This window comes from Littorina saxatilis, linkage group LG17 (assembly GCF_037325665.1).
Source record: "Littorina saxatilis isolate snail1 linkage group LG17, US_GU_Lsax_2.0, whole genome shotgun sequence".
Classification (NCBI taxonomy): Eukaryota; Metazoa; Mollusca; class Gastropoda; order Littorinimorpha; family Littorinidae; genus Littorina; species Littorina saxatilis.
In genome coordinates, this window is record NC_090261.1 from 65,707,481 (window position 1) to 65,762,694 (window position 55,214).

The following is a 55,214-nucleotide window of genomic DNA, read 5'->3' on the forward strand; positions in this document are numbered from 1 at the left end:
TCGTAAGACTATAATCACAAAACTCGTAAGACTATAATCACAAAACTCGTAAGACTATACTCACACGACCCGTAAGACTATACTCACAAAACTCGTAAGACTATAATCACAAAACTCGTAAGACTATACTCACAAAACTCGTAAGACTATACTCACAAAACTCGTAAGACTATACTCACACGACCCGTAAGACTATACTCACAAAATTCGTAAGACTATACTTACACGACCCGTAAGACTATACTCACAAAACTCGTAAGACTATACTCACAAAACTCGTAAGACGATACTCACAAAACTCGTAAGACTATACTCACAAAACTCGTAAGACTATACTCACAAAACTCGTAAGACGATACTCACACGACCCGTAAGACTATACTCACACGACCCGTAAGACTATACTCACAAAACTCGTAAGACTATACTCACACGACCCGTAAGACTATACTCACAAAACTCGTAAGACTATACTCACAAAACTCGTAAGACGATACTCACAAAACTCGTAAGACTAGACGCACAAGGCTCATAAGACAAGACGTTTACGACACGTAAGACTAAACCCACACGACTCTTAAGACTAGACGCACCACACTCGTAAGACTAAACGCACAACACTCGTACGACTAGACACAAAACACTAAAAAGACAAGACGCACAAGACTCGTAAGACTAGACACACACGATTAGACGCACAAAACGTGTACGACTAGACGCACAACACTCGTAAGAATAGACGCACACGACTCTTTAGACCAGACGTATCCCCCAAAAGCCAGGAGCCATGGCGGGCATGATGGCGCTGTGGGCCGACAACATCGACAGCGCGAGCGTCAGCCGGACAGCGTCGGCGTGCCAGCACTCCACCAAATTCCAGACGCCTTCCGACAGCTTGGAGCTGGAGGAGCAGAACCGGGAGCTGGAGGAGATCCTGCGCACGTCCCTGTCCCTGTCCGACACGCAGCACCTCGACTGGCACGTGCCCGAGACGCACACCACCATCGACTTTCTGCAACTGCTGGAAGGAAAGGTCGGCTGGTGTGCGAGTGTGACAGAGCGTTTGAAAGACTTACATTACAGTTTCGAGCAAACTGTTAGATTACATTTTGAAGCAAAGGCAAGCAAGCGATAGAAAGGTCCACGGGTGGAGAACTGTTCCGCACCATACTCGTTCGGAGCGACGTGTTCCGGTTGTGGATAGTCGCTATTTTTTTTACTTGCTCTGGATCGCGCGCGAAGGTAGGTTGTTCAGTCAGACCCTTCTCACAATATCTGGCGCATCACGTCACAAAATGGCTGGACTACCTTGAAATGTTATAGAAAGGATGTCCGGGGGTCTAGATTGTCAACAAGCTTGCTTTCTCAGACGAAAATGTTTGTTTTTGACACGTTTTGGTGTTTTTGTCGTAAATTAAAGGCTGACATAGAGTCCTATTTAATTAGTTTAATTACTTCCAGGGCTTTTCCCATCGTTGCGGGGATGTATAAATTAAGCTTCCTGCAAAGTTTTAGGTTTGAAGTCCTTACCAATTACGAGAAATAATTAATTCTTTATTGCATTGTTTAGTTCTCCAAATATGGTGTCGGAGACAGTCAAAGCGCGGTTGCGTACAATGGCAAAAAAAAATAGAAGTAAACCCGTCTAAAGCTGTCAAGGCCACTACATCTGCTGAGAAGAGAAAGTGGACTCCTTGCTTCATCACCACGCAGCACCAGCGCTGGGTCGCGCTGAAAGAAAGATTGTTTTCGTCAGAGGCCCATCGCTTCAAATCGAGAACCAAGTACAAAAGGGATACTGAACTCGCCAAAGTTTTGCTGGACACGTGAGTACATAGGCCTATTAGAAAATTAGATGTACTTGTGGCTTGTCAGCTGAAGCCTGTGGCCTTATTCTTGCGAATATGTGCTGTGAGAGATCGTGTATTTCCGCCTGCGCAATTTCCGGAAAACATCCACTTTCACTTTGAGATTGTTCTGTTTACATTCGACACTATCAACACCACTTTGCAATACTGAAATAATTGTTTCTGTGTTCGAAAGCTACAGCCAATCGTTATTATATCCCCTTAGGTACAGTTTTATAACATTATTGGCACATGTAAACAATATGAATTAATTAATGAACGCTACGAATATGGCAGCCTTTAAGTTGTGCAGACCACATAGAGTGCCATGTGGCGTGTGACCAATGCTGAAAATATGTTTTCATTGTACCAAAAGCAATCAGTAAGGTTTAGACTAGCTTGTAATTTGATTATTTGATTGAGACCTTGTTCCGTTTTTCTCAGCGAGGACTGATACGACGTTCCGGTTGTGCACAAAGCAGCAAATCAGACACAATAAGGCTTATCTTGTCATTGTCTGTAGTGCAGGCCAAAGAAAATCGCATTATGAGAACGTTTAAATGTTCTTTAGTAGCTATGATGATAATATTGGCAATATACGGAGGTAAATATTTTGGTTCCGGTGTAAAGATAACGACCAAATTGTTCCGGATCGGATTATTCCGTAGTATTTGTTCCTGTTGGGATCAACTTTCTACTGGCGGCCTTATATAGATAAGTGGATGTGAGTGTGTGTTTATGCGTGTGTGTGTTAGTGTGTGTGTGTGTGTGTGTGTGTGTGTGTGCTCCAAACGAATATGGTGCGGAACAGTTCCCCACCCGTGGGGTCGGCTTGTGTGCAAGTTTGACAGAGTGTTCGAAAGACTTAGATTACATTTTGAAGCAAAGAGTTTGATTACATTTAGAAGCAAAGGCAGGCAAGCGATAGAAAGGTCGGTTGGTATACATGTGTGACAGAGTGTTCCAAAGACTTTAAAACCCAAACACTGTACTCACGGGGGATAACCGGTCAAAGGCCGAACAGAAGCCGAAGGCCGCTCATGACACGTGTGAAGGCAAGTTTTGTCTGTTTTCTAGGTATTGTTTGATTTATGTCGGGATTTAAGGTAAGCTACTGATTCAGCGATGACTAAATTTGTTTCTCGATGCATAAAAAGTCAGGGAGCGATTGATATTTGCCCGTAAATAGCCTTCAAAGCTGAAAATGTCCGCGATCGAGCACCGGAAATGGCTGTTCGATGGGTTTTGCAAGTAGAATGTGCTTTATTTCACCAAATCAGCTCGTATTTGGTGTGGGTACGGGATTCTAGAGGACGAAGGAGTCATAAGATGTGCAAAGAAGTGCTATTTGGGAGTAGAATAAATCTTCCGAGACAGTAGACAAGAGAAGGTCATATTTGAGAGATGCGCGTAGGCCGATTGTCTTTCCGACAAGCGAATGATACAGCAGATTAATCATTCGTTTTGACCAGAAACCTAGTCTCTAGTTTTTATGAATGAGTTTTTTAATTAAAACAATCACGAGAACTCTCTCGCTTAGCCTAATGGCTGTTCGATGGGTTTCGCAAGTAGAAATGTGCTTTATTTCACCAAATCAGCTCGTATTTGACATCGGTTTGGTATATATAAAGATATATATTTTCTAATCCTACCGCGAACTGGATAGCAGACGCGGCACGACTGTTGCACCACACTTTGAAGTAATCCCACACTTTGAAGTAAATTACTTCAAAGTGTGGGGATGTGCCCCACACTTTGAAGTAAACCCATTTTTTACTTCAAAGTGTGGGGGGATCTTCCCACACTTTGAAGTAAACTCAGTTTTTACTTCAAATTGTGGGGGGATCTTCCCACACTTTGAAGTAACTTACTTCAAAGCGTGGGACTTTTGCATCGCCTGTTTGAGCCTGATGATTTTGTCAAAAAAAATGGCAAAGTCTTTTGGATGAGTGATGTTTGTTATCAGGCTTTAAGCAATGTCCCATTGTTGAGTGTGACGAAAACTCGTGGTGACGATTTTAAAACATGTTGGGTCACGCATGGTCCAACCTTACATGGTCCAACCTTACATGGTCCAACCTTACATGGTCCAACCTTACATGGTCCAATCTTACATGGTCCATATATATATTATTGGACCATGTAAGATTGGACCATGTAAGATTGGACCATGTAAGATTGGATCATGTAAGGTTGGACCATGTAAGGTTGGACAATGTAAGGTTGGACGATGTAATATTGGACCATGTAAGATTGGACCATGTAAGATTGGACCATGTAGGGTTGGACCATGTAAGATTGGACCATGTAAGGTTGGACCATGTAAGGTTGGACGATGTAAGATTGGACCATGTAAGATTGGACCATGTAAGGTTGGACCATGTAAGATTGGACCATGTAAGGTTGGACCATGTAAGGTTGGACCATGTAATATTGGACCATGTAAGGTTGGACCATGTAAGGTTGGACCATGTTATATTGGACCATGTAAGATTGGACCATGTAAGGTTGGACCATGCAAGGTTGGACCATGCAAGGTTGGACCATGTAAGATTGGACCATGTAAGGTTGGACCATGTAAGATTGGACCATGTAAGATTGGACCATGTAAGGTTGGACCATGTAAGATTGGACCATGTTAGATTGGACCATGTAAGGTCGGACCATGTAAGATTGGACCATGTAAGATTGGACCATGTAAGATTGGACCATGCGTGACCCAACATGTTTTAAAATCGTCATCACGAGTTTTCGTCACACTCAACAATGGGACATTGCTTAAAGCCTGATAACAAACATCATTATGTTTCTTGGCTCGCTCACTTTTTCTGTTCACTCATCCAAAAGACTTTGCCATTTTTTTTGACAAAATCATCAGGCTCAAACAGGCGATGCAAAAGTCCCACGCTTTGAAGTAAGTTACTTCAAAGTGTGGGAAGATCCCCCCACAATTTGAAGTAAAAACTGAGTTTACTTCAAAGTGTGGGAAGATCCCCCCACACTTTGAAGTAAAAAATGGGTTTACTTCAAAGTGTGGGGCACATCCCCACACTTTGAAGTAATTTACTTCAAAGTGTGGGATTACTTCAAAGTGTGGTGCAACAGTCGTGCCGCGTCTGCTATCCAGTTCGCGGTAGGATTAGAAAATATATATATATATACCAAACCGATGTCAAATACGAGCTGATTTGGTGAAATAAAGCACATTTCTACTTGCGAAACCCATCGAACAGCCATTAGGCTAAGCGAGAGAGTTCTCGTGATTGTTTTAATTAAAAAACTCATTCATAAAAACTAGAGACTAGGTTTCTGGTCAAAACGAATGATTAATCTGCTGTATCATTCGCTTGTCGGAAAGACAATCGGCCTACGCGCATCTCTCAAATATGACCTTCTTTTGTCTACTGTCTCGGAAGATTTATTCTACTCCCAAATAGCACTTCTTTGCACCTCTTATGACTCCTTCGTCCTCTAGATTCCCGTATCCACACCAAATACGAGCTGATTTGGTGAAATAAAGCACATTTCTACTTGCAAAACCCATCGAACAGCCATTTCCGGTGCTCGATCGCGGACATTTTCAGCTTTGAAGGCTATTTACGGGCAAATATCAATCGCTCCCTGACTTTTTATGCATCGAGAAACAAATTTAGTCATCGCTGAATCAGTAGCTTACCTTAAATCCCGACATTAATCAAACAATACCTAGAAAACAGACAAAACTTGCCTTCACACGTGTCATGAGCGGCCTTCGGCTTCTGTTCGGCCTTTGACCGGTTATCCCCCGTGGTACTGCGGCCGCCTTTTTGTTTGCTGTGCACTACTTCATAAAGACGCCGCGCGGCGCTGCACAGCGCCTGTCGTGATAACCGTGTTTCATTGGCTAGACGGTAACACGTTTTGGGACGTCTTCGCTAGCACAGTGTGTCCCCAGGTAATAGTTCAGCTGGTAGAGCACTGGGCTTGTGATCGGAAGGTCGCAGGTTCGAATTCGGGCCGGGACGGACACGGGTCAACTTTACGTGAAGACCCAAAGACGGAAGCCATATCCCAGCCCCGTGTCACCACCGTAAAAGACCTCGGTCATTCTGCCATAAGTGTAGATGGCTGATACCACCTAAACAAGCATACACTTGTGTATCTCATCAACTCGAATTATCATACAACCCATATCATGTCCTTAAGAGGCGAAACATTTAACCTGTGGGACGTTAAGCATTCTCTCTTTTCAGGTGATCACGTCGCAGGAGCTGGAGGAACAGGCCAAGGAGCGAGCTGCCGCCAAGCGGAGGGAGGCGGCCATGAAGAAGACGGCAGCGGGGGAAGGAAGAAGGAAGGACAACAGGGAGGAGCAGGAACCCATACGCTGGCGGAGACGGAAAGACGACGCCTCCCCTTTCGTCGGTCACTGCTCGTGGAATCAGGTCAGTCGTCTGCTGTCCGTACTGATGTCGTCGTCTGCTGCTTCACATACAAAACAAGGAACTTAGTCGATAAATATCGACAGGGGGCCGACAAATGGTTTAAATGTGAAATGTGTGTATATGGGTGTGGGTTTGAAACAAACAAACAAACAAACCATGTGAACCCCGGGCCGCAGGCCTTCGATGTAGTGATTGAAGAAAAAAGGATGTTCTCAAATGATTCAATTCTCATTTGGTCTGATTCTCAAATGGTACCGGTATACCCCCCCCCCTGGCCGCAGGCCTAGGATTAAAAAAAATTAATTATTTATTTATTTTAAACATTAAAAAAATTAATTAGAGTAAAACAAAATATTAAAACGTTCATAATAAATAATAATAATAAACAAGAATTTAACACACAAAAAAACAAAAGAATAGATAATCCGCCCATGTTAGGAATCGAATCCGGACCGCTTTCGCCGTAGCCGAACGCCTTTCCGGACGCCTTACCACCACACCACAAATTCTTCACTGCTCCATCAGTGAATTTAGTGCTATTACAAAAAGGGAGAAACTGCCATCGCGATTGCAAAAAGTCTTGATGTTTGTTTGTTTGTTTGTTTGCTTAACGCCCAGCCGACCACGAAGGGCCATATCAGGGCGGTGCTGCTTTGACATTTAACGTGCGCCACACACAAGACAGAAGTCGCAGCACAGGCTTCATGTCTCACCCAGTCACATTATTCTGACACCGGACCAACCAGTCCTAGCACTAACCCCATAATGCCAGACGCCAGGCGGAGCAGCCACTAGATTGCCAATTTCAAAGTCTTAGGTATGACCCGGCCGGGGTTCGAACCCACGACCTCCCGATCACGGAGCGGACGCCTTACCACTAGGCCAACTGTGCCGGTAGTCTTGATGTTGGAAAATCGCAAATTCAAAGAATTATCCAAGACAAAGAAAACATTCTGAAAAGGTGGGAAAGTGGTGACAATGCCGATCGAATGCGATCAAAGCGGCAGAAGACAACATACTCTGACTTAAATGAAAAGGTTTGGGATTGGTTCCTGGCTGCCAGAAAAAAGAATTTTCCGACCTGCGTGTGCGGCGAGATCAAAGGCAGGTCCATTGTGATAGCTGAGTGGCCTTGATTATAGACACTGACCTTCTTCCCCAGGGTCATTGACCCAGTTTTAGCTATGAGAGGTGGTTCCCCTTTCATATCTGAGAGAGGAAACACTTCCTGCACCCGGGTCAGTGACCGAGTTTAACCTATGGGGAGTTTAACCTATGGGGCGGTCTCTTTGATGTCTTGAGAGGAAACTTGGCCAGGGTAGTACATGCACCAGAACTGGTGGACACCATGGACAAACATGAAATCGAAGCAGTTTGCTTGAGGGAACGGTCGTCAGCAACTCAAACTTCTCTGTTTTCTTTTTTTAAGAAAATCTGACTTTCTTTGTGGCCCCCTGGCCACTGACTCCGCCCCCCTCCCTCTGTAAGGACCCCCCTCCATAAGGACCGATTTTTGTCAACATTTTCAAGATCGGTAGAGAGGGGTTCCACTGTATTACCTAACCGCTACTGGCAGGCGGCCTCAATCTTCACGCGCATAGACGAGATTAATAGGTGCTTGGTTTTGGTATTTTGAATTACATTACATTAAACCTTTGTTGGGCTTCATGGTCATGGCAACAGCCATAATAATATTACATGATGTATAATATTATATTTCAGCATATGTGAATTACATGTCATCATACCAAACTGTCATACATTTTTATTCCTACATTATTCTGATTGATCACAACCAAACCTACCATCATTGGACACATCCAAATGCAAGCGCCTGTTCTTGACAATTTCCCACTGATCTAAATATAAAATCAGTGCAATTTCCTGGGTCGGGCTTTGCCACAGACACTCACGGTTTTTGCCTGCAGGTAAAATGTACAATGTATTTTCTGATTTGTGCACAAAAGCTTTTTTTCTTTTTTTCTTTTTTACATTTAGTCAAGTTATGACTAAATGTTTTAACATAGAGGGGGGAATCGAGACGAGGGTCGTGGTGTATGTGTGTGTGTGTATGTGTGTGTGTGTGTGTGTGTGTGTGTGTGTGTGTGTGTGTGTGTGTGTGTGTGTGTGTGTGTGTGTGCGTGCGTGCGTGTAGAGCGATTCAGACTAAACTACTGGACCGATCTTTATGAAATTTGACATGAGAGTTCCTGGGTATGATATCCCCATACGTTTTTTTCATTTTTTTGATAAATGTCTTTGATGACGTCATATCCGGCTTTTCGTGAAAGTTGAGGCGGCACTGTCACGCCCTCATTTTTTAACCAAATTGGTTGAAATTTTGGTCAAGTAATGTTCGACGAAGCCCGGACTTCGGTATTGCATTTCAACCTGGTGGCTTAAAATTTAATTAATGACTTTGGTCATTAAAAATCTGAAAATTGTAAAAAAAAAAATGTTTTTATAAAACTATCCAAATTTACGTTCATCTTATTCTCCATCATTTGCTGATTCCAAAAACATATAAATATGTTATATTTGGATTAAAAACAAGCTCTGCAAATTAAATATATAAAAATTATTATCAAAATTAAATTTTCGAAATCAATTTAAAAACACTTTCATCTTATTCCTTGTCGGTTCCTCATTCCAAAAACATATAGATATGATATGTTTGGATTGAAAACACGCTCAGAAAGTTAAAACGAAGAGAGGTACAGAAAAGCGTGCTATCCTTCTCAGCGCAACTACTACCCCGCTCTTCTTGTCAATTTCACTGCCTTTGCCATGAGCTGTGGACTGACGATGCTACGAGTATACGGTCTTGCTGCGTTGCATTGCGTTCAGTTTCATTCTGTGAGTTCGACAGCTACTTGACACCGGCACGGTTGGCCTAGTGGTAAGGCGTCCGCCCCGTGATCGGGAGGTCGTGGGTTCGAACCCCGGCCGGGTCATACCTAAGACTTTAAAATTGGCAATCTAGTGGCTGCTCCGCCTGGCGTCTGGCATTATGGGGTTAGTGCTAGGACTGGTTGGTCCGGTGTCAGAATAATGTGACTGGGTGAGACATGAAGCCTGTGCTGCGACTTCTGTCTTGTGTGTGGCGCACGTTATATGTCAAAGCAGCACCGCCCTGATATGGCCCTTCGTGGTCGGCTGGGCGTTAAGCAAACAAACAAACAAACAAACAAACAAACAGCTACTTGACTAAATGTTGTATTTTCGCCTTACGCGACTTGTTTTAACATAACAATGTTTAATGTCACTGTATGTTTAAAAGACCATGGTCACATTTGTAAAACAAATGTTAAATTAGAAAATAAATAACATTTTGGTTCATGATTTTTTCCTACACCTGTGCTAAAAATAAGAAATAAAAATGTCGGTATATATATGTCACTCAAATACAGCAAATTATGAATGGTGTGAGTTTGTTGCGGTTGACCCTGCACAGGTCGACCTAAGATGTTTTTGTTGAACAATTTTGCCGTAACCCCTCCCATAGGGTGACGTATTTCACAACTTCCTGTGTTACACAGACTCAGTGATGACCAATTTTGCCTTCACACCTCCCATAGGGTGACGGATTTCACAACTTTCTACTGATGAACAATGTTGCCTTCACCCCTCCCATAGGGTGACGGATGTCACAACTTCCTGTGTACACAAACTGATGACATATTTCACAACAAAATGGCGCTGCCCATGGTCAACCTCGAAACTATCCGTATAGAATGGGGGCCTCCTGGCCCCCATAATGAATAAAAGCGTACATTTGGCTGGCTTTGGAAGACATGAAAATGTTCTGACGGATCTGTGCCGTAGCGAATTTACGAAGTAAATCTAACAGATATGGCAGATAACGCTATGGCAAATAACGCTATGGCAAACGAGGACTCTCCTCCTGGCTCCTCTAAAATTCTGCAGAGAGAGTCCATAGATAACATAACAAATACAAATTGAGGGGGGGGGGGGGGATCTAGATAGAGAATCTGTGAGGCCGGGAAGAATAACTTCAATAAGTGTAGGTGAGCCGTATGGGCAAGAAGGCGGTACCGCTGATCACTGTGTGTTACGCTATAGGTGAGCCGTATTGGCAAGAGTCCGGTACCGCTGATCACTGTGTGTTGTGCTACAGGTGAGCTGTATGGGCAAGAGACCGGTACCGCTGATCACTGTGTGTTGTGCTACAGGTGAGCCGTATGGGCAAGAGGCCGGTACCGCTGATCACTGTGTGTTGTGCTACAGGTGAGCCGTATGGGCAAGAGGCCGGTACCGCTGATCACTGTGTGTTGCGCTACAGGTGAGCGGTATGGGCAAGAGGCCGGTACCGCTGATCACTGTGTGTTGTGCTACAGGTGAGCTGTATGGGCAAGAGGCCGGTACCGCTGATCACTGTGTGTTATGCTACAGGTGAGCCGTATGGGCAAGAGGCCGGTACCGCTGATTACTGTGTGTTGTGCTACAGGTGAGCCGTATGGGCAAGAGGCCGGTACCGCTGATCACTGTGTGTTGTGCTACAGGTGAGCCGTATGGGCAAGACACCGGTACCGCTGATCACTGTGTGTTGTGCTACAGGTGAGCCGTATGGGCAAGACACCGGTACCGCTGATCACTGTGTGTTGTGCTACAGGTGAGCTGTATGGGCAAGAGACCGGACCGCTGATCACTGTGTGTTGTGCTACAGGTGAGCCGTATGGGCAAGAGGCCGGTGCCGCTGATCACTGTGTGTTGCGCTACAGGTGAGCTGTATGGGCAAGAGACCGGCACCGCTGATCACTGTGTGTTGTGCTACAGGTGAGCTGTATGGGCAAGAGGCCGGTACCGCTGATCACTGTGTGTTGTGCTACAGGTGAGCTGTATGAGCAAGAGACCGGCACCGCTGATCACTGTGTGTTGTGCTACAGGTGAGCTGTATGGGCAAGAGGCCGGTACCGCTGATCACTGTGTGTTGTGCTACAGGTGAGCCGTATGGGCAAGAGGCCGGTACCGCTGATCACTGTGTGTTGTGCTACAGGTGAGCCGTATGGGCAAGAGGCCGGTACCGCTACACACCGCGGGGCTGGGGGAGCAGCACTCACACATCCGTACCCGGCCGCCGCTCGGCGTCAAGAAGGTACACACCATGTCATTCACGTCAGTCAATCTTCAGTTATTCTATTGTATAAAATCTAAGAAAAAAAGAAAGGCTTTGCTTGCATTTAAATTAATGGAATTGTGTTCGTGTCTATTCAGCCTCCTGCCCAAACGTAAACCAATAACCACCCTACCAACAAACCAATAACCACCCTACCAACAACCAATAACCACCCTACCAACAAACCAATAACCACCCTACCAACAACCAATAACCACCCTACCAACAAACCAATAACCACCCTACCAACAAACCAACAAAACAAACAAGCACAACATGCAAACAAACAGAGAGAAAAAAGCAAGTCCAGTGCGCAGACAGGTGTACGGACAGACTCGCAGACAGGTGTACGGACAGACTCGCAGACAGGTGTACGGACAGACTCGCAGACAGGTGTACGGACAGACTCGCAGACAGGTGTACGGACAGACTCGCAGACAGGTGTACGGACAGACTCGCAGACAGGTGTACGGACAGACTCGCAGACAGGTGTACGGACAGACTCGCAGACAGGTGTACGGACAGACTCGCAGACAGGTGTACGGACAGACTCGCAGACAGGTGTACGGACAGACTCGCAGGCACGGTTTGTTCTGAACTATCCTTGGCACAAAAACCCGTCCTTCTCGCGCGCAGTGGAGAGAAGACACAGGTGTCAATGCTGTTCACCTTTTAGTGCAAAGGTGAAGTACAGTGGAACACTCTTTCAGAAAATCAGGTCTCAAATGGGAGGGAGTCTTAAAATGGAGGTTACATTTACAGAAGCTATGAACAGAACATCTGCGACAGTCTTAAATTGCAGGGGGGGAGAGGGGGGGTGATTTGAGGGCTTTTACTGCACTGTATATATACAGAATGTGATCCCCCGACCAAATCTCACAACGAAAATTTTTCTAAAGGAACTGGCCTACACATACAAGATTGATAAACATATTCACTGTACAGAATTGAATTATGGAAAATTTAGGCTGAAGTGGGCTTCATACTATACCCTTGTGGAACAGCATTTATCATAATTGCTTATATATTGTATTGAATATGTTTTTATCCGTCATATCCACTCTATTATTATGTGACTTCTATGCATTGCATGACAAAATGTAAAATTGCCTGAATAAAATATTTTTGACGAAAAAATAAAATTTTACGATTGTGTGTGAAATCAAACAAATTAAAATTAGATTTTTTTTCACAAACGAGTAAAATATAAACCCTGATATCAACATCCTACGTTCAAGTGGTGCGGAATTAGAACCCCCGACCCAATCCCCTCATCCACACAGGTGCAGAGACACTGATATCAGTCGCCTCTCTCATCCAGGTGTTGACTAATTTGTTCTTCTTCTTCTGCGTTCATGGGCTGAAACTCCCAAGTACACTCATGATATTTTCACGAGTGGTTTTCAACGTGTATGAACATTTTAACCCCGCCATTTAGGCAGCCATGCGAATTTGAACCCCTGCCCCAACCCGCTGATGCGCGCAGCTGCGAAGACACACTGATACGAGTTGCCTTTTCCTTGTTCAGGTGTTGACAAACTTGAACTTGAACCCCTCACCCAACCACCTGATTCGCACAGCTGCGAAGACACACTGATACCAGTTGCCTTTTTCTCGTCCAGGTGTTGAAGAACTTGAACCCCATCCCGCAGTGTGACGTGTACGAGTCGTGGATCGAGCAGAAGCAGATCCTCCAGGACGACGCCCTCAACGCCATGTCGCTGGCTGACCTTCACTTCATCCACACACTCTGCCCCCCGGGGAGCGTGCACGTGCCGCTCACTTGGGACCTCGTGGCCAGGAGGTAGGGTGCTCGCATCCACACACACACACACACACACACACACACACACACACACACACATACACAAACACACACACACACATATATACACACATACACACACACATACATACACACACACACACATACACACATACACACAAACACATACACACACACATACACACACACACACACACAAACACATACACACACCCGCACACATACACACACATACATACACACACACACACAAACACATACACACACACAAACACACACACACACAAACACACACACACACACAAACACATACACACACTCATTCTCGCACACTCAAACGCGCATTCATGCACACAGACACGGACAGACATACACATACAGACACACACACATACACACATGCACACACACGAACTCGCTTGCACGCTCAAACGAGCACCTATGCACACAGACATGGACACACACACACACACATACACACTAATGTACGCACGCACGCACGCATGCGCACACACGTACATAATCCACACTCACACACAGACACACTCGCAAATTCAAACGCGCACGCATACACACAAAGACACAAGACACAGACAGTCAGAGACAGACACACAGAGAGACACAGATTCGCACTCGCACACGTACACACACACACACACACACACACACATATATATACACACTCACACACACACACACACACACACACGCACGCACGCACACACACACACACACACACACACACACACACACACACACACACACTCACACACACACGCTAATAAGTGGCGCAACTCTTCCTCAACCGATCCAAAACGACCAGACAGGGTTATTTTCGAACATTATCAATTATTTGGGGTGATTCCTGTGTTGTGTGTTTTTGGCAGAGGTCCGTCCAACCCTACGCTTATCAAACTGGAATTACCTGAAGATGAATCTTCCACTGACGACAATCCTGCATCGTAAGTCTGACCTCACACACACACACACACACACACACACACACACACACACACACACACACACACACACACACACACACACACACACACACACACACTGCAGTGTTATGTTGTGCTTCAAATAATCTTCTCATCGAACTGCAACAAATAAATCTGATGCATATTTGAAGCAGTCTGGTACGAACACTGACTTGAATCATGTTGTTTTGATGTACATTAGGCTTATTACAGAGATTTGCCAAGACCTCTTTCGAGGTCCAGATTAGGCGCCCGGACTCCTGATATAGACCAGTTGTGAATTTTTCTGTATTTAATGTTTTCTGAAATTTAATCAAAGCTAATTCTCTAAGATGATGTACTAAAGAGAGATCAACTACCAACCGCAACATGAATCTTCTTCGCAAGTAAACAAACTAGGAATCAGAGTGAAACTAAACGTGGTCCATATTCTATTTATAATTAATATTGGACACATAGGAGAATGTTGATGGTAGGGTGTGGGAGTGGATGTGTGTGGATTTACAGGTGTGTGATTTGGTATATGTATCGAGCTTGTAGTTCTAATGTGATGACTGTCTTTTCACCTGTTGTAATATCTGTGTATTCAAGCCAAAAGACAATTTTCTGTATGTTTTACATTCAGACAATAAAGTTATATTGAATTGGATTAAATTGAATTGAATTGTTTTGGGATTTTGTCTTTACTTCCAGATCTGGCAGTTCAGGGACACAATGAATTTGACCGGATACATTCGGGGGTTATATGTGCATTCCACAAGTTGACAAGTCGTATGAATTAATCTATTGACTCATTGTGCACAAATATTGCACACACAAACACTCACAACTCAAACTGAAGGACGGTGGAAATGTTGCTTGTTAGTAAAGTGCATTTTAGCGCCAGTCTGTTCATGTTGATGATTATGTGTTTTTCTTCTTCTTCAGCGTTCCAGAATTTTCTGGTTACTTGTGAGCTCGTTTGCCCATTTGGGATCCCCAAACTATACTCTGAGAGCATAGTCAGCTTCACTCCGCTTTTGTTGGGTAGGCGTGCTGGGTATTTTCGTGTTTCCAACATGGATTACAGGATCTTTTCCGTGCGCACTTGGTCTTGTGCTTGCGTGTACACACGAAGGGGGTTAAGTCACAAGCAGGTCTGCACATAAGTTGTTGACCTGGGAGATCGGACAAATGATTATGTGTGATTTTGATAATGTTGATATTATTTTTTGAAAGGTTACGTATATTTGTTTTATCAGTATGCCATTTTGTGTCTTTTAGTGGTAAGTTTGATTTTTTGCATACTTCCTCATTTCGGATGTGTGATACACCAAATGTGGTGTATTGGTCAAGTATTTGCTTTTTAAAGCAACCTATTGTATCATTAAATCACTGTTATTTGAAATGCATTATTTCAAGGAAATAAATGATTATTGCTATTAACTTTCTATGTGCACTTGTGTTTTTAGAGTCCATGAAGAGAGTTAAGATGGGAATGATTTTAGTTTACACATATAATATATTCTCATTCGTACAGACAAGCAATCACACCCACACACTAATGCACACACACACACACACACACACGCGCACGCACGCACGCACGCACACACATACAAACACACATACACACACACACGCTAGCACACACACACACGTACGCACACACACACACTCACGAACACGCACGCACGCCCACACACACACACACACACACTCACGAACACGCACGCACGCCCACACACACACACACACACACACACACACACACACACACACACACGAGACATAGATAGGCTTACCAGCCCATTGTTAGTATAAGCCAGAGATAAGAACACATGACCCAAGCTACTGCGCTCCTTTCAAATCAACCTTTATCAAACCAATATCTCTACCTTTTTGTCCAGCTTTGGAGCGTCGGTGTTTTGTGCCGAATCATAAGTCTCATGTTAGTGTAAACGGAAAGGACTTGAAGATTCCAACATCATCTTCTTCACTTACCTTCAGACAAGCCTTTTGAGCTCGCTATCACAAGTTAGAACTCAAAAGGAAGAATGCTGTCCGAAAGTGTGTGTTTGTTGGTGGTTATGATGGTGTGTTCACCTGATGTAGCCTGGGGCTATGACTTGTTTTGTTCACCCAAACTGTGGGAGGGACACACGTGGACACTGCACATCACACACGCTGACCAGGCGCCTCAAGTCAGGGAGGTGAGTACAACAAGTCAACCTGTCTACAACGACCACACAAGGGACCGGACAAGAGTGGTCGCTATAGGCAGGTGGTCGCTATGGACACGTGAATAATAGATTAGTCGTCGTGGATCTTTTTAGGTTGGTCGTAATTGGCAGGAGACCTGTATCAAGCGGGGCGAGCAGTGGACGACTGCAGTACCTGTCGGCATGACTGCACTGGTGTGGGGCGGTACGTACCTCAGTTGGTAGAGAACTAGATATGTGATCCGCAGGTCACGGGTTCGTATCCAGGTACGGACGGACACGGGTCAACTTCATGTGCAGACTCAGAGACGGTATCCATGTCCCACCCCGAGTCACCAAAGTGGCACGTAAAAGACCTCGGTGTGTGTGTGTGTGTTAAATTGTATGTTGTTAATCTTATACTGTCTTGATGTTGTTGCTTTTGCATATGTAGGGGAAGGGCTCCTAATATGGACCGCTTTTTGTTTCATGCTGATAACTAGCTTGATTTCTTGCGAAGAAGTTTAATTTTGTGTTTGGTAGTCCTTCTCTCTTAGGTTAACCGTTAGGCTTAATTAGAGTAAAATAGCTTTGATAGACATTCAGCAAAAATTAAATACAGAAAAAAATCACAAATGGTCCATATTAGGAGCCTGGGCGCCTAATATGGACCAGTGGAGAGGCCTTCACGAATCACTGTAAAAAGCCCCCTATACTTCAAAATAACATGATACAACTTAGTGTGCAAGTCAGACTAATTAAAATATGCTTTAGATTTATCTGTTTTGGGTTGATGAGAGCAATATTTGAAGCACACCAGGAAACTAAAGAAGCTTATCAAAAACAGAGTGAAAATAAGTGAAATTATCAACTTCCACGAAAAGAAGACTATTTGTTATATATTTTTGATATCTCGAGGGCTAGTTATAGGTTATTTTAAGCAAGCTTCTTAATGAATTAATGAAAATAGCCTTTAGCTTTTATTTTCTTCGATTTGTTGAAGGTGGTCCATATTAGGGGACTCACACATACTTTGAGATTTTGCTATTATTTTTTGTGTGCAGTAGAAACTTAACACTGCTAAGATATAACAGTTAAGTCTTAGCTGTCACATATAGCAATTTTTGGTGTGATAACAGCATTGGCTGTGGACAAAAACTAGGCGTTTTAGGTGTCAAATTTAGATTGAACGCTGGATAAAGTGCAAAAAAGAGAAAAAGCCTAACGGTTTTGAGGTTTGTGTTTCTGCAACAGTTTTGACATGTGCAAGTTATCCAGAGAGGGTGAATACAGCGAATGAAATTGTTTTGAGCGCTCTAGCGCCACTAGTTTGTCAGAACTGGAGGTGGTCCATATTAGGAGCCAGTCCATATTAGGAGCCCTTCCCCTATTTCGCTTGTTGATCTTTTCTCTTTATTTTTCCCTTCCACAAATCCCCGTATCGTCCGCCAAATAAAATTTAAAAAATATCATATTGCTTTTAAGGGCACGTCTATAAGCATTGCTTGTTGTGCTCCATTTAGTAATTGATTCTATGCGGCTTTGTTATCTGAAAACATTTTCTGAATATAAAATTGTTTAAACCAAAAGACCGGTCATTCAGATTCAGGTGGCTGATTACACCTAAACAAGCACACCCCATGGTAGCGCAACTCTGGCTATTTGAGTGTTTATTTTGCTGTCGTGCAGACGACTGTTTTGTGGATATTTCAGTGTGTATTTTGCTGTTGTGGATACTTCAGTGTTTATTTTGCTGTCGTGCAAACGACTGTTTTGTGGATATTTCAGTGTGTATTTTGCTGTTGTGGATACTTCAGTGTTTATTTTGCTGTCGTGCAGACGAATGTTTTGTGGATATTTCAGTGTGTATTTTGCTGTTGTGGATACTTCAGTGTTTATTTTGCTGTCGTGCAGACGACTGTTTTGTGGATATTTCAGTGTTTATGTTTTTGTCGTGCAAACGACTGTCTTGTGAATATTTCAGTGTTTATTTTACTGTCGTGCAAACGACTGTTTTGTGGATACTTCAGTGTTTATTTTGCTGTCGTGCAGACGAATGTTTTGTGGATATTTCAGTGTTTATGTTGCTGTCGTGCAGACGACAGCCCGAGTGAGTGTGGACGTAATAGGTCAGCGCTACGCCACACAGGAGACTGGACATAACAATGGTCAGCCCTTCTCAGTCTTCTACCTCTACTACTATGCCGCGGTAGGTATGTTCACACACGTACACTCTTCTACCTCTACTACTATGCCGCGGTAGGTATGTTCACACACGTACACTCTTCTACCTCTACTACTTTGCCGCGGTAGGTATGGTCACACACGTACACTCATCTACCTCTACTACTATGCCGCGGTAGGTATGTTCACACACGTACACTCTTCAACCTCTACTACTATGCCGCGGTAGGTATGTTCACACACGTACACTCTTCTACCTCTACTACTATGCCGCGGTAGGTATGTTCACACACGTACACTCATCTACCTCTACTACTATGCCGCGGTAGGTATGTTCACACACGTACACTCTTCTACCTCTACTACTATGCCGCGGTAGGTATGTTCACACACGTACACTCTTCTACCTCTACTACTATGCCGAGGTAGGTATGTTCACACACGTACACTCTTCAACCTGTACTACTATGCCGCGGTAGGTATGTTCACACACGTACACTCTTCTACCTCTACTACTATGCCGAGGTAGGTATGTTCACACACGTACCCTTTTCTACCTCTACTACTTTGCCGCGGTAGGTATGGTCACACACGTACACTCATCTACCTCTACTACTATGCCGCGGTAGGTATGTTCACACACGTACACTCTTCTACCTCTACTACTATGCCGCGGTAGGTATGTTCACACACGTACACTCTTCTACCTCTACTACTATGCCGCGGTAGGTATGTTCACACACGTACACTCTTCAACCTGTACTACTATGCCGCGGTAGGTATGTTCACACACGTACCCTTTTCTACCTCTACTACTTTGCCGCGGTAGGTATGGTCACACACGTACACTCATCTACCTCTACTACTATGCCGCGGTAGGTATGTTCACACACGTACACTCTTCTACCTCTACTACTATGCCGAGGTAGGTATGTTCACACACGTACCCTTTTCTACCTCTACTACTTTGCCGCGGTAGGTATGGTCACACACGTACACTCTTCTATCTCTACTACTATGCCGAGGTAGGTATGTTCACACACGTACCCTTTTCTACCTCTACTACTTTGCCGCGGTAGGTATGGTCACACACGTACTCTCTTCTACCTCTACTACTATGCCGCGGTAGGTATGTTCACACACGTACACTCTTCTACCTCTACTACTATGCCGAGGTAGGTATGTTCACCTCGATCTCTTCCACAGACTCTCACAAACTGTCACCTCAAAGCAAAGAAACGTCACTTCAGAAAGTGCAGCGTGACGTTTTAGTTCTGAAAACTTGTCTAGGGTTAAAACAGCAGTCGCAAAAGTGTTTCCATAATGGCGTTTGTCTCGGTGACTTTGGCCTCATAAGCAGTGGAAAAGCAGGTCCCTGCCAGACTAGTTTGACAACTTCATTTACATGATATACATACATGTGGTTTGAACGATGTTGTTATCTCATGAGTGGTCTCTCTCACGTATGTAGGATAATACATCAAACCTATTTATTTTTTTAAACATGTGAAACTGAAAGACTGACTGCACACAGACATGCACTCTTTTGTAGTCTCGGCCAGCCGCCTAAATAGGAGTTTTAGTCGGCTTCTGACGTCACATGGCTCAAAGACGTCAAATGCACTGTTCAATCGATACAATTAATTAAATGTCTATGATTGCAGAACACACTGTACAAGGTGGAAGATGGCCGCTGCGAGACGTTCAGCCCTCTCCATGGCAACCTGACCCAGAAGTGTGTGGAGATGCCAGGTCTGTCACATGTACGCGTGTGCTTGTTGGGGGTGGGATATACCCAATATAGGGGGGACTGGGGAGGTTGGTAAAGGTACGGTTAGAAGTAGGGGAAGGGCTCCTAATATGGACCGACCACCTTCTGTTCTGACAAACTAACGGCGCTAGAGCGCTCAAAAAAGTTGTATTCGCTGTATTTACCCTCTCTGGATAACTTGCACATGTCAAAACAGTTGCAGAAACAGAAATCTCAAAACCGTTAGGCTTTTTCTCTTTTTTTCACTTTTGGCCCCGTTCACTCTAAATTTGCCGCCTAAAACGGACTCGTTTCTGTCCACAGCCAAAGCTTTTATCACACAAAAATTGCTACATATGACAGCTAAAACCGTATTTGTTACATTTTAGCAGTGTTGAACTTGAGTTTCTACTGCAAACAAAAAATAATAGCAAAATCTCAAAGTATGTGCGAGTCCCCTAATATGGACCACCTTCAACAAATCGAAGAAAATAAAAGCTAAATGCTATTTTCATTAATTCATTAAGAAGCTTGCTGGAAATAACCTATAGCTAGCCCTCGAGATTTAAAACAAATGCAACAAAAAGTCTTCTTTTCGTGGAAGTTGATAATTTCACTTATTCACTCTGTTTTTGATAAGCTTCTTTAGTTTCCTGGTGTGCTTCAAATATTGCTCTCATCAACCCGAAACAGATAAATCTAGAGCATATTTTAAGTAGGCTGACTTGTACACTGAGTTGTATTATGTTATTTTGAAATATAGGGGACTGGGTGGCCGAGTGGTAACGCACTTGCGCTCGGAAGCGAGAGGTTGCGAGTTCGACCCTGGGTCAGGGCGTTAGCAATTTTCTCCCCCCTTTCCTAACCTAGGTGGTGGGTTCAAGTGCTAGTCTTTCGGATGAGACGAAAAACCGAGGTCCCTTCGTGTACACTACATTGGGGTGTGCACGTTAAAGATTCCACGATTGACAAAAGGGTCTTTCCTGGCAAAATTGTATAGGCATAGATAAAAATGTCCACCAAAATACCCGTGTGACTTGGAATAATAGGCCGTGAAAAGTAGGATATGAGCCGAAATGGCTGCGATCTGCTGGCCGATGTGAATGCGTGATGTATTGTGTTAAAAAAATTCCATCTCACACGGCATAAATAAATCGCATAAAAAAATAAAAAAAATAAAAAATCCCTGCGCTTAGAACTGTACCCACGGAATACGAGCGATATAAGCCTCATATTGATTGATTTTTACAGTGATTCGTGAAGGCCGCTTCACTGGTCCATATTAGGCGCCCAGGCTCTTAACATGGACCCTTTGTGATTTTTTCTGTATTTAATTTTTACTGAATGTCTATCAAAGCTATTTCACTCTAATTAGGCCTAACGGTTAACCTAAGAGAGAAGGACTACCAAACACAAAATGAAACTTCTTCGCAAGAAAACAAGCTAGTTATAATCAGCATGAAACAAAAAGTGGTCCATATTAGGAGCCCTTCCCCTACTAAGAGGTTTCCAGCAGACTGCCCAATATCGGTACTATTTCACTCATATCTGGAGATTTCAGGCAACTGACGATTTTGGGAACTGACTGTCTAGCTTGTACGCGTTGTGAAAGAGTGAATACTCTTGCTTTTAGTGAGTCAAACTTTTCAGCTTGACAATATAGGCCTGCCGGTAGCGAGGGATGTGTCTGAAACACGTGCTCACGTGGACAAGGAGCACGTGTGGAAAGCTTGCCTCACTAAAAGCAAGAGTATTCACTGTTTTCCAACTCGTACAAAATAATCCGATAGTCATTTCCAGAATTCGTATATTCACGCCATACAAACAAGGCCCGTAACCCTATCAGCGGGCAGGTAATTTCTCCTTACAGACAGCCGAGTCTTTACTCGCGTGAAGGAGAAGAAGCTACGGGCGTGTCAGGGGACTAACGGGATGAGATATTTCGACTTGCAGATTCGGGTTGTCACGCCTTAGAGTACCCGAACATGGGTGGCTACAACACGACGGGGTGGACTAACGGGTGGAGTGATATCCACGTGCTGATAGCCACGCTTCGGAGTACCTGGAAGAGTGCATGGGTGGCTAAGAGGCGGGGGCTAACGGGAAGAGTGATTTCTACGTTTGGATAGCCACGGATCGGAGTACCTGAAACATTACCCGGGTGGCTATGCTACGGCGGTGAATGCTAACGGTTTGAGTGATTTCTACGTTTAGATAGCCACGGATCGGAGTACCTGAAATAGTACCTGGGTGTCTATATATGCTACGGGGGTGAAGGCTAACGGGTAGAGTGATTTCCTCGTACATATAACCACGCCTTGGAGTACCTGAAAGAGTACATGGGTGGCTACAACACAGGGGTGTGGGCTAACGGGTAGAGTGATTTCAACGTGCAGATAGCCATGCCTCGGAGTACCTGAAAGAGTACATGGGTGGCTACAACTCAGGGGTGTGGGCTAACGGGGTGCGAGGCAAGAAGGATGGTGTCGGCTACTTCTACAGCGTCGCCCCGGAGGGCTCCATGCCACTGATGGAGGAGACACAGGGGGAGGTCAATAAAGGTGAAACACGCATACACACTCACAACGACACACACACCGACGCACGCACGCGCACGCTCATATATATATACACACACACACACACACACATACGCACGCACCCACGCACGCACGCACTCACGCACGCACGCACACACACACACACACACACCCACACACACAATATCTGTCTCACACACACACATATATACACACACACACACACACACATCCACACGTGCGCGCGCAAACACACACACACACACACACACACACACACACACACACACACACACAGTTGTAAGTGACATGGTAAGCGAAATCACCTTGGTGTGTCTGTTTTTGTTTTGTTTTGTTTCTGTGTGTGTGTGTGTGTGGGGGGGATATTTTACACACAATAAATGTGGTACGGTTATAGATTGGACCCTGTAGAGTCCAACAATATCAAAATGTAATTGTTTTTAGTGTATTCCCACGTGCCAACGTTTCTAAGAACAGTACTTCAAAGCGAGTTATGTCCCTTATGCCACACTCTGCCAAATGTGTGTATGATGTGACGTGGTGTTATGTAATTTTGTGTGATAATAATCTGATGTTATGTAATATGGTATGTTCAGTACCAGCGTACACTTTGACCAACTACTACAACATCACACTGGGAATCACGGACCCCGCTGTGTTCACGCCGCCCCAAGGCTGCATCTAGAGACAGGTCATCGGGCATTTTGCTACAGGTGGTGGTTTTATAAGAGTGTGTGGTGGTATATGAGTGTGTGTGTGTGTGTGTGTGTGTGTGTGTGTGTATGTGTGTGTGAGAGAGAGAGAGAGTGTGTGTGTGTTTGTTTGTGTGTGCGTGTGTGTGTGTATATGTGTGTGTGTGTGTGTGTGTGTGAGAGAGAGTGTGTGTGTGTGTAGTGTGTGTGTGTGTGTGTGTGTGTGTGTGTGTGTGTGTGTGTGTGTGTGTGTGTGTGTGTGTGTGAGTGTCAATTAACGTATTCGTATTATGTTTTGACAGGAAGTGCTTGGGTAGCTGAAACGAGGCGAAAGCGAACTGTCAATTTGATGTATTTGAATTTTCATCACGATGTATAATTTTTCTCCTGTGTGTGTTCTTTATTTAAATAAACAATATTTGTTTTGTGTTTAGTGAAATCATTTGAAACAAAAGTGTGAATGAGTCATGAAAGTATCATGATTGGAGAGTGGAATACGAAAATATTGCGGATAATAAGAATCTGTCATTGCACACTCTCGCAAACGCTCTTTGTGAATCAATTGGCTGTTCAAGTTCCCCACGTCATTCCAATCAGTTATTGAGCACACACTGAGAGTTAAACTGCCAATACCTGAATCAGCAGACTCAAACAGTACGCAAAGAGAGACACATCGACAGACACAGATGTAAAATAGCCGCACTGTGTATGCAGTTTGGACACATTTAGGGTGCTTTACGTTGAAGAAAGGGTAAAGTCGGACCTGCCCTAGCGACCACCTCTATGTTACGACCACCTCTATGTTACGACCACCTCTATGTTACGACCACCTGGCCACAACGACCACCACAAAGAATCCCCGACGATTTTGTCTTCTTCTACTATTTCGCTCTTTGAGCAGGAAAATCTGTCCCGAAAGATGATAAGGGTATCTGACACCGTAAGTCAGAGTTCAACTCCAAAACTTCTGACCCAAGCAATAGATTACACTGCCTAAAATTCTACGACAATTTCATAAATATAAATACACTACAGTCTTTCATTTAAAACTCACGAGGATAGACACGGGGACGATAGTTGTTTGAATTCTTTGTTAGCCGACAACGACAATCACAACAACAACGACAACAACAAAAATAACAATAACATCCTTTTTTTTGAACCTATCGAAAAAGCAGGAAGATCACCCACACATTATTGGTTTGCCAACAACCACCATCACCACAACAACAACAACAACAATATTTGGAACCTGTCGAAAGCAAGAAGATCGCCCACACATTCATAACATGGCAAGTGAGAGATTGTGGTCGCTGTTGACGGCGTTGGTGTGTGTGTGCACGTGCGTGGAGGGCGACTCCATGTGGTGTTCCCCCAAACTGTGGGAGGGAAACAGCTGGACACTGCACATCGCGCACACTGACCACGGACCGGACGTTGTGGAGGTCAGTACATTGCTGGTGTCACAAAATATGTACAACATCAAAAAACCAAGAATGGTCACACGAGTTGCTTTATAGCTTGTAGTACCATGATTGTGTGACGAACTATGTACAACATCAATAACCAAGAATGGTCACACGAGTTGCTTTATAGCTTGTAGTACCATGATTGTGTGACGAACTATGTACAACATCAATAACCAAGAATGGTCACACGAGTGGCTTGTATAGCTTGTGGTAGAGGTCAGTAGCATGCTGGTGTGACAAACTATGTACAAAATCAAAAAAACAAGAATAGTCACACGAGTGGCTTGTATAGCTTGTGGTAGAGGTCAGTAGCATGCTGGTGTGACAAACTATGTACAAAATCAAAAAACAAGAATAGTCACACGAGTGGCTTGTATAGCTTGTGGTAGAGGTCAGTAGCATGCTGGTGTGACAAACTATGTACAAAATCAAAAAACAAGAATAGTCACACGAGTGGCTTGTGGTAGAGGTCAGTAGCATGCTGGTGTGACAAACTATGTACACAATCAAAAAACAAGAATAGTCACACGAGTGGCTTGAATAGCTTGTGGTAGAGGTCAGTACCATGACGGTGTGACAAACTACGTAGAAAATCGCCCGACACTGCCTGGCAATTTTCCTTGTTGTTATGAGGACAGTAACATGTTCAGTCTTGAGTCTTGATCAACAACAAAAACAGGAATTGTAACACGCGTGGCTTTTATAGCTTGTATCTCAGCTAGCGGATGAATATTATTGATACACGCAAGCCTCTCTTCAAAACACGCCATCGTTTTTGTTTCAACAAGGGGATGTTGGGAACTAACTGTGCTGGGTTTATATGGGCTGTGGAAGAGTTAACACACTTGCTTGTATTGAGGCAAACATTTCAGGCCAGTCACTAGCGAAGGGTGTGTCTGAAACTCTTGGATAATGAGCACGTGTGGAAAGTTTGCCTGAATTAAGGCTAAATTATTCACTCCTTCACGACCCTTACACACCCGACAGACTGATTTCCGGAGGTCGTCTTTTGTGAATGCAAACAGTTCCGTATCTGAACTCAAATCGTAAATACAAATAGTTCTGTATATGTGCTGATTGTTGGTAGGCCTATGTGTTTCAAGTTTTGCGATTCAACAACACACACACACACACACAACAATAATGGAACAACTTCCTAATCTCTCATCTGAACTCAAATTGTGAATGCAATCTCTTCTACATGTGTGTTCAACTGTGAGTACAAGATGATCTGTATCTGTGACTGGAGTGGGTGTGTATGTGTGCAGAGCATGGCTCGAATCAGTGTAGACTCCTCGGTCAACGTTACGCCAGACAGGAGACCGGACAACGGAACGGTCAACACTACACAGTCTCCTATCTGTACAACTACCCAGCGGTCAGTTTATCATACACAGTCTCCTATCTGTACTACTACCCAGCGGTCAGTTTATCATACACAGTCTCCTATCTGTACTACTACCCAGCGGTCAGTTTATCAGTATGCACAGTGTGTATGTGTGTGTGTGTGTGTGTGTGTGTGTGTGTGTGTGTGTGTGTGTGTGTATGTGTGTGTGTGAGAGAGAGAGAGTGTTTGTGTGTGTGTTTGTTTGTGTGTGTGTGCGTGTGTGTGTGTATGTGTGGGTGTGTGTGTGTGTGTGTGTGTGTGTGTGTGAGAGAGTGCGGCATACATATTACACATTTAAAGTGCCCCCCTTTCATTTTGAATTTCGCAAACACTATTATGCAGACTAGACTGAACAAATACTGAAAAATTCAACGCGTAGACTCAATAACACACACACACACACACACACACACACACACACACACACACACACACACACACACACACACACACGTGCGCGCGCGCATTCACACGCGCGCACCCGCATATAGTAGATAGTTAAACAATGATAAAATCTGAGTACATGTTAAGTGACAACTTTGATTTAACATACGATGTGTGCAGAACACGTTGTACACGATGCGAGACGATCAGTGCGAGACAAGCGTTCTCCATGGCAACATTACCCAGATGTGTGCGGACATGCCTGGCCAGTAGTCCAACTTGTTCAAGGGCACAAAAATAGTCAACTTTATTTTGGGCATAAAAGACTTTGGAAGAAGCTAACATAACGAGCGCTTTTAAGTTTTTCACCGTACATACATTGAACGTTTTCTGATTCTTGTAGTTTAGTTTATACGTTTCTTTTTGTCTGTATAACACCTACATTATAATGGTAGACACTTTGGTGGCAAAGAAGTAGAGGAATACCCGGCTTCGCCGGGATGAAAGCGTTGTGGACAGTGACCTTCTAAAAATAGTAACGGGAATATGGATTGAGCGTTGTGGACAGTGACCTTCTAAAAATAGTAACGGGAATATGGATTGACGCCACACGAAGGAAGGGAGATAAACGCAAAACACTGGAGAAGATAAGGAAGAGTTACTGGGAATGGATCTGGGAAGATGAACAGAAAAACCAAAATCGGTTCAGCGCTGCGCGCTGAGAGCACGTGTTGAAAATTCTCATCGACCAGGTTGTGTCCGGGGTCTACCTGAATATGCCCACCAAATTTAAAGCAGATCCATCGAGAACTTTGGCCGTGCATCGCGAACACACACACACACACACACACACACACACACACACACACACACACACACACACACACACACACACACAGACACACACACACAGACACAAGTCGTATATATATATAGATACCCAGCTGCATCTTTCTCTTAATTTTATGTTTAATTGTGCAACTTAATTGCAAATTAGCGTTATTTTTTCTTGAATCTAAACATTTGAGCACACAATATAATTCCAACTCTTTTTAATCGTAATATCTAAATTTGAAACATAGCGGGCGCACACTTCGTTAAGTTTTATTCAAGTAATATTTTTTGTTCAGCTTAAAATTGCATGGCCAATGTGCGGGTCACCTAATTTTCTAAAATGAAGACATAAATCTTGTCACTTTCCTCTCAGAAAACAAACACCAACACGCTTAAAAAAGTAAGTCAATTATTTCTTCGAAGAAATACACAACTAAACAAACAAAGCTAAATTGATGGAGCTCAGGATCCACGTGTCACGGGTTCGAATCCTCGCAGGCTATTGCAGACTTTGCGACGGTATCCATGTCCTACCCGCATGTCACGGAAAATATCTCGGTCATTCTTCCTGAAAAGCAGGTGATTCATTACACCTAAACATGCAAATACATGGGTAGCGCGACTCTGTTGCTGCTAGCTTTTCATTGGGAGGAAGTGACCCGAATTTCCCAGCAATATGACAATAAGGAATGAAAATGATAATAAACAGAGGCACTTTATCGTTCTGCTAAGAAGTGATACTCGCGATGAAATGGTTTGTGGCTGTGTAGACTGAGGTGGTGGCGTTGGTGGTGTTCATGGCGATGGTCGTGGGGTGGTTGTCGTGGTGGCGGGAGGCTACTTTTCTGAATGATGGTGGCTGTAATGTTGGTGTAATTGTGATGGAGGGGTGGTGGTGGTGGTTGGGGGGTGGGGGGGGGGGGGGTCATGTGGTGGAGGTAGTTGAACTTTATAGGTCTGCGGCCGTTCCGGTATCGTACAGGTATCATCCTAATTGTGTAGGACGCATGCGGGACACGAAGCCTCCGTTGAATTGTTATCGCTTTGACCTCTTTATAGACAGGTGCACGAATTAAAGAACGCACACACCATTTAGGGTTCATCGTTCGGCACATTAGTTTCAAAAGTCTTCTTCTTTTAAAGAAGACTCCGAGACATTCTTTGTGCCGCGGCTCAGACGCTCCTGCAATCAATTACTCAACAGTTCTCCACGACTCTGACAATTTAATTTTTGCCCCGAAAGCGTCGTATGGCTGCCTGAATGGCGGAGTAAAAACGGTCATACACGTAAAAACCCACTCGTGCGAAAAAACATTAGTGAACATGGGAGTTTCAGTCTATGCACGAAGAAGAAGAAGAATTGTAGATTTAGTCGTGAACGAGTCGTTTTACATAATGATTTCTACCGAGGTTAGCCCTAAGACGTCCAAGGAACATTTCCTGCGCTAATATAGAAAAACTCCGGACATACTCTGTTGGGTTTGCCTTGGGTGTGAAAGAATGAATACTCTTGCTTTTATTGAAGCCATCTTTCCACACGTGCTCCTTGTCCACGTGTTTCAGACACACGTGCTCCTTGTCCACGTGTTTCAGACACACGTCTCGCTCGTGATTTGCCAATAGCGTCTGTTAAAATGGATTATTCACTTCGGTCCTCTTTTATGACAATCTCAAAAGGGAAAGAGGGACACGATATAAAATATACAGGTCTGATCGCTTAATCCGTCGCGATATAACCTTCGTGGTTGAAAACGACGTTAAACACCAAATAAATAAAGAAAGAAATATCGCTTAATGAGTGTGATAAATGTCCGATAACGTCTCACTCCATGCGATGTGACAAAACTTAATTGACATGCAGAGGTTGACATACGCCACGCTCTGCCTTAGCGCTCTTCTCTACATGAACGCCAGTGGGTATGTACCGCTTTTTGTAAATAGTGTCTCTTCTGAGAGCGAAATATGACTCAATGATGAATTTAGTGTGTTTGTGATTGTTATTATTGTGTGTAGTCCTTTAGTAGTCTGTATGTTTTAAACGTAATTTTTAAATTCCATCTCTTGTGTGATTCTATACTACTCGTCATACAGGGTGACACAATAAGTATGCAGCCCACACAAATGCTACAATGGGCGGGGATATAGCTCAGTCGGTAGCGCGCTGGATTTGTATTCAGTTGGCCGCTGTCAGCGTGAGTTCGATCCCAGGTTCGGCGGAAATTTATTTCACAGAGTCAACTTTGTGTGCAGACTCTCTTTGGTGTCCGAACCTCCCCCCGTGTACACTACATTGGGTGTGCACGTTAAAGATCCCACGATTGACAAAAGGGTCTTTCCTGGCAAAATTGCTTAGGCAGAGTTAATAATTGTCTACCTATACCCGTGTGACTTGGAATAATAGGCCGTGAAAGGTAAATATGCGCCGAAATGGCTGCAAACGTATACAATTTCATCTCACACGGCATCACTGCAGAGCGCCTAGAACTGTACCCACGGAATATGCGCGATATAAGACTCATTGATTGATTGATTGATTGAATGCAGCGCACATCAACATCTGTTTAACGAATTACTTCATATTTGATACACATTATTTCAGGTTATGCCTGACTAGTCCACAAAGTGGCACGTTTATGGGACAAATCGGCTGACGTTTGTACACTTTTAAAGACATGATCCAACATCAGGGATCAACTTAAAGTACGAGGTTTGACATTGAGAGGTAGCAATACTTTTTTTTCTTTTTTTCCCTTGTGAGATATTAGGGCTTACAATCGGAGAGGTAGCAATACTTACCTAATCTAAACCCTCCAGATTTTTACGTTTTGGACTGTCTGAATGTCCGAGTATCTAAAAACACCCACCTTCCCTCCAGATCACCGGTGACGTGAAAACAGCACTGGCAGCTAAGTTTTGGGACAGGATTGCGTTCGCGTCGTTGACAATTTGGGAGGGGTGATTTGAAACACGTTTTGGAGGTTGTGTACGTGCAGTGAAATCTACAACACAGACACTCCTAGAATCAAATGTACAGAAGCAAGGTTCCTACGTTAAAATCAGTAAACAAATCTATACAGCTAAATCGGAACCAGTTTGGCACATGTCACATGTGTTTACTAAACAACTCGAGTTTTGTCTTACAGCTGTACGACTGAAGCGATCATCCGTACAGTCCTGTCATCATGCCCGAGAAAACTCTGCTGGAGGCTCTGCAGTACTGGACCAGGACACTGGGAGACGCCCCAGCCTTCATCTTTCGCCACAGTCGTCACGGGCGTCACGTGCTGACCTGGAACAAGCTGTACACGCTGTCAGGGCGCTTCGCCGCCATTCTCAGAGAGCGGGCAGTGTCACGTGGCCACCTGGTGGTCAACACGCTGACCAACAGTCCCGAGAGAGTTGTGTCCGAGCTGGCCATCTTGATGAGCGGGGCAGCTTCCGTCAACGGTCAGTGTCTCTTGGCGGACGGTTCCGATCTGTTACGCACGTTACGTGTGTCACGGGCTGCCGCCATTCTTGTCGACCCTGATGTCCCTGACAGTCCCTGGAACGTCCTGAAACACCACGTCACTGTGGGTGATGACGACACTGTGACGTCAGAGTCCTTGCCTGACCTGAGGAAAGCTTTCTTCATTCGACGCCTGGAGGGGAAGGGGAAAGGAGATCTCTTCGGTCATCTGGAGACATGCACTGATTGGTACCTAGCTGATGACGTCACACCCGATGACGCAATGATGGTGTTCACTACGTCAGGAACCACAGGATTCTCTAAGCTGCTGGTCTACACTCACGGTACCTACATGACGTACGTTGAGTCCACGGATGATACCACCAAGTCCTTTTTACCCAAACAGGAAACAGTTTTCAACATTGCACCATTGGGCTGGATTGGGGGTTTCCTTGGTGGTACTATAGTTCGCGGCTCAACGCGCGTGCTGTGTGATGTCAGGGCTGCGGGGATTCCCGAAGACATGCCCGAGTTTGTTTGGGATAGTCTCGTGCAGGAGAAGTGCAGGGTGACCTACTTCTCGCCCAAGTATCTCGCGCAGGTCGCGGAGCTGGCCAATCAGCGTGGAGATTCTCAACGAGCACCATCGGAGGCAGAGTTTGAGAGAAGCAGCGATAGTGCAGCCAGAGCCAAACACACACTTGGCACGTTCGTATTGGCTGGCTTTCCCGTTACTCGACCGCTGGTCAAAGCAGCTCTGGCCGTGTCCAGCTCCGTTGCCATAATGTACGCAGCGACGGACTTTGGCATGCTGTCGGGGATGGTGGTGCAGGACTGGACGGACTACGTGGACCACGACACGGGGCCGCCACTGACCAACGTGCAGGTCAAGATTGTCAGTCAGCAGGACGAGGACATCCAGCTTCCCGTTGACCAGCTGGGACTCATCCTGGTCAAGAGACCGGTCTTCCCGCGTAAGTTTACTGTTGGGTTAATCTTAACTACAAAGGGGATATATATACCTGTCAGGTAACGTTTACTATAAATCAAGTCAGGTAACGTTTACTATAAATCAAGTGGGGATTGATCTTGAACGGGAAAGAGATTGACATAATTCTTCGTCCTGAATGCCTATCTGACTTTTGTCATTTGGGCCTAAAGAAAAAATAGGTGTGTTACGGTAACCCGACCTACCCTATTTTTAGGGGCCGACCCTATAACTTTTTATTACATTTGTCAAAACAAAAACAAAAACCGAGTGCAGAAAACGCAATGAAGTCAAGTAGGTTTAATTTGTACACATTAGAAAAAAAAGTTTAAAAAAAAAGGGGATTGCCTACCTTCCTACCCTATTTTTTGTGTGGCTATGTTACCTTAACCACACCTATTTTTTTGTGGCCTTGGTGACATCGGTATTTGTCATCACTGTCACGAGTTTTCATTCATGACCAGCTGGGTAACAAAACACACTGTTCATATGTGACAAATCAAGGTAATAAATGGGTTCGAGGTGAAACGTTGATTGTCAAAGTAAAGGCCAATCAGTCTCTTTAGGTCGAACCATCGCAGCTTTGTGGGTTGTGTTTCCGAGGACAACGACTGTAAACATTCGCTCTTAAAGACCCAATCAATGTTGAAAATTACCGCGACGACTCATGGTCAATTTGAACCTAAGCTGTGCAATCGCAAATTGTGCAGAGAAAAGTCGAACAAAATTAAAAGAAAAGGTACATGCTTAAAAGTGACTGACCTAGCAAATATGATAGGCTAGCAGCTGAGCTCTGTGAATGTTAACACTCGCAGAAAAGCGACTCAAAGTTTACGTTTGATATCACATACAAATATGACGCGATAGCTTGAACTTCTGACGCGCTTTTGGGCCCTGAATTGCATTCTAAAAGTCTTGCTCCCTGTCAATCATTGTGCATAGTTTTTAGCACTACCAAAATGATGACAAAAACGATGTTTGATGGCTTGTGGCCAGACCAGCATTTTTGTGTTGGTCCTCGGGGAGCATATATACTGCCTTCTGTTACATAGTGAGCGACCTCGGCCTAGCGGCCTCGGCCGATAATGATGAAAAAGAAGACGATATGCTCCCCCTCGGACCAACAGAAAAGCTGTTCTGACGACAAGCCCCAAAACCTCGTATAACAGGTTTTCCTACGCCACTTTGCCTTTTCTTCTTTGCTGTATAATATATTGTTTTTACCATTGGCTTTGGGAAAACTCCTTTTTTTGTGGGGGGGGGGGGGGGGGGGGGGGGGATTTGTATTCATAAAATCGTCGCTCTGTCCAGTTATGATTATATTTCATTGGTTTATATTTCAGTTGTATAAGACTTTTGTCTGAGTTCAAAATAACGCCGCCTTATCTTTGATCAAACGCTGCCCATGCTACCATTTCAAAATGATCCCACCCCACCTGCCCCCTCCTCCTCCTATCTTCTCCAGGTTACCTGAACGACCCCGAGGCCAGCGCGGCCATACTGACCAGTGACGGCTTTATCCGTACCGGTGACGTGGGTCGTCTGGACCAGCGTGGTCACCTCATCGTGGAGGGTAGGGGCAGTGACGCCATCATGAGAGGTCACTACATCTTCTATCCCGCCTGGCTGGAAACACGCATCTGCGCATGCCCAGGAGTTCGTCACGTCGTTATCGTTGGCGTTCCTGACCCCGACGTCATCGAGGAGTTGTGCGCATGCGTGGTGCTGGAGTCTGATGACGTCACTCTGAAGGAGGTGCGAGAGTTCGTGGAACGGGACATCGTGGTGAAAGAGGATGACCCGCTGTCGCCACGGCCCCGCTACTACCTGAGGTTCGAATCTTTTCCTCGAACCAGCACAGACAAACCAAACCGCAAGGTGATCAAGAAACAGGCAGCACACATGCTGGGGCTGGTCGAGGGGAGCTAAGTCAATCTTTGATGTGCGTTTTGCAGATTGGCAAGCAGAAAGCCCACTGTCTTATGGGACTGTTAGTACTGAAGACGCACAGGCCCATTTGCATGACAAGCGTTTTGATGCCACTCGCTGACGAAAACCGAGTGGTGACCATTCGATTTCGTGATTAATACAATGTTGTAAATCTTTGAATATTAGATTAGATTTTGAAATTACTATCATGTTGTGAAAGTTGAAAAAGACCATTGTGCACTTTGATTTTGAGATTGCTGCAAATAACGTTGATGTTGGAAAACGAGACTGTGTATATTTGATTACGCGGCTAATGCTCCTGATGTTTTGTACAAGTATGGATTTGGTGAAGTGTGGGAAGCACAAGGTGTTGGTGATATTTCCACGTTTGTAAGAGAATTTCGCCAACGACTTGTCGATTGCTTTAGACAGGATTGGCATAGTTCCCTTGAATCACACGTGTTTTATCATGTGTATTCGTTATTTAAGCAGTCCTTGTGTATGAGTGGTTATTTGTATCAGATAAGAAATGTTCATTTGAGGAGAATGTTAGCACGTTTCAGATTTGGTATGTCACCCTTAAATAACCACTATTTACAGTATAAACCCAATGTGAATAACGTAGACAGACTTTGCCCTTTGTGCTCAGATGATACACTTGAGACGGAAGTTCATTTTTTACTTGTTTGTCCCGCATATAATGAGATCAGAGTTGAATTAATAGCCTCAAAGTATTATCGGAACCCATCCATGTTTAGAATGTGCCAATTAGTATCCTCTACAAATGGCCAAGTGGTAAGACAGTTAGCAACGTATATTTACAAAGCTATACGATTTCGCCATGATTTTCTGGAAAATGCACAGTTGCAAGCTGCAGGTCCATAAGGTTGCTTCGTTTAAACTTTGTTCGCTTGTATTATGTGTCACCAGTCTTGTTATGGGCCGGAGGCCTAACAAATACAATTTCCTACTTCCGACTTCTCTCTCTCTCTCTCTCTCTCTCTCTCTCTTATGAACACACACACACACACACACACACACACACACACACACACACACACACACACACACACACACACACACGTACATTTGCACACGTAATCAGAACACAATCCGAATTATTCCAATGCCATGTTAACTTTTATGTAGAACTGGTTTTTATTTGCTTTGGTAAAAAGGTACATTTTCGGAATGAAGGATGCTTTTATCCAAGAAATATATCTCATAGAAATACAATATGAACGAAATTATCTGTTGTTGTGATTTGCACTGATTGTACTATGTGTGTGTATGTGCGTGTTATGTAGACGAGCATTTTTTTAAATTTTTTTTTCTCTTTGCTTAACGCCCAGCCGACCACGAAGAGCCATATCAGGGCGGTGCTGCTTTGACATATAACGTGCGCCACACACAAGACAGAAGTCGCAGCACAGGCTTCATGTCTCACCCAGTCACATTATTCTGACACCGGACCAACCAGTCCTAGCACTAACCCCATAATGCCAGACGCCAGGCGGAGCAGCCACTAGATTGCCAATTTTAAAGTCTTAGGTATGACCCGGCCAGGAACCCACGACCTCCCGATCACGGGGCGGACGCCTTACCACGAGCATGCAAGCCTACGTTAGCGCCAGTTGGTCCTGATAATACTTGCAGATCATGGTGCATCAGCTTTTGTTGTGTGCGCGCATGTGGGTGTATGTGTGTGTGTACGTGCGTGTGTGTGCGTTTTTCTGTTTGTCTCTGTTTGACTCTCGTTACTTGTATTCACATGTGTCACTGTGCGTATGGGTCTGTTGGTGTGCGTGTATGTGCGCGAGTAGTGTGTGTGTGTGTGTGTGTGTGTGTGTGTGTGTGTGTGTGTGTGTCAGTGAGTTTAAACCTAAAATTCGGATCTCATTGGATAGTTCATAGGTGGATCTCACGCAGCCCCGTCCTCAGTATCACTCAATACACATGTTTTTAATCACGTCAAAATATCAGTCATGCAAATTGAACTAACACAATTATATATATATGGTTTTTTTCTTGTTTTTTCAATCAACACTTCATTGATCGTCAAAGTAAATACCAGTTCCCACTTCGTTAGCTGTACCTATCATGTAAGCTTAGTTAAAGGGCTCAGAAAGGCAGAATGAGTATCCATGCAAAGAAGAATAAGTATGTGTTATAAGGCGATTAGAAATAGAGCTCTAGCTACGATTAGAGAACGTTAGCATGCGTTATAAGGCAATAAGGACACATTTCTAGCTAACGAACTAGCTAACTATGGAAAGTCCTAGCATGTGTTATTAGATCTCGGCCACAAATGGAGAACCCTGTGTTCCCTAGCATGTGCTATTAGGCAACATGAATATAATTCTAACTAACGTTAGAAAGTCCTAGCTTGTGCTATTAGGCAACATTAATATAACTCTAACTAACGTTAAAAAGTCCAAGCACGTGTTATCAGATCTCAGCCACAAATACATAACCCTAGCGTGTGCTATTAGGCCACTTGAGTATAGCTCTAACTGAGGGTAGAACATCTTAGCATGTGTTATGATACATCTTGAATAAAGCTCCAGTGAGAATCCTTACATTTATAATCAGGCATCTTGGATGGACATGGACAAATTGATTATGTCGATTATACACAATACACAACACAACATGGCCGGAGAAACAAGGGGACGCAAGCGTACTAAATGCAGACGACAGGTGTAACATGTGATGTCAACATAACACGGGAAAGGTTATACCATTAGAGTTCAGTATATGACGAGAACATGTTTACTAATCATGATTGCACAGTTCACCACACAAATTAAGAGTACAATCAAATCATGATACATTATGATATCATGTGTTACAAAACTCTCTCTCTCTCTCTCTCTCTCTCTCTCTCTCTCTCTCTCTCTCTCTCTCTCTCTCTCTCTCTCTCTCTCTCTCTCTCTCTCTCTCTCTCTCTCTCACTCGCTTTAGCTTACAGTAAAAATGAAGTCCCAGGATTTGCCATAAAGCATCTTGAATATAGCTCCAACTCGGAGTAAAGACACTTAGCATAGTTGTGTTAAAATAAATAAAAGTTGTGATAGAGCTCTCGCTTATTTGAGAGAATCCTACTAGTTGTAGTTGGCATCTTGGATAGCTGTAGCTAACAAGGCATTCCTGGGTAGAGCTCAGGTCAAGGTAGAGACGCATACTAGTGTTTTACCAGCCATCGTGATAACTAACTAGCTACCTCAGAGTCCCAGCATCTGTGTGGCCTGTTCCTTGATCGCTTTGCGTCTCGGTTTGTCGGTGCTGGTCACTGGAAAAGATTCGAACCTCAGGTAGTAGCGGGGCCGTGGTGACAGCGGGTCATCCTCTTTCACCACGATGTCCCGTTCCACAAACTCCCGCACCTCCTTCATTGTGACGTCATCAGACTCCAGCACCACGCATGCGCACAGCTCTTCGTTGACGTCGGGGTCAGGAACTCCCACGATAATGACGTGTCGAACTCCCGGACATGCGCAAACGCGTGTTTCCAGCCAAGAGGGATAGAAGATGTAAAGACCTCTCATGATGGCGTCACTGCCCCTTCCCTCCACGATGAGGTGACCACGCTGGTCCAGACGACCTACGTCACCGGTACGGATAAAGCCGTCACTGGTCAGCATGGCCGCGCTGGCCTCGGGGTCGTTCAATAAACCTGGACAGACAACGATTCATAACTGAAAACCACAAACACACAAAAACAGGCACACAAACACACTGACATTCAGGCACCGTTAATACAGAATTCTATACTGACCGTCATAAAAAAGCGTTTGAGTGTAGATCTTTGTGATGAGACCGTTTATTGCAAAATCCGCTGTATGACCAGAAAGGCATTCAATCCCTTTCCATATTTAGTGAACAGAGTGATTTTACAGGAGTAAGTGTCTGTACAATCGAACAGACAAGACAGTTGAAGTAAAGGACACTTTAGGTCTAGAAAGAAGACACGTGGAACACAGTGATGCTTTCAGCCATTTGTATTCCAGCAGAGTGCGTTCCCTTCCATGCAACAGTCATGCAAGAGTAGTTGCCCTTAAAGTGATAAGGTGCAATCTACAGTCACCAAAACAAAATCGCATTTATAAAAGAAAGGTTCCTTCGTTAAATTCGACCAAAAATAAGAATAGATAAAAGTAAAGGGCAGTCAATGTTGCACATGTATCTTGTCAAACAATGACGCGATGGCGAGCCGAACGGTGTAGGAGTCACTCTCAGAAGCCATTTCAGATTCTGATTCGCCTTTTGAAGCCGTTTTAGTGGTTAGTGTTACAGAAAACGCTACATTTCCGTAATACATTCACGCATTGCCTTCAAACTTGTAGAGCTTTGTGTTAACACATGCATTTTGAAACATTAGTTATTCTATTATGCCACGTATCGTCTTACTAGGAACATTTTCAAAATCAATACTTAGCAAACTTGCAGTATTCGACTCAATGGATAGACGACTGAAGCATGGCTGAAAGCCTGAGGGGGTCGTTGCAGGGAAGCGCGAGAAGCTTTGTTCCTCAAGACAAGTTTTAGACAAGACCAGAAGTCTATTATACTAAAAGTACTTTACTACTATTACCAGCAGTCGACACGCGATGATACATATGCCCTTTGACCTTTCCTTGGGGATATCCCGTAATAAAAATAGAATACGGGATTGTGGGAAAGCTGCCCAAGGGCACTCACGCACTATATTCGATTTTCAATACACGACTCAAAACCTTTGAGATAAATCAAAAAGAAAACAAGTCGCGTAAGGCGAAAATACAATATTTAGTCAAGTAGCTGTCGAACTCACAGAATGAAACTGAACGCAATGCCATTTTTCAGCAAGACCGTATACTCGTAGCATCGTCAGTCCACCGCTCATGGCAAAGGCAGTGAAATTGACAAGAAGAGCGGGGTAGTAGTTGCGCTAAGAAGGATAGCACGCTTTTCTGTACCTCTCTTTGTTTTAACTTTCTGAGCGTGTTTTTAATCCAAACATATCATATCTATATGTTTTTGGAATCAGGAACCGACAAGGAATAAGATGAAAGTGTTTTTAAATTGATTTGGACAATTTAATTTTGATCATAATTTTTATATATTTAATTTTCAGAGCTTGTTTTTAATCCGAATATAACATATTTATATGTTTTTGGAATCAGCAAATGATGGAGAATAAGATAAACGTAAATTTGGATCGTTTTATAAATTTTTATTTTTTTTTACAATTTTCCGATTTTTAATGACCAAAGTCATTAATTAATTTTTAAGCCACCACGCTGAAATGCAATACCGAAGTCCGGGCTTCGTCGAAGATTACTTGACCAAAATTTCAACCAATTTGGTTGAAAAATGAGGGCGTGACAGTGCCGCCTCAACTTTCACGAAAAGCCGGATATGACGTCATCAAAGACATTTATCCAAAAAATGAAAAAAACGTTCGGGGATTTCATACCCAGGAACTCTCATGTCAAATTTCATAAAGATCGGTCCAGTAGTTTAGTCTGAATCGCTCTACACACACACACACACACACACACAGACACACAGACACACGCACATACACCACGACCCTCGTTTCGATTCCCCCTCGATGTTAAAATATTTAGTCAAAACTTGACTAAATATAAAAATACAAGTATATGAGCCTGTGCCAAAACGTGCTTGCCAAAATGGGACATTTGGGGTTGAAAACCAAACTGGAAATAATACTGTCTTATCTTTATACACTAATTGACTTTGTATAGTGTAACTATTTCCATAACCAAAAAGATAACTTGGGCTTTACTTTTTGCGAAAAAACAAAAAAACGCATCAACATAGCTGTGTGTCAACTATAACGCGAGACACAGCATTTTCATAAGTATCTTTATAAGTTCTTAACTGATTTGCTTCAAATTTACTCAGCAAGTAAGATTTACATCCCAAAAGAGATTCATTGAGGAACTTCTAAAATGGACCTTGTATTTTGAAAAATAAGACACCCATCACTGTGTCCTGAGTTACAGTTGACACACTCCAGTCACAAGAAATCCTGTAAAAAAAATTAAAAACAGAGAAGATGTTTCAAAGACTAGAATATTTTATTAAAACCATCATTTGCAACTCAAACAAACCTCAAAATCACATGAAAAAGAAAGCAAAGTAGAAAAACTAGTCCCTGCTGTGTCAACTGTAACGGGGTCAAGGAAGACATGAAAATGGCACTGTGTCTCATGTTCCGGTTGACACACAAAGTCAGGAACACACACTGTAATGTGACAAGAGAATAAGAAATGCCAAAATGCCAGGTGTTACATGCAGGAAGTGCAAAATAAGGATAAGATGTCTTCAAATGTACAAATTCATTGGAAAATGGATGGCAAGAATCTCAAAACCACAACAGAAAACTAACCAAAACATTCCCAAATAGTGTTATATTTACACCATCAGCTTATACAGAAAGTTCCTGCAGTTAATGTTCGTGAACATTACATTCCAGTCTGAACGAGTCAAAAGTCATTAAACAAACAATTTTGCACTCAAAACTGGTTAAATAAAAATGAAAAATTAAAACGCAAGTTCATGGAGAAAACAAGGTAAAATTACAAACGCCCAAGGGAAATGTCAATCTCATGAATATCCTCCACATCCACACATTAAGTGTCACTTGCACTCTCAAATAGTCATGCACATAATCAAAGAAACACATGGCACACTAGCACCCTACAAAGGTAAATACAAGACTTGATCAATCACAAATTGGTAATCAGAGATTTAAAAAAAATGTGCACCTCTACCAATAAATACACACAAGCATTCAAAGTACCACAATGTACAAGACTAGAGAAAATCACAGATCAGCTTTCACACATAGCTTTAGCTGCCAATGCCTACATGTAAAATAATATGATAATGATAACTGCAAAGTTCGTAAAATTGGCTTCCCCCATCAAATAAATTAATCTACTCGGGCTATGCATGATCAGCAAACTTGCCAGACTGTCACTGTCAGAAGGGAGTCAGACCAAACCAGATGCAGACCTGTTTACACTAAACCCGAGGCAAGAGTACTTTCCCAAAACGTTGAGTGTATTTTTCAAAAAGTTGGTGTACTTTGCAAGCAAAGCCATACGCGTGGGTGCAAACGTGTTTGTGTAAGAATAGCATGTCTTCTGTTCCTCTCCAAAGTTCGTTCATGGCAGACATCGTAGCGTTCAGGGTCCAGCTTTAGCCGTTGTCTGTACTCTTTGGATCGCTCGCTGTTCTGCTTCCGGACTCGTTCAGCCTGGGGTGACAATCTGACTTGCAGTCGCAGACCTTACAATCACGACAAAGAAATGAGGCTCAAGTACAAGACAGAAAAATATTTGCCCACAGCACATCTAGAATTTCATGACATGTTCAAGTGCAGTTTCTACAGCACTGACCCCTGTCTCTTCTACCTCTCCCAGATTAAATGTAACATTTCACTTCTAAGAGCAACAATACCACTTCTAACATCAGTCCTAAGAACTAAGACTGTACTGGATTTCCTACAAAGAGATGTGTCTAAGTTGACACAATCACCATAAATTAATATGCTTTCATCTGCAGAGTCATTTATTTACAAGGCTGGTAATTGAGGTAACTAAAAAAACAAGTAACAAAGGACATAAAACAATACTGTGTCCTTCCCAAGAAAAGTTACGGTCGACATGCATTCCTCGTAAATCAAAGCTACAAACATTAAACAAAAAAAAACCACAACCCTAAACTCTCAATTCCAAAAGTTAAAAGTAAAACGCAGACCTTAAATAGAAAAGAAAGGCATACGTATGTAAATGCATAGCTGTCCAAAAATACTTTGTGTCATTCGTAACCGAGACACAGTGAGAGTTACATGTCTTGCGTTACGATTGACGCAAGAAGATCCCCGAGTGGCCTTCTCGAAAAATATTTCACAACCAAACCAAGAACAAGTCGCTTAAGGCGAAAATACAACATTTAGTCAAGTAGCTGTCGAACTCACAGAATGAAACTGAACGCAATGCAATTTTTCAGCAAGACCGTATACTCGTAGCATCGTCAGTCCACCGCTCATGACAAAGGCAGGGAAATTGACAAGAAGAGCGGGGTAGTAGTTGCGCTAAGAAGGATAGCACGCTTTTCTGTACCTCTCTTTGTTTTAACTTTCTGAGCGTGTTTTTAATCCAAACATATCATATCTATATGTTTTTGGAATTAGGAACCGACAAGGAATAAGATGAAAGTGTTTTTAAATTGATTTCGACAATTTAATTTTGATTATAATTTTTATATTTTTAATTTTCAGAGCTTGTTTTTAATCTAAATATAACATATTTATATGTTTTTAGAATCAGAAAATGATGAAGAATAAGATGAACGTAAATTTGGATCGTTTTATAAAAAAAATTGTTGTTTTTACAATTTTCAGATTTTTAATGACCAAAGTCATTAATTAATTTTTAAGCCACCAAGCTGAAATGCAATACCGAAGTCCGGCCTTCGTCGAAGATTGCCTGGCCAAAATTTCAATCAATTTGATTGAAAAATGAGGGTGTGACAGTGCCGCCTCAACTTTTACAAAAATCCGGATATGACGTCATCAAAGGTATTTATCGAAAAAAAGAAAAAAACGTTCGGGGATATCATTCCCAGGAACGTTCATGTAAAATTTCATAAAGATCGTTCCAGTAGTTTGGTTTGAATCGCTCTACACGCACGCACACACACACGCACGCACGCACACACTCACACACACACATACACCACGACCCTCGTTTCGATTCCCCCTCTATGTTAAAACATTTAGTCAAAACTTGACTAAATGTAAAAACAAGTCCGAAAACTCATACATTACTTGCTAATCCAAGCGGAACCATTGTTTGCTGTTGCTATTGCTAACCGTGAAAATGTTCAGTCGATCGTAACAAAGACATCACAGAATATGGATCGATCGTAACGAAGACCCAAACTGAACGAACTTTTTCAGTCCAGACAAATGCTTAAAATATGAAAGGAAGAATCACCCAGAACATATTCTTTGCTACTAGCTATAACACAGCGAATAAGTAAAAAACTTGAAGAATTTTGAGTCGATCGTAACTTTATGTCGATCGTAACGCTCATCAAACAGGAGACATGAAACGAAAACTTACCTTCCCTGCGAAAGTCGGCCATCCGTGTAGCAAAATGGAGTCCAACTGCGTGCGTGTAACGTTTTTGCTATTTATAACAGCAGCCCCGATACTTCCGCGGTCATTTAAAATAAGTTATTGAATATTGAGCGATCGTAACAAAAAGACATGAAAATTGCATTCAACCTAAAAACTTCTCAAAACTACTTAAAATACTTTTATTTTAAATCAATTGTTTGCAAATCAAATAAAACTTTTTATTTACTGCTGCTTACAACTTTCGGTTGCGATAATGACGTTCGTAGATTCGAAAATCGAGGGACGTATCGTGAGTTCGCTGGAGACACAGGGAGTTACGATCGCTATGGACGTTTTTGACGTCAAATATTTTGCCAATAAACATCTTTTTTTTCGTAGACATCATCTTTTCGTGGTAATTTAGGGTACATTTATCAATATTATGGGCACTGTTTCTAACTTGCCGACGGAGATTTCTGGACCGCGGACGAACAAAACACCATGTACGGAATGTCCCACTATTAAGTCGCCGGATTTGCTCGCTTCGGCTAACATTTTTATTTTTTTCATGTAGGTGTAATGCATGCAAGCTTCTGAAACTGTCTTTGCTATGTCTTTAACATACATGCTTTCAAACTGTTCAGTGCTTTTTGCGATTGAAAGTGCGGTTGATGAACAGTAATGCATGAACATGTCGGCTCTTTCGGCAGACCACGTTTTGGCACAGGCTCATATAGAGTAAGGAAAAGAAGACAAAGTTGAACATTTGAGAAAAAATTGTTTGACAAAACATGCCTTAAATATGGGACTCGAACTCGAGACCGCCGGTTCTGCAGGCAAACGTATTACCACCCCGCCACGGAGGCTCACGACCCAAACGTGTGAAAATTAATACTTGAACTGCAACCATACCTTCCACGTGCCCGGGTTTGCGATCGAGCATTTGTCGACTAGTCGGTTCCCCGTTCGTATTTGTGATTTGTACGTTTTCTTGTTCTCATCATTATAACAGTCGCGGTGTTACCTATAGGGCATTACATTTTCACCAAAGCCGAGGTTATTAAAACAAATATAATGGGACATTCTGGGGAAATTGTACCGCTGGAAGTACTCAATAATTATGCAACTTTTTGATTATTTCAAGTCATTACATCATCCAAAAGGTTTGGAATGAAGCAAATGAATAAAATACAAGAATTACGAGTTCAGAAAAAAATTAAAATAAAATTGCTGTCGAAGCGGATCAAACCCGGGACCACTAAAATAAGGACTAGCGAATAATCGGGCGCTTTACCATATGAGCTATTCTGTAGCACTGTAGGCGAAGGAGAATTTAACTTCAAATATTGCACTTGAGTTCTCGAGCGTGGCGACGATTCGAGTTTCCGAGTCTCTCCGTTCGTATTTGTGTACTGTTCTCTTTATCTCACTGTTCGAGGCAAGTTCAGTTAATAACTGACCCTATGCTCCCGGTCACTTCGTAAAAGTTTGGAAAGCAATATCAAGTAGCGATAATTTCAAGCGTAACCGACATTATTGCTACGAAATGCATTGACCAATCGCCGAAAGGCGCTGACGTCATTGCATGAGAGGATTTACCTATTCTTGATGACATACTAAGGAGTTAGTTCGGGAGAACGACGATCTATGGACGGTTTATCATGTAAAGGGAAGCAAGCGGTTAAAAACGGGCGTCGATAGAGCCAATGAACAGTGATGTCTACTTATAGTATTTCATTCACTTGTGACAAAACAGAAATATAATGCCAATCAGGAGAATGAGACCAAAGTGATTAACAAAGCATAAGCAGGATTATGTGAGCACTTATTATAAGTTTTAAACTTGGTGTGCTCCTTTGTAAGCATGTTGTTGTATTATCATGTGTGTTTTTATGAATAAAAAGTTGTTTAAACCAACAAAGCATCAGGCCAACTCACGTGGGGAGCTACTTTTCTTGACCAGGATGAGTCCCAGCTGGTCAGCGGGAAGCTGGATGTCCTCGTCCTGTTGACTGACAATCTTGACCTGCACGTTGGTCACCAGTGACCCTGTGTCGTGGTCGACGTAGTCTGTCCAGTCCTGCACGACTAGGGCCGACACGAAGCCGACGTCAGTTGACCCGTACACCACGACCACTACAGTGGACAGGGCCAGCGCCATCTTGACCATAGAGCGTGTGACGGGGAGACCACCCAGCACCATCATGTCCAGCTTGGCAGTGGTCAGCGGTGTGTCGCCTCGGTTTGTCTGGCTTCCTGAATCGCCTTGGGTTGGATCGGACCTGGATTTGCCTTCTGCTGTCGCTTCGCTAACATCAGGTCTAGTTGAATCGTCTCGGTTTTGAGCGTGTTCCCGTGACGTTGAGCTGCTGTTCTCAATTCCACTGACCAGTTTGCTTGCTGCAAGTTGCTGCTCCTGGGTCGTGTCCGTCTCTTTGGTGAGACTGACCGTGTTGTTCTTCTTGTCAGCTTTAGCCTCAGCTTGGAATGCAGGTTCTTTTCTATCGTAGAGGGGCAGCGCAGTTTTGGTGTCAGTTTTAGGTGTATCAGACTCGTCGTTTTTCAACCCGGTATCAGTGTCAGATGTGTCAGTGTTCGCTCCGTCTCCCTGCCGGTGCTGCTTTGCGATCTCCACAAGGCCTGAGAGGTGCAGAGGAGATAGAACCGCCCTCCGGCATTTTTCCTCCACAAGACATCTCCAGATAAACTTCGGCATGTCTTTGGGAATCCCTGCAGCTCTAACGTCACACAGCACGCGCACGGATCCAGAGGCTATGCTGTTGCCGATATAACCCCCCGCCCAGCCTAGCGGGGCCATGTTGAGCACGAGGTGACCGTGTTGGTAGAAAGCTTGTGATTCCGCCCGTGAATGCTGCCCCCAGCCCGTCAGGTTGCCGTGTGTGTAGACCACCAGCTTGGAGAACCCCGTGGTTCCTGACGTCGTGAAGACGGTTGCTGTCTCATCAGGCGTGATTTCATCAGTTTGGTACCAGTCACTCAGTGTCTCCAGGTGACCGAAAAAATCGCCGTGTCCTTTCCCCTCCACGCGTCGCACGAAAAAAAGCTTCTTGAGTTCAGGTAAGGACTCTGACGTCACATTGTCGTCATCACCCACAGTGACGTGGTGTTTCAGAACGTTCCAGGGACTGTCAGGGACATCAGGGTCGACAAGAATGGCGGCGGCCCGTGACACACGTAACGTGCGTAACAGATCGGAACCGTCCGCCAAGAGACACTGACCGTTGACGGAAGCTGCCCCGCTCATCAAGATGGCCAGCTCGGACACAACTCTCTCGGGACTGTTGGTCAGCGTGTTGACCACCAGGTGGCCACGTGACACTGCCCGCTCTCTAAGAATGGCGGCGAAGCGTCCTGACAGCGTGTACAGCTTGTTCCAGGTCAGCACGTGACGCCCGTGACGACTGTGGCGAAAGATGAAGGCTGGGGCGTCTCCCAGTGTCCCGGTCCAGTGCTCTAAGGCTTCCGGTAGGTGTGTGAACTGAGGCATTGTTCGGGGAAGACTAACAGCTGATTTTTGTTGTCGGAGTGTTGCTCTGCCTGGAAGTAAAGTAGAATGACAAGTAGACGGTTACTGTGATGGGAGGATACTGGCTCCTTTCTAACAGAGTCAAAGGAATAAATGCAGTCAGAGACACCAGGACACAGACACAGTCAAAATGACGCATACACACAGTTCTCAACATTAAAAACTCCACACACACACACACACACACAGTTCTCAACATTAAAAACTCCACACACACACACACACATACACACACACACACACACACACACACACACACACACACACACACACATACCCCCCCCCCCCCCACCCCCGACCATCCCTCTGACACTGATAGACAGAGTTCCTGACCTAATTTAATGACAATACAGCCAATTACAACGACTGTGAGTACACTTGGGACTGTAAACAAGTAGTTACATTCATGATGGTGTACCTGCAAACATCGTCTGACATCTTACACTATCGCGGCTTCAATCTATACAGTTAAAATGTGTCCCCAATTAAAGGCACATTCCCTCTCGGCTTACAATCTCAAATGTGGCCAGGCTTTACATGGAATACAGCCATCCCTCCACTTGGACATTTACCAAACATCAACACCCTGACTGCTTGCTGTTGCGAGTTGAAATTTCTTGATATGAATACAGTATTTGATAGCCATCCATGGCATTTACGAAAGTGTTTCATGAACAAATATCAAATGACCAAGTGAAGGGATGGTCTTGACGCACATAACAGCCTGGCTGGCTGGATCTGGGGCGGTGGGTCGAGCTGTTTACACGGGAAAGATTGTGCCTTTAAAGACCGTTGCAAATGTTGATGTCAGTTGCACACAGAAAGGCATCATGCCCTGCATTTCACACATCTCATTTCTCAGACGCTTTGCCCACGATACGCAGGAAGGGTGGGGTGGGGAGTTGGGAGAGGGAGGGGGGAGGGGGGAGGGGGGGGGGGGTTATTGGCTTTGATGAGATTGGATTATACAGGTCAGTCTTTGGAAAAGGTTTGTGTGATACAAACATTTTAATGCAGCTCTGTGCAGATATTTATTCGCCTGTGAGTGTGTGTGTGTGTGTGTGTGTGTGTGTGTGTGTGTGTGTGTGTGTGTGTGTGTGTGTGTGTGTGCGTGTGTGTGTGTGTGTGTGTGTGTGCGTGTGTGTGTGTGTGTGCGTGTGTGTGCGTGCGTGTGTGCGTGTGTGTGTGTGTGTATGTATGTGTGTGTGTGTGCGTGTGTGTGCGCGTGTGTTCGTCTGTTTATTAGCTTATGTGTGTGTATGTGTGTGTGTGTGTGTGTGTGTGTGTGTGTGTGTGTGTGTGTGTGTGTGTGTGTGTGTGTGTGTGTGTGTGTGTGTGTGTGTGTGTGTGTGTTCGACAAAAAAGGAACCTCTGATCTAAAAAGTATGCCGATGCATTCATTGTTACACTTGTTTTTGTCCTTGCACTTCGCATGCATAATTGCTCCAATAACACAGATTACTCCGCAGTTTTTGCTGAACTGCTTCAAACTCTCGTGATGATGTCTTACACAGGTTGTCTTCCGTGTGTCAGTGTCGCCAAGGTATAGATAATAATGAAAACTAAGCAGTTTCTTCAACTGTCATTTAATTGTTACCAGTCAAAATTAAAGGGGCACTTTTGATCATACAGTTTTGGGGGAGTTTCTCGCAAATTTGACGAATCTGAAAAATATGGAGAATCCACTGTAATCTTATCCAGACGAACACGGCACGATGTGCTCACAAACTCACCACAAGTATGGTATTCAATTAAACCAAATTGCGTAAATGCACTTCAGGTTGCTGTTTGTCTCCGGTGTTGAAAACAAAAAGAATGTTCAGAAGCGCAACCTGGCGGCGAGATCTGTGACGCGGCGGCCTAAAAACCAACACCACGTACATAAACAAGGGAAGTAACTAAGTAAAAGAGTTCTATTTCTGTGCATATTTTACGACATCAATTAGGGTTTCACAACACACGCTGTCAACAGTGAAGGCAGTCCTCCTGCAGTGGCATTATTTGTAACGCACAATCTGTGGTACAACTTGGGAAGTAATCTGACGGCCTTTTTTCGTATTTATTATCCCTTAAAGGATTGTTTGTAATGAACATGCACAGTCCCATCTTCATCTTTAAAAAAGGAAATCTGAAATGTTAACCAGCACCTTTCGTGACAGGTATGTCCTCCGATGTGTTAACCATGTATGCACAACGTCTGAAAGCAACATGATGATTAGTTTCAGAAATACAGCGTGTAACTTACTGTTGTGTGATGTCACCCACCATACAGACTCCCATACCATGTATGCCCAAAGTCTGAAAGCAACATGATGATTAGTTTCAGAAATACAGCGTGTAACTTACTGTTGTGTGATGTCACCCACCATACAGACTCCCATACCATGTATGCCCAAAGTCTGAAAGCAAAATGATGATTAGTTTCAGAAATACAGCGTGTAACTTACTGTTGTGTGATGTCACCCACCATACAGACTCCCATACCATGTATGCCCAAAGTCTGAAAGCAACATGATAATTGGTTTCATCAAGTTAATGCAGCGTGTTGTGTGCTGTCACAACTCTATCATATGACAAATGTGAATATGTGTGTATGTGTGTGTGTGCGTGTATGCGTCTGCGTTAGTGTGTGTGTGTGTGTGTGTGTGTATATGTGTGTGTGTGTGTGTGTTTGTGTGTGTGTTTATGTGTGTGTGTGTGTGTTTGTGTGTGTTTGTGTGTTAGTGTGTGTGTGTGTGTGTGTGTGTGTGTGTGTGGGTGTGTGCGTGTGTTAGGGTGTGAGTGTGTGCGTGTGTTTCTGTCTGACTGTCTGTCTGTGTATGAACGAGAGAGAGAGCAGGGTGGCTGAGAGCTAGCTGCCCGTCCATCAGTCTGCCTTTCCTTTTGACTGTTGACTGCAGAACGACCACTGTGGAAGCGCACCCATGAATCACGGTTCTAACATAGGTTTATTCTGCAACGGGCATGGTAGGGTAATCACATGCCGTCACAAGGAACTCATAGGTCATACACCCTGGGTCAAACTCAGGCTTCAGATAGCGACACGAGGGGGTCAAGAGATGGTATTATCGTCCTGTACTGCCCTGCATCACGGGAGATAACCGGCTTGATAATGTACAGCCCGGTGTATGCTGCGCAAGAACCAAACAACTCTTACACTTGTAAAGTTAATACATAATGAACATAATAATAATGAACACTTATTAATCACCCCATCTCGCTAGAGCTCAATAGCGGAACGGACACACACACACACATACACACACACACACACACACACACACGTGGTCTTACACGAGTAGATTTGTACGTGTATGACTGTTTTTACACCACCATTAAGGCAGCCATACGCCGCTTTCGGAGGACACACATGATCAAATCAACCAACTTGCAACAGTGAAACAAAACCCAGCTATAGCTATTCCAGAACCAAACAAACATATCTATAATTATGCAATGTCAAAATTAACACATTCCAAAACACTGAGTTAGGACGTATTCATACTCAATTATCTAAATAAACATATTCATGAAGTTGTCAGTCTTTTGTTTCTACTCTCGGGTGTGATTTTGCCACGCTATTTCATGGGCCTATATAATTATATGTATTGAGGTCAGCCCTACTGACACTGCTGTGTACATGTCGAAGTTCATTCGTGTGTCCTTGTTACGCGGCTTCTCACACAGTATTTAGGTCGCAGCCAAGACGGGTCCCATACGGCGTAAAGCAGGTTGGTCTGAAAAACAAACACGGTCTTTTCTATCTTCAATGTTTTTGTCAGCTTGCAGTAACTTCAGTATTAACTGCTAGCCTCGTTGTGGTTTCAAATCAGATAGTAATGGTGTGTTAGTTGACTTGAATCGTGTCAGTTACACATCAGGTGGCCGGCCTTGAACCATTACGTATATTTGTTGTTTCTGTAGATGTTTTTCAAGCGAAAGCTTTGAAACTGTTAGTTAGTTAGTTAGTTAGTTGTTGCTTTTTGGGTCCAGCGGACCATATCTGCCAAATCAGGATCCCTTCGAAACCGCTGTTCACGTTTCTTGGGTTTATAATGACCTCCAAAAACGACCCTCCTTTATATTGACCGGATAGCGTTCGGAAAATGTTTAACCATTGACCTGAATATTTGCAAGGTCGATAACCTTACACATGCATGTATATATTTATATGTTTTGTCGAAAAACAAACATGAGCGGTCAAAAGGGGGAGGTTTTTGCGTCAACTTTGAGGGGTAAGCCTACCCTAACAAACATCGCTCGTCTAGTGCTAGTTCATTTATGCGGGCCAGCCTAGGTCGCGGATAGTAAAGTTGACTGCTCACCGGTCATGTGGACACTGCGTGCCATTTGCCTACTGCGTGTGATTTCCCGTATGTGAGTTGTTGGTGTGATAACAGAAGTGCAATACGATCGTTGTGATAGCGAAATCATGTGATGTTCGTGCAAAGCGTTGCTCACGCGGTTGGTAGATTGGTGAAGCTGCCGTTTTACCTTTCTTACAAGACTACCTGTTTCTCCGGTATGTGACTTCGCATCACGTGAATACTGACGATTCTATTTTATTTTCAGGCCGAGAAACGATTCAGCGATAGGGATGTCAGTCCTCCCCACGCCAGACGTTACCCCCGGCACCATGCCTGAATTTAAAACTGTGGTGGAGTCCCTGCAGTACTGGAGCAGGAGACTGGGAGACGCCCCAGCCTTCATCTTTCGCCACAGTCGTCACGGGCGTCACGTGCTGACCTGGAACAAGCTGTACACGCTGTCAGGGCGCTTCGCTGCCATTCTCAGAGAGCGGGCAGTGTCACGTGGCCACCTGGTGGTCAACACGCTGACAAACAGTCCCGAGAGAGTTGTGTCCGAGCTGGCCATCTTGATGAGCGGGGCAGCTTCCGTCAACGGTCAGTGTCTCTTGGCGGACGGTTCCGATCTGTTACGTACGTTACGTGTGTCACGGGCTGCCGCCATTCTTGTCGACCCTGATGTCCCTGACAGTCCCTGGAACGTTCTGAAACTCCACGTCACTGTGGGTGATGACGACACTTTGACGTCAGAGTCCTTACCTGACCTGAAGAAAATCTTCTTTGTGAGACGCGTTGATGATAAAGGCCATGGAGACTTCATCTGTCACCTGGAGACACTGACTGCCTCGTTTCAAGCCGACGACATCATCCCTGATGACACGGTGACGATCCTCACGACATCGGGAACCACGGGGTTCTCAAAGCTAGTGGTTGAATCCCACGTCGGCCTGACAGGCTCTGGGCAGTGTCCAGAAGTGACGGTGTCCTCCTTCTACCAGCCTGGCCAGAAAGTGTTCAGCATGGCGCCTTTGGGCTGGGCAGGGGGCTACGTGGGAACGACTATTCTGGCCGGTGCCGTACGCGTTCTCTGCGACATCAGGTCCGGGGGCATTCCTGCAGACACGCCTGAGTTTATCTGGAGAAGTCTGGCGGAGGAAGAGTGTCAGGTGTTGTTTACACCGCCTGCATACCTGCCGCGGATTGTGGCAATAGCGCGCCAGTATGGGCTTCGCGATGGCCCCAAAACGATCAGCAATCAAAACCTGGGCGATGTTCCTTACTCAACGTCCCCATCAGCTTCAAAACCGACAAATGGAAAGGAAACACAAGGAGAAGAAGTCAGCAGTGGCCAGCAAAGTCAAGAGGCTTTAGCAAAAGATGGAAGCCAGGGCGACGTTCCTATCTCAACGTCGCCATCACCACTGAAACTGACCAAGCTGCTTCTTGGTGGCCAGCCCGTCACGCGCTCAATGGTCAAGATTGCGCTCGGCTTGACCAACCCTGTCACTGTCGCCTACGCGGGGACGGAACCTAGCATCGTGTCGGCGCTGGACGTGCAGGACTGGACGGACTACGTGGACCACGACACGGGGCCGCCACTGACCAACGTGCAGGTGAAGATTGTCAGTCAGCAGGACGAGGACATCCAGCTTCCCGCTGACCAGCTGGGACTCATCCTGGTCAAGAAAAGCCACAAACGAAGTGCGTAATGTCTCTCTGTATTTATAAGAAGGTGTTGTGTGTTTTAAGAGGGGGGGTGGAGGGGGAGGGGGGAGTTACTCACTGCGCATGGCACGTTTTGCTTGAAAGCGCACCAAAAGTATGGTAATTCATTAAAAGAAAGTGAGTGAATAATCTCCAGAGCGCAGCTTCTCTCTGACGCATTCCTCCTTCGCGGTAGCATTATTTGAAACGCAGAATCTTAAGGTACAAGCAATCTTAGGGCATGTATCTCTTAGGTATCATTCCTGAATGCCGATCTCTCAGACTTGAGAAAGAATTCGTGATAGGTGAATGTGGCTGTGGATAATTATTCATGTCATGCATCTGGTTACAGGTTACCTCAACGACCCCGAGGCCAGCGCGGCCATGTTTACCAGTGACGGCTTTATCCGTACCGGTGACGTAGGTCGTCTGGACCAGCGTGGTCACCTCATCGTGGAGGGTAGGGGCAGTGACGCCATCATGAGAGGTCACTACATATTTTATCCCGCCTGGCTAGAAAGACGCGTCTGCGCATGCCCAGGAGTCCGTGGCGTCTGTATCGTTGGCGTTCCTAATCCTGACGTCAACGAGGAGCTCTGCGCATGCGTGGTGCTGGAGTCTGATGACGTCACGATGAAGGAGGTGCGAGAGTTCGTGGAACGGGACATCGCGGTGAAAGAGGATGACCTGCTGTCGCCCCGGCCCCGCTACTACCTGAGGTTCGAATCTTTTCCAGTGACCAGTACCAACAAACCGAGTCGTAAAATGATCAAGGAACAGGCCGCTCAGATGCTTGGACTCTAACATGGCAGCTTCAGCTCCGTCCAAGATGCATAATAATACACGCTATGATTGGTTGTAGTTGCATACACTCTGTCCAAGATGCATAATAATACACGCTATGATTGGTTGTAGTTGCATACACTCTGTCCAAGATGCATAACAATACACGCTATGATTGGTTGTAGTTGCATACGCTCTGTTCAAGATGCATAATAATACACGCTATGATTGGTTGTAGTTGCATACGCTCTGTTCAAGATGCATAATAATACACGCTATGATTGGTTGTAGTTGCATACACTCTGTTCAAGATGCATAATAATACACGCTATGATTGGTTGTAGTTGCATACACTCTGTTCAAGATGCATAATAATACACGCTATGATTGGTTGTAGTTGCATACGCTCTGTTCAAGATGCATAATAATACACGCTATGATTGGTTGTAGTTGCATACGCTCTGTTCAAGATGCATAATAATACACGCTATGATTGGTTGTAGCTGCATACTCTCTGTCCAAGATGCATAATAATACACGCCATGATTGGTTGTAGTTGCATACTCTCTGTCCAAGATGCATAATAATACACGCCATGATTGGTTGTAGTTGCATACACTCTGTCCAAGATGCATAATAATACACGCTATGATTGGTTGTAGTTGCATACGCTCTGTTCAAGATGCATAATAATACACGCTATGATTGGTTGTAGTTGCATACGCTCTGTTCAAGATGCATAATAATACACGCTATGATTGGTTGTAGTTGCATACACTCTGTTCAAGATGCATAATAATACACGCTATGATTGGTTGTAGTTGCATACACTCTGTTCAAGATGCATAATAATACACGCTATGATTGGTTGTAGTTGCATACGCTCTGTTCAAGATGCATAATAATACACGCTATGATTGGTTGTAGCTGCATACTCTCTGTCCAAGATGCATAATAATACACGCCATGATTGGTTGTAGTTGCATACACTCTGTCCAAGATGCATAATAATACACGCTATGATTGGTTGTAGTTGCATACGCTCTGTTCAAGATGCATAATAATACACGCTATGATTGGTTGTAGTTGCATACGCTCTGTTCAAGATGCATAATAATACACGCTATGATTGGTTGTAGTTGCATACGCTCTGTTCAAGATGCATAATAATATACGCTATGATTGGTTGTAGTTGCATACACTCTGTTCAAGATGCATAATAATACACGCTATGATTGGTTGTAGTTGCATACACTCTGTTCAAGATGCATAATAATACACGCTATGATTGGTTGTAGTTGCATACACTCTGTTCAAGATGCATAATAATACACGCTATGATTGGTTGTAGTTGCATACACTCTGTTCAAGATGCATAATAATACACGCTATGATTGGTTGTAGCTGCATACGCTCTGTCCAAGATGCATAATAATACACGCTATGATTGGTTGTAGTTGCATACACTCTGTCCAAGATGCATAATAATACACGCTATGATTGGTTGTAGTTGCATACGCTCTGTTCAAGATGCATAATAATACACGCTATGATTGGTTGTAGTTGCATACGCTCTGTTCAAGATGCATAATAATACACGCTATGATTGGTTGTAGTTGCATACACTCTGTTCAAGATGCATAATAATACACGCTATGATTGGTTGTAGTTGCATACACTCTGTTCAAGATGCATAATAATACACGCTATGATTGGTTGTAGTTGCATACACTCTGTTCAAGATGCATAATAA

The 55,214-nt window shown here is 44.0% G+C and overlaps 5 protein-coding genes across 6 annotated transcripts; 4 read left to right on the forward strand and 1 right to left on the reverse strand.

The window, feature by feature from the left end:
- Positions 1 to 781: 781 nt before the first annotated feature.
- Positions 782 to 15,599, forward strand: LOC138953522 (uncharacterized). Its single transcript, XM_070325355.1, has 6 exons — positions 782 to 1,033; positions 6,080 to 6,271; positions 11,289 to 11,387; positions 13,031 to 13,212; positions 14,082 to 14,156; positions 14,868 to 15,599. Exons 1-6 carry the CDS (start codon positions 788 to 790, stop codon positions 14,890 to 14,892), a joined length of 819 nt encoding a protein of 272 aa, XP_070181456.1. The 5' UTR covers positions 782 to 787; the 3' UTR covers positions 14,893 to 15,599.
- Positions 15,600 to 16,049: 450 nt separating this feature from the next.
- On the forward strand, positions 16,050 to 23,974 carry LOC138953965 (uncharacterized). 2 transcript variants are annotated; one of them, XM_070325982.1, is made up of 6 exons: positions 16,050 to 16,366; positions 18,453 to 18,563; positions 20,203 to 20,290; positions 22,685 to 22,849; positions 23,446 to 23,562; positions 23,844 to 23,974. In XM_070325982.1, exons 1-5 carry the CDS (start codon positions 16,211 to 16,213, stop codon positions 23,532 to 23,534), a joined length of 609 nt encoding a protein of 202 aa, XP_070182083.1. In that variant the 5' UTR covers positions 16,050 to 16,210; the 3' UTR covers positions 23,535 to 23,562; positions 23,844 to 23,974. The 2 variants fall into 2 exon arrangements, with proteins under 2 accessions (XP_070182083.1, XP_070182084.1); XM_070325983.1 differs by having other exon boundaries at positions 23,446 to 23,540.
- Positions 23,975 to 29,455: 5,481 nt separating this feature from the next.
- On the forward strand, positions 29,456 to 35,068 carry LOC138952179 (2-succinylbenzoate--CoA ligase-like). The gene is made up of 3 exons (XM_070323778.1): positions 29,456 to 29,532; positions 30,759 to 32,037; positions 33,517 to 35,068. The coding sequence occupies exons 2-3, from the start codon at positions 30,798 to 30,800 to the stop codon at positions 33,978 to 33,980; spliced, it is 1,704 nt and encodes a 567-aa protein (XP_070179879.1). The 5' UTR covers positions 29,456 to 29,532; positions 30,759 to 30,797; the 3' UTR covers positions 33,981 to 35,068.
- A 309-nt stretch (positions 35,069 to 35,377) lies between these two features.
- On the reverse strand, positions 35,378 to 46,817 carry LOC138952178 (uncharacterized). The gene is made up of 2 exons (XM_070323777.1): positions 45,059 to 46,817; positions 35,378 to 37,656 (listed from the first exon to the last, which is right to left on the reverse strand). Exons 1-2 carry the CDS (start codon positions 46,626 to 46,628, stop codon positions 37,205 to 37,207), a joined length of 2,022 nt encoding a protein of 673 aa, XP_070179878.1. The 5' UTR covers positions 46,629 to 46,817; the 3' UTR covers positions 35,378 to 37,204.
- A 3,930-nt stretch (positions 46,818 to 50,747) lies between these two features.
- Positions 50,748 to 53,611, forward strand: LOC138953523 (uncharacterized). Its single transcript, XM_070325356.1, has 2 exons — positions 50,748 to 52,675; positions 53,031 to 53,611. Exons 1-2 carry the CDS (start codon positions 51,265 to 51,267, stop codon positions 53,480 to 53,482), a joined length of 1,863 nt encoding a protein of 620 aa, XP_070181457.1. The 5' UTR covers positions 50,748 to 51,264; the 3' UTR covers positions 53,483 to 53,611.
- Positions 53,612 to 55,214: the final 1,603 nt, after the last annotated feature.

What these genes read in the sequence shown, in the direction of transcription:
- LOC138953522 (XM_070325355.1), top strand. Translation starts at nt 788, where the DNA reads ATGGCGGGCATGATGGCGCTGTGGGCCGACAACATCGACAGCGCGAGC. An exon ending in TGCAACTGCTGGAAGGAAAG is followed by an intron (nt 1,034 to 6,079) that starts GTCGGCTGGTGT and finishes CTCTCTTTTCAG; the next exon opens with GTGATCACGTCGCAGGAGCT. An exon ending in CGCCGCTCGGCGTCAAGAAG is followed by an intron (nt 11,388 to 13,030) that starts GTACACACCATG and finishes TTTCTCGTCCAG; the next exon opens with GTGTTGAAGAACTTGAACCC.
- LOC138953965 (XM_070325982.1), top strand. Translation starts at nt 16,211, where the DNA reads ATGCTGTCCGAAAGTGTGTGTTTGTTGGTGGTTATGATGGTGTGTTCA. An exon ending in AGGCGCCTCAAGTCAGGGAG is followed by an intron (nt 16,367 to 18,452) that starts GTGAGTACAACA and finishes GCTGTCGTGCAG; the next exon opens with ACGACAGCCCGAGTGAGTGT. An exon ending in ACAGGGGGAGGTCAATAAAG is followed by an intron (nt 22,850 to 23,445) that starts GTGAAACACGCA and finishes TGGTATGTTCAG; the next exon opens with TACCAGCGTACACTTTGACC.
- LOC138952179 (XM_070323778.1), top strand. Translation starts at nt 30,798, where the DNA reads ATGCCCGAGAAAACTCTGCTGGAGGCTCTGCAGTACTGGACCAGGACA. An exon ending in CAAGAGACCGGTCTTCCCGC is followed by an intron (nt 32,038 to 33,516) that starts GTAAGTTTACTG and finishes TATCTTCTCCAG; the next exon opens with GTTACCTGAACGACCCCGAG.
- LOC138952178 (XM_070323777.1), bottom strand. Translation starts at nt 46,628, where the DNA reads ATGCCTCAGTTCACACACCTACCGGAAGCCTTAGAGCACTGGACCGGG. An exon ending in CAAGAAAAGTAGCTCCCCAC is followed by an intron (nt 37,657 to 45,058) that starts GTGAGTTGGCCT and finishes TTGTCTGTCCAG; the next exon opens with GTTTATTGAACGACCCCGAG.
- LOC138953523 (XM_070325356.1), top strand. Translation starts at nt 51,265, where the DNA reads ATGTCAGTCCTCCCCACGCCAGACGTTACCCCCGGCACCATGCCTGAA. An exon ending in CAAGAAAAGCCACAAACGAA is followed by an intron (nt 52,676 to 53,030) that starts GTGCGTAATGTC and finishes ATCTGGTTACAG; the next exon opens with GTTACCTCAACGACCCCGAG.